At 32.6% G+C, this 72,089-nt stretch overlaps 2 protein-coding genes and 2 non-coding genes across 4 annotated transcripts; 3 read left to right on the forward strand and 1 right to left on the reverse strand.

The window, feature by feature from the left end:
- Positions 1-15,463: 15,463 nt before the first annotated feature.
- On the reverse strand, positions 15,464-16,309 carry LOC146724045 (uncharacterized). Its single transcript, XM_085480617.1, has one exon. It carries the CDS (start codon positions 16,307-16,309, stop codon positions 15,464-15,466), a length of 846 nt encoding a protein of 281 aa, XP_085336743.1.
- Positions 16,310-28,862: 12,553 nt separating this feature from the next.
- On the forward strand, positions 28,863-30,269 carry LOC146724046 (26S proteasome non-ATPase regulatory subunit 11-like). The gene is made up of 3 exons (XM_085480618.1): positions 28,863-29,240; positions 29,760-29,963; positions 30,150-30,269. Exons 1-3 carry the CDS (start codon positions 28,863-28,865, stop codon positions 30,267-30,269), a joined length of 702 nt encoding a protein of 233 aa, XP_085336744.1.
- A 14,049-nt stretch (positions 30,270-44,318) lies between these two features.
- On the forward strand, positions 44,319-44,392 carry TRNAV-AAC (transfer RNA valine (anticodon AAC)). Its single transcript has one exon. It is a non-coding gene; the product is annotated as a tRNA-Val (tRNA).
- Positions 44,393-56,160: 11,768 nt separating this feature from the next.
- TRNAL-UAG (transfer RNA leucine (anticodon UAG)) lies at positions 56,161-56,240 on the forward strand. Its single transcript has one exon. It is a non-coding gene; the product is annotated as a tRNA-Leu (tRNA).
- The last annotated feature ends 15,849 nt before the right edge of the window (positions 56,241-72,089 follow it).

Here is a 72,089-nt window from a genome sequence, read left to right on the forward strand (position 1 = left end):
ACAACAAGATTTAATTCTTAAAATAAAGGAAATAAAAAGCGCAGAAACAGGTATGGAGATAGATGTGATATACCAAGAACTGAACTCGTTAACACACTCATACAACAAGGTTGTCTGCGAAAAGAAGTCACTCCTTGATAGGTTGAGCAGTCTCTCTAAACAAAGTGAAGAGAGAGCCCTGGAAGTGAATGAACTAAGAAGTAAAGTGATTGAGTGTAGTACAAAATTGTCTTTAGATGGTTCTAAGGATGTATTTTTTAGTAAAAAAGGTAACAATGAAGAGTTGGAGCTACTCAAAAAACAGTTAGAACAGACAAGAATAAGCTATGATGAGAGGATGTATGCATCTAAGTTCCACAAGAGGAATCACCAAAAACTAAAGATAGATTTTGACGATTTGTCTTTACAATTTGATCAGTTGAATGAAAGATTTAGAATACTTGAAAGTGAGATGAAAGAGGTAAGGGATCAAAACATAGTTCTTGAAAAAGAGGTTAAAATCAAAGAAAGTGACTCTGAGAAGTTGAGGAGTGTCATTTCTATTCTAACCTCTGGTAAGCCAGTTGAGGTCTTAGAGGATCTTGAAAGATACAGAAGATTACTTAGATGCACTGCATGTGATCAGAGATGTAAAGATACGGTTATCACAAAGTGTATGCATGTGTTCTGTAGAGAATGTGTCGAGTCGAGAATAAAGACTAGGAATAGAAAATGTCCATCTTGTGGAAAATCCTTTCATGTCAATGACATGAAGAAAATATACCTCTAGTTAGTGTGTACAGAATTCATCCAAGCATTAAATCTGATTCTTAGCCTTCCACTTTGCATCTCTTCATCGAGCGATTCTTCACATTTTGTGGATGTGGCAATATCAAGTGTGGTTTGGTAACGCGTAAGACAAATGAGGTAATTTTGTAACAATTTTAGGTAAAAAGTAACATTTTAATTTAAATCTTGTTTAATTATTAAAGCTATACAATACCATTTTAACCCATTTCTGAACCAAATTATTGGCAATATTCTTTATATCATTGCTTTCTTTTCTATTTAAAGAATAGAAATACACGATTTTCCCAATCCCACTTTGTATGAGGTGGTGTCTCTTAACAGGCATGCACAACAACAATTCCAAAATCGATTTTTTAATTTCAAAATTTGGAAGTGATTTGTTAGGAAGTGGTTCTAGCCATGTTCTAAGTATTGATAAAATACCATAGTCTAGGAAGTATGGTTGCATTCGTCTATCCAATAATTTTGGTACTATTTGATGTACCATTTTTAATTTTTCAAGAGCAGGTTCTTCTCTCTTATTATTCGCGTTATCTATGTTTACAGCATCTACCATTCTACATTTTATCTTTTCAATGTAACTCACAATTTCACTTATATTCTCTTCCTTCTTTCTATTTTGTTTTCCAATTTTCCTTCCTTTTCCATTCTCTGAGCTCTTTCTTTTCCTCTTCCGTCTATCAATAACACCATCTTCTACTACTTCTTTGTTATTTTCTGATGCATCTACACTCGATATCTCCCTTTCTATTTGCTCATCACTCCCTCCATCTACAAATAGATTGTTCAGTTCATCATTTTTCTCCATGGGGGAGGGTATGAACAGTCTAATAAAAATTTCTTGATTTCACATTTCTCCTTCTCTCTTACCAAAAAATTGAAGAAGCGAGGAACGATGTCAACAAGAAGAATCAGAAATGTAAAGATAGAGAATGATATAGAATATCAAATATATAAAGAAAGTGAGGTAGATTTGAATAATATACAAGAATATACACAAATACAGCTCAATACCGGGATGGAGGTAGAGGAGGAGAAGGAATTACATCTTAAAGCAATAATATCGGGTGAAAATGACACAATTCCAACACCAACTGTTCAAAGAATAGAAAGTGATATAAATGAGTTATACCCATCCTTTAGGAGAGGTAGAGAGTACATTAAATATCAAGAGGATGTCGAAAACAAGTATATTTTAAATGAAGAGGATAGAAAGTTTATAAAAGAATTGAACATAGAGGAGGATGAATTTATAGATAAAATCAAACTATTAATGGAGACAAGAAATTTTGATAAAATGGAGAATCTTAGTAAGAACATATTACAATCTGTGGGTACTCCCACCGTAATATCACAAAACAGCAATTTAGAGGATAAAAGTGATATAACTATAGATGAAAGAATGATAAATTATATTGATGGAAGGATAATAAAGGTACAGGACCAGAATGATAAGAAATTTGATGCTTATGTTTGCTTCAGGAAGAGAATTATCAAGGCTAGTAGAAAGGGTAGGAGGTCAGAGGCTAATTGCATTGACAAATTGAGAAGGATGTGGGTTGAAACATTTTTAATAGAAAAATTGTACAGTTTAAGCTATCAGAGATGTTCTTTGGAACAGGATCTCTTGGAGTGCAAGAAAGGAATAACGATGATAGGGCTTAGGCTTTATGATTTATCTTCAAATAAGAAGAAAAAGAAGATTTTAAGGAAGATTCTTGGAAGGAGGAAGATTCAAAAAGAAGTTCCATTTTTCAAGATGTGTGGAAGATTCACAGATCTGTTGACGGATAGAAAGAAAATTAGAAATGTTAAAAAATGTTTATCTGAAGGGGAAAGGTCAGAAGAGGGAAAAGACTTAGAGATTGAATGTGAAGCTGTTTATAAGCATGATCTAAAAAGTAAAGATAAAACGATTGATGTAAATAAAATATAAAGCATTAAATGCTAACTTTGATGTTTAATGAACACATTTCACATTCAATAAATTCACCATTTAAGGATTCCACAGAATAAAGCATTCCACATCTACATTTGACACCATCCCGTGAGAGAATCTCAGAGATGGAGAATTCCCCAAAAATATTTCTATTTTCAAACATTTCACTTTGTAATATCTCTCTATTGTACTCTCCGTGTTTTACTAAATTTTTGTAAGCTACTTGAATGTCTAGGAACCTTTTCATGCATCCAGATCTGTCTGGATGTTCTTTAAGTATTTTCTTTCTGTATGCTAGCTTTATTTCCTCTTTATTAGCATTTCTATTAACATTCAATATTTTATAAAAATCTTTTTTAGATTCTTTCATTGAGAGGGTTTACCTCCATCTCTCTCCTAAAGTGAAATTTTATTTACAAATTAATAAAATAGCATTATTGTGATCCATATCCAAGTAAAACACCACTTATGATTAATCCAACCTTTCATCATAGTCCCATTTCTTAGACCACATTCTTAGAGGGAATGTAAAGTCTTTATAAAAAATTTAAAACTTACCCCTCACCTCTCAAGCCAAATGGCTTTGATCAAGTGTAGTAACTGTTCTTGTCAGTGTAAGAACTGACATTCTCTCTCCTTTGAGAGATATACTCTGTGGGTATCCCTTGAGGGATACTGTGCTTGCACTGTAGTTCTTTCTCATTGTGGATATCCAGGTGTTACTGATAGAATGTTATTCTGTGAATATCAATTCTTTTAGTAGTGCCTTTAACTTTAAAAGTGTTTTCTATTCATATCCTTTGTCTCGGGTGGTTATCTCCCACTCTCACCTCTCGACCCATCAAGGGGATGTTATTGAAGATAACAACAAAGAATGAAGAGAAGCTAAGGTTACACCACAGGAAGGTGAGATTTATCATTCTATTCATAACTTTGTATTTTCTACGCATTAACTTTACTAAGAATAAAATATACACAGAGGAGGCACTGCACGATAAACTCGTTGAAAATTACAAGGTACTTGTGGATTGGAAGTATCTAGAAAATATTGGAATTGAGAATGGAGAGTTGGTGTTGTCACTTAGAAATGATTCTATTTCCAACACTATTGTGATATACACCGATCTGAAATATCTTAAACAGGTAATGGGGATCTACTCATCCTTACAAAATCTAACTCTAGCGAGGAATGTTTTAATAAAATTTAGAGGAGTTGAGAGATACAAAGATTTACAAACATTAAAAGATATAAAAACACCTTCCCATGAGTTTGGGTATTTCTGTGAGATAGATTTAAATTTCGATAACCATTCTTCCACGGCTATGTACCCCTTAGACAATTTCCAACCCAATTCAGATCTTCTTTTCTTGTCTAAACATTTCTTTAGTACCAAGCTTAGATTTGTAAATTCAAATCATCCTTTGGGTTCACTTTTAACATCACCCAACCATTCCACCAACACTCTCCTAAATTTTATACTTTCTTTACAAACCGCTTACTTTAGAAGTGTCAACCACTTGGATATAACACTGAAGAAAGGCACCAGTGACATTAAAACCTTTTTAAGATTACTCAAAAGTATAAATAATTTATACTCCCATTCCTTAGGTACATATTATTACATCCCACTTTATACTCACTATATATCATTTCTCTCCTTATTTCCGTTCATCTTTTTGAATTTCCTATATCTTCTTTTAGATCATCTCCATGAAGTCCTTACCATAAAAAATAGAAATAGTACCACACCATCTGTTAACCATACCACCAATCCCCTTCCCGTTAAAAACCATGTAGCATGCTTTAAAATTTTAAACAGTGGAGAATATGACCTCAAAGATATTCCATTTATACTGTTAACTGTATTTTTAGAATATTCTTATTTACTATACGTTCTTCATCCACTAGTTTGTATCTTCTATTTGAATAGAAATTCACTAAGAACGTGTATTTGCATTTTGTTTTTCTCCATTCTAAACTTTAAGTTTGGTTTTCTCTACTCAGTTTTCATTTTCGCTAAGAACTGTAGAAAGTATTATAAAGAGGTTAGATAGATCAGTTGTTAACGTTCTTTTTATTAAACGCTATATCTATCTTTAATGCATCCTAATTTATTAATATCCCTACTATCACCAGGTAATACCAACAAACAATTCTTTTGTGGTTTACAATGGAAGGAATTGGTTGTATGAAAGGTCCTAGTTAAGGTGAGAAAAAATCTTTACAACCAGATCTTCAGGGTGCTTTGATTACCAGACAACAACGGTCCAGGAGATGCTAGAAAGATTACTACTAGCACAACTTCCAAGGAGTGTACCAAGATGTGTTGATAGCTCCTCTCAATCCTACATGAAAATGTAATTTCAATAAACTAGTAAAACATTATAAACCATATTTCATTTTTATTTGATACACTCTAACTTCCCTCATCTCTTAATAACTCTACCATACCCTCTATACTTCTAATTCTCTCATTTGAGATATCCATTGTAGGTATTCTAACCCTCTCCAGTGCAAAATCACAGATTGGAGGATTACCAGGGTGGTATAACTCAACTGAATCTAGCAATAAAAATAAAACTTTAACCTCCTCTACACTTAACCTACAAAAATTAAAGCATATTTTCAATAGTTCCTCATCTTTCTTTATCCTTTCATAACAACACCTCATCTCTTCTATGTTTTTGTATGATCTTACCTTATCTATAAAAGTGTTATACTCACTCTTTATATTCTTATTTTGTATTGCTCTGGTTTGATTTATAATACGCTCTTGATATCTTTCTATATCACTAGTGATTTTACAAATAAAATTTAGAGTACCTTTTAGGACCATCCTCTTGCTATTAAAGACCAGAGTCTCTGGTATAAACCTCTCTCTCACTTCTAAACATTTCATATTTGAATGTTCCATCACAAAACTTTGAATTTCATTTTGTATCTTCCTTATCTTACTCAGGGAGTAGGAGAGGTCCATAGGGTCTCTTAAAAAGACAGTCTTTTAGCAAGAAAGGCTAGAGTAGAAAGGAAATGTCATTAATTATAACTTTATTTCAATCAAATCTATTTTTAATAACCATTCCATACCAGATATTTACCACATTGTTACATCTCCCTTATATTTTCATACTCTAAATATGAAATTGTCTTTAAACACTCCTCTTCAAACTCATTCCATTCCAAGTAAAAAGAGTCATAAAATTCCAAAATATCCCCTTTTCTAATAGAACTGTAATGATAGCTCAATACTTTGTACAAAAGTAAATTGGAAATATCAAAATTGCATTTTAAATTCAATTTTATATCTTTTAACACTTCCTTTACTTCGTTTATATCTAAACTCTCTATAAATCTATCCATACTAATCCTATCGTTCCACTCTTCTGTTCTATCATCATACCTTCTATTTCCTATCTTTCTAACCGTGGAAATTAAAAAATTCTCATTTTTAAGATTTCTTATCTCTAAATTTTTATTAAAGCTCATCATTTCCCTTACTAAACAAAGGTTCTTTAGTTCCAAAATGTTATCATCTCTCCCATCACTTATATCACCAATACAATTTACACCATTACTATCATACCCCACACTATTAACAATAAAATTGCTAATATTGTAGTACATTCCCAGTGCTGATCTATTCTTGTATAGAACAATTAGAAAATCCAAGTTGGGAGACATTTCCACTCCAATATTCTCAATTTCTATTATATCTAAGGTAATACCACTTAAGATATCATAAATATAAATTTTAGTACCATTAGAGATACCTATCCACTTCATATCATTACTAATACAATAATCTACGATATTATCTACAATAAACTCTCTACCTTTATTACCACTTAGAGTATCATAGAATGATATTTCACTTTTGCACTTTAAAATACAAAAGTTATCAACGACCCTCATATCTAAGGTACCACAAGTATCAATTCTGTAGAGAACATTAAAAGTCGCATCTCTAATCTCTAAAAGTGATTTTGTACAGACACAAATTCTATTTAAGATTATATCCAAGGATATACCAATGATATCATCCATTTCCACAAGGTTATATCTCTTATAAACAACCTTAGATCTAATGTTTACAATAGAAATATAACCTTTAGAATTAAAAATACAAAAATTACCACACTTGGAGATACATCCATTGGAAATCAAGTTATTGTAACTTTCTATTAAGATACTACCCCTCTTATTAATAAAGTCTACTAGGTTTATAACATTCTTAGAGATCGTTAGAATACTCGGTTTATTAACACATAGATCATTATATGTCATGTTATCATTAACACTACTTTTCAATCTAGGAATTGAAAATTTAAAGGATTGTTCCTCTTTATATACCCCAAAATTAAATAACTGGGTATCTCCTAACAGTACCAAGTTCTTTTTATCATAAAATTTAACTTTTTTAATATTCTCCCTTAGAATTTCCCTAAATTTTAATACTTCCAGGTTGTAACCTGAAAGTTTACACAATCTAAGAGAATCAAGGGTGGATATAGCCAAGATATCCTCTCCTCTCAGGTACTCCAGAGAAATAACACCCAGTTTGTGTCTTTTAAGCAATTTTTTGTCATTTAAATCAAATAGGAACATGTCACCCCTGGTGTTACTACAAACAATAAAATTACTGTTACTCTCACCTGTATTAACATTACCATTAGAGGTAATATTGTTTATTGGCCCCTCACACTCCAACTCAAACAAAACTTTATCTTTTCTCAGATTATAAATCACCATTTTATCTTCTAATCCAATCCCAACCACATCTATAACACTCAACTCTTTGATACAATATATAGACCCATTTAACTTTTTAGATCTATAGACCCTACTTCTAGTATTAACATTATATACATCAATAACACCTTCTCTATATCCTATAACAACCTTATTCTTGTATGTGGGTGGGTGGAATATAACACTTACTGTCAGCTTGGGTATTAAGATTTGTATCTCATTGAAAGTTAATGGCTTTGAAACATTCCTTGTAACATTAACAGAATCCAAAATACATTCTGAGGAAAGTTGTGTGGCAGAACTATCCATGGTACTGTTTATTGGTAAATCGTTACCATCAACGATAATTTCATAAATTATTATTTTATTAGATTTGGTATCCTTACTGTTCTCTTTGCTACCTTCATTACACTCTTCACCTTCTAACACAAAAAATAGAAAATTTGAGAATCCAAAGATATTCAAAATGCTAAAATTAAAGCTCAGCCTATAGACAATCTCTGATCTGTAACAAACATAAAGTGTTTTATATGAGGATAGAAAGATATAATCATCCATTTGATACATGGAGTGAACTCTAGATTCAAGCAATGGTCCATGAAAAGCTAGATTTAACTTCTTACAATCATACACTTTGTATGATCGAGATGTGGCAATTGTAATGTAATGGTTTGTATCTCGTTTTTGAATTATAAAGGGTATATTTATTGACATCTCGTTTATATCTCTCACGTGTTTAAACAAACAGTTCACCATTTCCCTCCAACGGTCTATAAAATTTTCAAGTTTAAGAGAAGAGGTGTGGATTGAACTGTGGCTATACAATGGTGGGAAATAGAGATGTGAAAATGAAATGATAATTTAATCAGATTGTTCATTAGAAATTTCCTTTAATTTCTTTAATACTACTGAATATTTAATAAAATATTTCTTGCTAAACTCTCTGGAGAATATCTCTTGATCTGTGCCTTTAACATATTCTTGTTTTAAAATAGGAACACACTCTTTTGGAAATCTTCTCTTTTCTACTAATGGAATACGGAGAAACTCGTCCTCAAATTCTTTGAATTTGTAAAATGAACATTTTGGAATTTCAAGAGTGGGTGTTCTATACTTTCTTTGTGGTTCATTATGCTCACTTTCTGAGTCGAGCCACTCCTCTTCATTAGAATTGGTTAATTCGGCTTCTTCTTCTGTTTCACTTGACCCAATAATCTCACCCTCTTCACTTTCCATCCATTCAACCTCTGAGTCGTATTCATAGTCATCTACGAGATCTATCTTTCTCAAGCTATTTCTACATTTTAGCTCTTTTCTGGGAAAACCATAAAGTGCTGGTCTTATCTCATCCGAAAATTGAAGATAAGTGATCCTAACAGGTAATTCAATATCCTTCTCTCTCCTTACACTAAATCTCCTTAAAAGATCTTTTTTCTTGTAAATAAAAGCTTTTGATTCATAGACTATAGGAACAAACCTCATTTTAAGATCTACAGAGAATCTCTTCTTCTCTTCAACCTTCATTATATTGTAATGGCTTAATGAGTTTATGATACTTTCCTTTAATCTTTTACTTCCATCCTTTTGCGAAGATAACTCACTTTGTACTTTATTCCTTGGTTTTAATACACCATTTAATACTTTATTTCTTCTCTTTAAAATACATTCTTTTATTTCCTGATCTATTCCATCAACTGTTCTTGCTTCTAAAAGATATATCCCATCCATTTTCTCCTTATTTGGATTTAGATTATCAATAAAGTCTAACTCTGTACTATACTTACTTATTCTCTCTTCAATTATCTCATGTTCCAATTGATTGATATTCTCATTACACTTTTTTAATGGATAGAATCTCCAGCTCATTAATTTGTTAATACCTGATATCATTCTCTCCATTCTTAATTTCTTAGCTTCTCCTACCATTTTATGAGTATAAAGAATTCTATACAAATCCTCCTGGTTCACACTTCTAAATGAATCAAGAAGTGAAATAATTAGTATTTCTGGTATCTCTTCCTCCTGTGATATTTTAAAATTATACAATTCTTTTAGTATTTTTGGATGATAATCCAACATTCTTCTTAGTATTTTAAATTTTAGGGTGCTTTAAAGGATGGGAGAAGTAGTTCCTTCAAAAACATTGTAAGATCCTCCCTTTAACTTACACAACTCTTTCATTTTCATAGAGCAACATTTATTCTACTCAACTCCCATCAAGATGATCCATAATTTATTATTAATTAATAGATTACTCTTTGGAAGATCATTTTTGTATTCCACGGTTCTGTCCTTCCCTTAATGAATCCAGAAGAGAACAAAGCCACAAATGAGAACACAAGTGGACCATCTACAAGAAGTAGAAGAAAGATAATTCAAGAAGATAAAAAGAATGAGGAAATAGATAAATTAAAAAAAGAAAATATGAAGTTATTCGGCGAGGTATCAATTTTAAGGCAAAATTTGGTATCTTTAGAGAGAGAGAACTATGGATTGAAAATAGAAAGAAATAATGGGCTAATAAATGAAATGTCTAAGAGTGATATACTCAGAAAGGAATTAAAGATTCTTAAAGCGGAGAATAAAATCAAAGAAAATCAGCTCAGAGCATATAAAAAACCCAAAATTACAGCAGCATTTGAATTAGACAGTAAGTATATTTTATCTAAGGTGTCAAAAGAGGTTCAATTCATTCTTTTCCCCTTTGAGTATGAAAGGTTAAAAACGTTGCATGATTTCTATTATCAAGAATTCCTAAAGCTTATAGAGCCAAAGAAGGTGCTTGAAGAGATAGAAAAGAGAAAAGAGATATTTCCAGAGTTTTGCAAACTCTTCTCTCTCTTTAACAAGAGAAAGGAGATCTTCGATTCTCTATTTATTTCACTTTTTGAGGAGTTTTTCCATTTAAACGATTTTAGATATTCAAAGTATCTTTTTAAAGCCATAAAATCTTGTGATCTTGGATGGATCATTTCTCTAATAGATAATTCCCACTTTATGAAGTTATTTAAGAGGTTTCTATCACTTTCAATTCCAGATACGGAGTGTATTATGTTTTACATCAAAATATTTCAAGAAAGACCGTTCATTATGACACTCATTCTTACTAAAGAGCTATTTACTACCATTCTTACTAGAAGAGATAGATACTCCAACGAAATACTTAAATTAGCGATAAAAAATAACCTTACAGACTACATTGATCACAAAAACATAGAATTGATTGAAGATTCTCTTTTAAAGCAAATATTTAAAAATGAATACCACACATTTTACTTTTAATTCTTGAGGTTACTCTAGCCCTGTTACTGTCTCGATGTGTTATATAAAAATAGCAGAAAAAGATGTAATTTTGAGGATTAGAGTTATTACAAATTCAAGTAGATGTTGTATTAAAAGTATTGAAGAGAATTTTCTTATAATGGAGGTAAGATCTCTACCAGAGAATAACAAAGCAAATGAAGAAGTATTAAAATATTTTAGAAGACTATTTAAATCCTTGAAGGTTGAGGATTTGAAATTAATTTCAGGTTTTAAAGCAAAGGAAAAGGTTATCTCTTTTAAAAATAATAATCTAATGGATATTAACAGTATCAATGATTTGTTATTATCAGAGATTTGAATGATCTTTTAATTTTAATGTTAAAGGTATTCCATAAATAACAATGGAAGAACCATTTAAATACTTAAGTTTTAGAGAATTTCTATTTCTGAGTAGTATCCTGGAAAGATCCTCTTTTTCATTTCTTAGTACCTCATTCAAAAAGGAAATGCTAAATCTATCGATATCTTTATCTGTTATATCCCACAAACACCCTATAACACTAGGTACCCTTTCTAAGTATTTAAGTAACACGCCATTTCTTTTGAAATTCTCTTTACAGATCAATCTTACACTACTACACCCGAAAATAAAGAGGGACATGTACTCTTCTAACCTCTTCAAATAATTCCTACCACTTCCATGCCCCAGATAAATTAAAATCGAGTTGTTAAAGTTAATATCCCTTCCCTTTTTATCTCTTGCATCCACAACCTTGCAAATTCCACCATCTATTCCATTAAAGTATTTATTAAAGGTATTTCTGGTGTTAACCAAGTTATTCTCTGGATCTAAGATATAAAAAATATTCTCTATCTCTCTAAGAGTGTTAGCACTTGAAAATTCATAAAGAAACTCTATGGAAGGGATTCTATAAACAGAGGTATTATAGAAGATATCAAGAGATTCAAACGGGAAATTAGAAATATTTTCATCTAAAATAATTAAATTTTTATTACCTACACAAATAATGTCTTTTTTTAAGGATGTATTGACCGTATCTAATAATCTCTTCAGTTTATTATCTAAATAGATTCTATCTTTCCACCATCTTATTTTATCCTCTTCATTCTTTATGTCCCTCTTTAAGGTATCTTTAGATAGATGTAATATCTCATTTAGCGATAGTAAAATTAAACTAAAATTTAAATTGGTTCTTTTTGTTATCGGTGTATCTTTATAGTAGTTAACATATAAAAATGAATCTTTTATATAAAATGAAATTATGGAATACTCCTCGTATTTTTTAAAGAGTATCGCTTTAAATTCACTTAATAGATCCTTTAAAAAGGTGGGGATATCATTCTCACATACATTCAAGGTATTATTCTTTAGACAATCCACCACATCACTCTTATAATCTGTCAATTCACAAAATTTGAATTCCCTAAAGATACTCTCAAAGTAATTGAAAAAGGAATTAAATAAAAACCTTTCATTTGTATGATTGTACAAAATAGAGGGTTCTATTTTATAGTATAACATAATTTGTGAGGTGGGTCCTTCTATTTTACCACATCTTTCTATAATAAATTTAATGTTTAGAAAGTATAAAGTAATGTCCCTTAAAAAGGAATTACCTGCCAGCTCTATTCCCTGATCTATGTAATACATAGATTCTAAATACTCCCCAAGAAAGAAATGGGAGAGTGATATTAAATTATAAACATGTAGATACATTTCTATTAAGATATTCTTCATTTTTACATCTTTTAGATGTACTAACACTCTTTTTAATACTTCTTTAGATTCATTATATCTTTTATTTAACATTAAAAGGTAACTATAAATAAACATCTCCTCAATTCTATCTAAGATGTACTCCAAAGATAGTTCATCTCTCTTGTCCACCACTAGGACCTTTTTAATTTCACTTTCATTAATAAATGATAAAGCATCCTTTAAATCTTTAATTTTAACCTTACAATTAAACATTTTAAATAATTTACCTTTATCTATGTTTAATAAATCACTTTCTTCGCAATCTTTAGATACCTCAAACTCATTCCAATACCTCACATCTTGAAAATACCTTAAAGTAAAATAACCCCTGGAAAGGTTCCTAAGAATTACTTTAAGCTCTATAGAACTATCAATCGATACTTCACTTATCTTAAAGAATCTATTAATTAGAGTGTAATTCTCTATGTAATACCTTAACATCTCTTTGTCTATATAATACTTTAACATTTCCTTATCTCCATCCATTGAAACACTTTTTTGATCCTCAATACCCAATTCTTTATATCTCTCTACAAATCTTATAATCCTCTCCTTTAAAGATCCTTCTTTTAAACCTTTAGATATCCCTCTCTTCAACTCGATTATTAACCTTTTATTTAATACCTTAATAAATTTATCTTTTAAAGGTGAGTTTAATGAATTAACTCTATCCATTAGTTGATAAATATCACACTTCCCATTACTTTCTTTACTAGAATATTTAAATATCTCATAAGAAATTAAAATCTCTTCATCTACACACTCCTTAACTCTGTTTTCTATTTCATTAAAGAGTACACCTAAAAGATTATCCAAGAACTTTAAATTTTCACTATCACCTTTCTTTAAAATATTCTCATGTTTGATTAATCTTTCATATAAGGATAACAACACTCTATTCAATGAATTCTTTGGTATTTTCATTTTATTTTCATAAATGTATAGTTTTAACACTATTTCATATCCTAACTCTATGTAATACAAATATAACTCATTTTTGGCATCTATTTGTAGTATTTTATTTATTATTTCTATCCCGTACAATCCTTTCTTATCTACAGTTCTTTGACTTGGTTTACCTTTCCCTAGGTATGCTATTTTTGACAGAATCTCACATTTCCATACCACAAAACCTTCCATTCTCAAGGGATCCACCGAAAAGATAAATAAGAAAGCGTAGAGGTACTTTAATGGAGATATAATATGGAATATAAAATAAATTTTATTTTGGAAGGTTAATTTGTATTCGATATCTCCTTTTTCTTGATCTTTTCAAAATTAGCGTGGTGATCTTCCTTTTGAATCGTATCACAGGAAATCTTCTTATCATTCAAATGGTTACAGTTAAGACAATGAAACTTCTTGGTGTTAAAATCTGCAGGGTGGGATAACCCGTTATGAGAAAAACATTTATTACATATTAGGGCATACATGGTACTTGGATCATCTCCCAAGATAAAGTCCGTGATTTTATTCATAATTCCTACCTTTCTATTCACTACAGGCACTTCTACCTCCTTACTCTCTTTTATAACCATTTTCTTATGTTTTGTATCTTTTTTAGTCTCATATCTTTCAACAATCTCCTTGGTTTCCATGTATAACGTGTCTTTCTTTAACTCTTCTATTCTCTCCTTTTGAATCTCTCTCAATTTCCTCAACAACCTCTGGTTATATTCAACCTTTCTCTCAAAGAACAATTTCAAGACCTTTCTCACAACCACAAATCCAAAAACCAACCCAAAAGACCACAAAGAATAACTCCCCTCTGAAATGTAGATATAACTGGCAAAAAAAGGTATGAAAATACCGAGGGATAAGTACAGATTTGTTAAAAAATTCTTTTCTCTTTGTTTTACTCTTTCTAAATACTCTTCAGTTTTGATTATCTTTTCTTCTAATGTAAATAAGATATCTCTTATTGAAGGTTTCTTTGAAAGAACACTTCCCATCTAAAGGGTCTTTTATTCCACTGAATTTTAAAGTAGTGGTAAGATAAAGATGGATTCTTTAATTAAATGGAAAGAATGATATTTTTAATGGTTAAAGTTTATTTTAATATGGAATATATCTTTAAATGTTTATGAAGGATCTTTTTATGTTATAATACTCTTTTAAATAGGATTTAAAGTAGATGTGGAGTATAACACTACTTGATGTGATGAGTATGATAAGTAAAAGGGAGTAGAAATTTAGGAAGTAAAGAGATTCTTGCCTATTTTTTTGGAACAGATAGAAGAGAGAGATAGATAATAAAAAACTACCTATAAATGAGGTAGATATGAGAGAAAAAAATTGTGGTGTGACACAATTGTAGAGACCTACTGAAATTACTGTAAGGGATAGGAAAGCAAGAGTCTTACACTCAAATGCTATGTCTATAGCAGGAAAGTAAATCAAACACAGAATGAATAAAAGGTAAAGATTCTTGTCTATTTGAATTTTAAAGGTAAGTAAGAAGGTTAATTGGGAACAGATCGATCCTACAAGGAAATAAAAAGCTTTGGAACCATTTGAATATAAAGATAGAACATACCACCCTATAGCCGATAGAAATAGTGAGATGTGGTTATAAACTATGTATTTAACCCCATACCAGTTAATTATTATAATTGCTATACTAAAACCTATGGTTACAATTGCAAGTATTTCAGTAAAAGTGTAGGTTTTGTAGTGCATTTCTGATATGTCTTTAAAACTGTCCTTACCTACATTTTCGTAGAGGGATAGAAAATACTTCATTTTTATTTACTCCTTTCACTCTTTGTTACAGGAAAGTATGTTTTTAAATGTTTCACATTTATTTTGAATCTTTAAGTAGTACTCGTTGTATTATAGCAAGAGTGCCCTTTCTGATTGCAGTAGAAGTTAACCAATTAACTCAGATGAAGTAGCGAGAAGGTAAAATGAGGAATTTAGAGAAATATTCTTGATATAAATCCTATTTATTTGAACTTTCAAGTGTAAAATTCTTCCTAGAGGTGAGAGATACATGTGAGACCATCCATGGGTGGAAAGGAACATCCAAGAGAGTCATCCTCTTCTCTCTATCCTTTAAAAGTAACCTTTCAATAAAATCACCTGCACTTTGACTGAAAAATGCCGGAATTGAATATTCTAAGTTATTGATTCTTTTATAAGCCTCTCTTGGATTCCTATTACCAGACAAGAATGGGGTATTTCCGGTGAGTAGTTCAAAACAAAGAACACCAAGACACCACACATCAACATGGTGATCGTGTATCTCATTATTAACTATTTCTGGAGAGAGATATTCCATAGTACCACAAAATGTCCTTCTTTTTTGATCTGCATTATAAACTGACCACCCGAAATCCGCTAACTTTAATTTGTTATCTGAACCTATGAGGATATTCTCAGGTTTCAAATCTCTGTGAATTACATTAAATCCATGAATGTAATTTAATGCTTTAGCCACCTGAAAGATATAATTAGCCGCTTCACTTTCCTCAAATTTACCTTTTTTCTGTAATAAACCGAATAAGTCACCATATCCGGCATATTCCAAGACCATATACACCTTTTCTTTATCGTGAAAAAATCCATACATCCTCAACACATTCTCACACTTCATATTAGAATGTATCTCTATTTCTCTTCTCACTTGCTTTAGACTGTCATGGGAGAGTATCTCTTTTTTACTCAGGATCTTGAGCGCTACGATATATTTTCTGTCTCTATCTCTTGATAACCACACCTGTCCAAATTTCCCCCTTCCTAGAGGTCTTCCCAACTCAAAATCATCCAAAGTCCAATACTTCTTCATTCCAAACACTCTGCTCTTAAGGATCAACTGGAAATAAAAAATTTAGATTGTGTTAGAATTCTAAGGGTTTGCTTGAAAAGATAGTGAAAGAGGATTGGGATAGGAAATACTTGTAGATTATCTACTCTCCTTTACATTTGTTTAGAAAAACAAGAGAGGAGAGTACCCTTCATGGAAAAATTTGATGTTGTTTTAAGAGTCTATGATTTATCCAATGGACAAGCAAAACCATTTATAAAGCATCTATTTAATTTGGATGTTGAAGGGATATGGCATACCTCTGTGGAGGTGTATGGAATGGAATATTATTTCCAAGATGAGATTTTCTATTCTGAACCAGTAAGTAAAAGAAAATTCTAATTAGGGTAAAACTAGGCATGGAGAGCCACTCAATGTTGTTAAAATGGGATTCACTCCGCTATCATCGGAGATCTTTCACCAATACTTAGAGGGGTTGAAAGATAGGTTCTATTTTGGAAGTTATAACTTATTTGAAAACAATTGCAATCACTTCAGTAACGAAGTGGTCAAATTTCTGTGTAATAAGACCATTCCTGAGTATATTCTAAATCTTCCTGATCTTTTTAAGGAATCCCCAGCTTTTAATTTCTTTATGGAGTTTCTCAGTAAGAGTTCTGGAGGTGATGGATATAAATAAAGAACTACTTTAAAGTCTATTTAGTTTACTTTTTTATTGGTTATCTCTTCACTAGTAAGGAATCAAGCTCGCTATCCAATCAAATACTAAATGTTAATCACTTTATTGATCACGAGAATGATTACCAATCAAATATTAAAATTTTTAATTAAAACCACAATTTGATCTCCTTTTAATGAATCTATAAATACAAAAAAATTAAAAAAGTGATAAGAAATGAAGAAGAATCCAGAACAAATTACTGGAATTATAGGTATTGGATGTTTATGTCTTAGTTTATTATCAATAGTATCGTTATTTGGTATTACGAACCTTATAATGAGTGATGCATGTGTATTATGGAACTGGTATTGGGTGGCTGTTGCTGGTGGATTAGCTATTATACAACTTGCTCTCATCTACATAAACAAATCATCATTTATACGATTCATTCACTTTATACTACTTGCTGGTGTTATTATTACAGTAGGTATTGCCTATCTTTCCAAGACAAGTAGAACATTTGTCTTAACTGACATGGAAGAGGTTGGTGATAAGATCTTCCAAATGGAAAATAACAAAAAAATGAAAGTAAAAAACAAGGTATTTGTGATATTAACAAGTATAGACTTATCCTCATTTATAATGGAAGGAAAAAAAGAATTTGAGGAAATGATTGATGGGATAAAAGAATTAATAAATAAATTAGAGGGAATTAAAGAAGCAGAAGGACTAGTCAATAAGTTTAAAGAGTTAATGAATAAATTAGAGGGATTTGAAAATTTGGAAGAATTAGAAGGAATCTTTAATAAATTAATGGAGGTAGCGAATGAGGTAGGAAAATCAGAGGAATTAAAAGGAATAGTTGACAACTTAAATTTAAATATAAATATGGTTAAGCGAGGATTCTTAGATATGTTTGGAATGAACATAGAAGATTGTGTTTTGAGCAAAGACAAGATAAAGAATTTCAAGAAATTCATGGCAGACTTGATATACAAAAATAAAGGGAAGGAAAATCCTCACATAGGAACTGTGATGATTCCTATTGGTTCATTTCTATATAAAGAAGAAGATAGTACCAAATTAGTAAAGGCAATTAAATCCTTTAGATTTTCCTCAAAAATGAAGAAGGGGATAATAGTGGTAGTATCTCACAAGATTTCAGAAGTAGCAAAGAAGACGGAAATCAAAGGGATTTCACTAGATGAGTTTAAGAAATTGGTTTATTAAAGTTGAGAGAATCTAAGGAGTAAGCATTATTTAAATGTTGACTATCTTGTCTTATGTTGTCCTAGAGAAATAAAGTTAAGTCTTTATTAATTTTTTATCAATGTCATTTCTAACTAACCTTTCTTTCCATGAAACAACGAATGAAAACTTTCACAAAGTTCATAAATAGAAAATTAAGTGATCTTATAGCCTCTACTTCGTGATTTTGTGGAATAACAAATAACTAGTCATCTGGAATATTTGGAACTTGATAACTCTACTTGTACTTCCAAGTAGGATTAACTTTATTAACCACAGTTATTATATTTCTTGATATTTGACATAAAAGGAAATTAAAATTCATTGAAAGATTTGACATGTGAAACTAACGATAAATTTTTAACGGTTATAGAGAATGCCACAATTTACAATGAAGATGATTTCAAAAAGAATGTCAGCATTGTTGTATCTGGGAATGCTACTAGAACTAGGTAAAATAAAGTGTGGGAGGATGAAGGGAACGCCTATAAAATTAAAAAGAGAAAGTAATAGGAATTTTTATATGAGAAGATTGTCAAATCTAGAATTTTGTGATGATGAGAATAGCTTGAGAGATGATAAGGTAAGAATGATACAAGAGTGTGTTTCTAAAATGAATAATCCAAGAAAAGGTTGTTTTTCACACAAGATCAATTTAAATAATGAGAAGAAGTACTTTAAACACATTGAATCACAATCAAAAAGTGATATTAGACACACAAATACCAGGTTACATCATAAGAAAAATAATCATTATGAAAAGATTAGTGTTCCTTTTGATAAAACAGAGTATTCTGATGTAATAATCCCTACCTCATCTACTAGTCAAGATATAACTTTGCCAAGCTGTTCCACAAATGTGGAAGTAAGTGATTTGAAATTTACCAATTATAATTTAGAGGAAAAGAGTAAAGAATATAATAACATACGAGATACAACCAATATTATGGAAAATTATTCGTTATACCTAATTAGGGATGGAATAAGGAATTGGTTGATTTCTCATAGAGAGTCTAATTCTCTAGAAGAGTTAATAAGGTTGATAAACAGGAGAGATGATAATTTTTATGACCTAAACTACAAACAAATATTAGAAGTATTTGATTTTGTAAGGAGGAAAGAGGAGAAATTGGTTAAACTGGTTATTACAAAAGAGATAATTGAGAAAATTAATAAAATATTGGTTGAAATAGCTAAAGAAACATTAAAATACTCAATCTTGTTATATTTTAGAGAGATGATAAATTTCCCTGAGTTTTTGAGGAAAAACTACAAAGATGGGTTGGTGGATTACCACTATACAAATATTTTTATTCTCCGCTATTTACTCGCTAGGATGGAAAAACACGATAGTATCTTAAAATATAAAAATAAAGAGATTAGTGGTATTAGAAAAAGTTGTTACAATGCTAGAAATACAAATTCGTTTACAAAGGATTTTCCAATTTTCTATCTTTGTATCAGAGAATTCCTTAAATCTTTTAGAGAGAAAGTTTTCCTTAATTTCTTTACGTATTGTTATGAAACAACATTTAAATTTAAAGGAGAGCTCAAAATTGGAGATGAAATATATCTAAATAATTACTTTCCAATAAACAATGGAAGAGTGGTCTATAAAAAGATTTTCGCACTTATTATCTTTTTTTCAAATAAGGAAACTCTTGAACGTATTTATAAAGACCACCGTGGTCTTATGTGGTCCATATCTGGTCCTAGCTCCTCGTTATATCCAACTATTTATCCGATAAATGAACTTTTTAAGGAAATATTTCTCATTTATATATCCCTGTCTTGCAAAATTATTAATATTCCTGATACTTTCCATAATAAAAATGTCTTATCATATTTCCATAGGGTTAGGATGATATTACCAAAGATTATAGAGCGGTTCAATTTGTCTAACAATCAAGAAAAATCCTATGAGATCTTTCTTGATCTTATATCAATAATTCCGAAACTTTTTGATGCAAGAATTATCAATATATATATTGGTTCTGAGTGTATTTCTCTAAGACATATAAATGTTATATTGCGGAGATATGGTGGATAATCATATATTAAATAAAGGTTGATATTATTTCTTGTCTTTCTTAGGATACCAAAGGAAGTGGGATAGAGGAGGAACTTAGGAATGCTTATAGTTGTGTTATGGGTTAGTTAAAGGTTGTATTGGGTGTGATAGATTGGTAATATATCAATTTGGTGTTCTCTAGTACTATTCTCCATTTCTATACCAATACAATACTTCTCTTCGTTTAACTGTATTGTGGATTATGCATTGTCTTATATTTATGTGGGAATGAGAGTTGTGAGTTGGTAGACTTGGCTTGGTAAAGAGTAGGTCTAAAGAATAGACATGAAAAATCACTTTATTTTAGCTATTCGCTAATCTTTTACTTTGAACGGATATAATAGCATCATTGATTACTTTTATTAATCTTGCGATAATTTTATCTAATTCACTAAGATCAGCTATTCCTGATCCAATATACTCATACAATAACTTTGCTTCAAAAAATTTAGAAGTGATCGCAGCAAGAGCACACAATATTCTACTAAGTATCCCCGGATCCTCACAACGATCAAATAGTTCCTTAATGTTTGGTAGGAGCTCCTTAATATCGTTGAAGAGGTTTTGTGTATTTATATACGATTCATTCTTAAGTATTTCATCATTTAGTTCCTTGCATAATAAATAATAAGCATCGAATATTCCATATCCCTTCACTATCTTATAAATATCTATTGTGTCTCTATCTTCACCATGGGCAGGCAACTTGAACTCTTCACGACTTTTATAGATCTTTTCAAGACTTGTTCTATCGAGAGTGAAAGTGATAATTGACAGAAAACTCTTATAAACACCTATCCCACGATGTATCCTAAAGTTACCATTTAAATAGATACCATCCCTGATTCTACAGTTCCCCTTCTCTCTCTTAGTCTCATGACAGTAAATAAAGAAGTTATGGAAAATCTTATCTTTGAAGGAGCTGAGAAACTCTCTGATGCAAAGATAGAATATGGGGAAGTCTTTATCAAATATAAAAGTACATCTAGCATTGTAACTACTCCTCTTCCCATTGATCTTTTTATCTCTATACCTCAACTCATCATCGTGCTCCTTCATTCTGGAAAGTAAGTAGTAGAAAACAAATAGATTGGTGTAGTGGTACTCTACCAGCCCAACTTTGTAGTTCTCTCCCAGAAATGCTGGAAATCTTATCATTTCCTTGAAATACAACAGCATTGAGCATTGTAGTGTTTTTTTGATTACCATCCCCATAGTGCCATTTATTGTATCAACCATCTCTTTGGTAAAAATAAAGTTGATGTGCTTCTTCTCTTCACTTCTTACAAACTCAAAGATTTCTAATATCTCCTCATAGTTTAACTCATAGAAATTGTTACATCTCCTCTTTATCAATTCCATCAGTGCTTCTATAGAATTGGAATTTTTGTAGGAAGCAAACCACCTTGTTATCTCCCCTTTTACTAACTCTAATGAGGAAATTTCTGGGTTTTGTACGGGATTTTGTACATTTATACATTCTACACCCTCTTCTCCCGAGATATGAGTGGTAGATGGTATATCTTTTCTACCCCCACGGCCATAAAGATCGGTTAGAATGATCGCTGGGTTAGGTAACCTTTGATTTGATGAGGTAAGATTCGAATTTTCATAACGGACAATTAACCGTTTTTTAAAATTCCCATTGTTGTTATCACATTCCAACTTTCTTTTATTCGTGTTCCCCATCTCTCGATTCCCTGTTTTTGTACATTTTATTCTACCCATTTCTACTACCATTCCAATAAATAACAATTCTAGCATCTTTCTCAGGAACATTTCCATTTCGTGGTGGGAAGAGAAGGACCACAAAGAATTTATGCAAATAAAAATGTACAAAGTAATAAATTGGTTTTACAAATAAGGTATTTTTCAGACTTTCAATACAAAAGGGTAGATAGATGAAGTAGAGAAGTGTATTTAATAATTCCATTTCTAAATTCTTAGCATTCAACCCTTCTCATGTCTCTTACCTTACTCTTTACCAATTTCTTTATTAAATAGAACTCATTTCTTATCTTTGTATCTTTACTCTTCTTGAATATCTCTAAACCATCTACCATTGAGGTTATCAATTCATTTATATTTTTTATACCCATCTTAGGAGAGTTAGTACCATCCTTTCCACACTCAAAGTACCTAGAAAGCATCTCCCTGATAAAACTCAACCCATAAGAAATAAAGTCACCATCTTTGTATTCAGAGCAGAAGGAAACCTCCACAAAGGAAATGACCTTCTTTAAGGTGCTGTACTCAGAAAACTCTAAATGTTCCAACATCACACCCATTACATCTTTAAAATCTTTTTTACTTGGATCAACCATTCCAATCAAAAGATCTATCACATTACATTTAACATTGAATCTCTTCTTCATGAGGTTTATTACCTTAACTCTTTCTATTTTAACTTCTCTCTCTCCCTTCCTTTTTAGGTCCTCCTTTAATCTTTCTGCTATCCTCCTCCCTTCCTCTTCATTTAATACTTCTAATATCTCACTCTTTGAGCTAAACTTTATCTCCCCTAAGAGATATAGCAATACAACTCTAAAAATCTTTTTATCTTTACTAAACAAACTCTCCAAAATACAATTTTTGTAAATGATAAAGAGATCAACTTCCATTAATTTATTAATGTCTGTAATAATACCACACTCTCTTTCCTTTAACTCGTTTTCTTTATAATTACATTTACACTCTTCAGTTATCACCTCTTTAAACTCTCTTCGAGATCTGAACCTTTGAAATATAAAACATATCATAAAGATGGAGAGATTGGCTTGTCTCTCACATCCTTTAAGGAGGTAGTAATTGAAGAGTGTAAATAATTTATAAAAGAGTAGCTTACAAGAATGAGTAGAGGAAAGAGTGAAGGATTCAATGAACTTTTGAGAGTAGAAGTGAGAAAAGGTATCTGAGTATTGGAATACAGTAGAGAAATAGTCAAAGGTTGAGATAAGACCCTTTGAGTGTAAAAGAGTGAGATTTGAGATGAGTTTTGATCTAAGATTTTTATCTCGGGTGACGGTGATGTGAGAAAGAAGGAGCTTTGGATACTCTGTGTGGTATAGATGGGAAACACTTGAAAGGAATGAAATGTGTGATAAAACCATCTTTAATGGTTGGTTTTGTATTTTTATGAGCGATTTATACCCTGCAAGCACTTCTCTAAACTCGCTCTCGTAATTCTCTGGATCTTTCTGAATCTTAGAGTGCAGAAGAGTAAAATCCATAGGGTAAAGTAACCAAACGCAAAAGAAAGTAAAGGAGAATTAAAAATAAAATTTAATTCTCAAATCCACCAAGTTATAGGGCCTAACCCGGTATCATCTATCCTACCATAAACAACCAAAGGATTGTATTCTACTCTTTTCACTTTAAATCTAAATCCCTCATCATTCCTAAAATAAAGTTTACTTTCTTTATATTTCCAGTACCAGATCACACACTTTCTAGAGGATCCCTTAACCACTATATGAGACTTATCACATGGAATTGGAAAATCCTCACTTTTGATAAAAATATTGTCAAAAAACGGTAGAGAAAGTCTTATTCCATTCTCTTCTTGCTTATATAACCTACATTCTATAACCTCATTTTGAAAGAATTTAAAAATTACAACTGTAAATCTAACAGTTCCAAGTAAGTAACCGTCAACTATTTTATAATTCTCTATCTTTGACACATCATAGATCAAAATACACAATCCCATATTTTTCATTACCTTATTTACATATTTTGCATCCAGCTCCTTTTTTACATAACTTTTAAATTCTCTGTCTATCCTTGGTGTTATTTCAATTTTATCCTCAACTTCAACCAGAACAAACATTCCTTTCTTCTCTTTAACCACAAGGTACCAAAAAAAAGATAAAAAAGATCCAATTCTTCACCAATAAACTCTAAAATATTTAATTATACCATAAAACACTTTACATCTCAAAGGTTACATAATCGTTAACAAAGTACCTTTCAATTTCCTTAATAACTGGAGGATCATAAGGGAACCAATACAATAAATCACATTTTTTATCAATAAAGCTTCCAAGATACTCATACCCATGTATTATGCTAAACATATTAACAATGTTTCTATTCATATACCTTATCATTCCCATGTTAAACATAAAGTCAATCACGTTTTTAAATCTTACCATTAGTTCTCTCCTAAAGCAACAAAGGTAAAGTACGCCTTGTAAGAAAATCAAATTTAAAAAGTTATTTTTAAATAACCTCTTTAAAACAATTCTTTCTACACTCTTTCCATCATTCCCAAATTTATTAGTACCTAGGTATTTCTCTATCTTTTCTAAACATTTATTAAAAACATTCTCTGGTATCTTATTAGACCTAGCTAATATGGAGAAGAGATAAGGAACGTAGTGAGAAGAGTAAGAAGAATTACTAAAAATGTTAGAAAGAAAGAAAAACAGAATTCTATCGGAGTGTTCCAAACAAAATGGAAAAATAAAGAATTGAGCATGTCTAGTTCTAGAGAATATAACAAATTCCTTAAATAAGGTAAGAATATCACATAACTCAAAAATTCTTATATTTCTCAGAATTAAGTCAAAAGAATTTATAAAAATTTTAATCTTACAGATTAAAGTATCTGAAGTATCTATGGGTGTAGAATATAAAGAATTCACATTCTCCCATTCTTTATTAGATGATGAGTTATACTCTATAGATATTTGTGTATCTAAATTTACTATTTCTTCCATTATCTTTCTAATTATAGATCTTTTTAATGGTAAATTTTCTATTAATATTGAGATGTACAGTTCCATTTTTCCTAAATCTATCTTTGCTTTATTAAAGTACTTCAAAAATTGAATTCTCTCCTTCTGAGATGAAAACTTCATTTCCAACGGGGAAGGATATCTGGGATCAAAAAATAAAAATAAAGGAAGGGAGGTTAAATAGAAATGAAAAAATGAAATTTTATTTCTTAGACCCAATTTTAATTGATCTTCCATACTCCTCCGACTCTTTGTCTCCTAGCTTGGTTATTTTAACATTCTTTCCTTCTCTAGAAAATTCTTTGGAGATAAAATCTTGGATCTTCTTAAATCTGAGAATGGAGCTCTTCAAATCCACAAAGGCAACATCTGGAATGATAGATTTTATACTTTTTATATCCATCTCCTCACTACACTCAAATCTGTAAAATTTACCGGAAAATTCTCTTAAAATATCATTTCTTCTTTTCTCCTCCTTCTTAACTTCCCTTTCTCTCTTCTTATTCTTAAAATAATCATCCTTTAACTTAATATCCAAGAATTTGACATTCTCTCCCTCTTCACTAATTTTCATTTTTTTAACATTCTCCTTATCTAATCTCTTCATATCCTTGCCATTTTCTTCTATGTTCTCCTTATCACTGTTTACCTCTTCTTTAACACTCTTAGATACATCCTTACTTACCACTTTAGAGGGTATCTTCATGTTAATGCATTTCTTAGCTTCCTCAGGTGAACTCACCTCAACAAGGATGGATCCTTTAAAATTCTTCTTTTTATCTCTTCTCATCCGAATTAACACCGGCTTAATAAAAGGTAATAGAATCTCTTCTATATCTTCTAGAGATAGAGAAGTATCAAATCCTTTAATATGGATGAATCTTTCATCAATATCACCAGATGTGATATACTCCTTAAATGTATCGGTCTCTATCTTTCTGATTAAGTTATCCTTTATTTCCACAACTTTACTATCCTTTAGCATACTTTTGATATCCTCTACAGTCACATTCATTGCACTCATCCTCTTAAACTTCAAGATTGTTGCTATTTCAATCCAACCATCATTTTTTAGACATTCACTCTTCAAAAACTTATCAATTCTATAATTTGAATCACCAAAATAGAATTCCACCTGCTTTCTAACTTTCATTTCTAGACAATCCATAAAAGAGGGTCTCTTTTTAATTTTTATGAAAACTTTTAAAACTTCATCTTTTCAACTTAAAAGAAAGATCTTTTTATTCGTTGATACTTTCTTTTGCTTCAACGAATAAAAAGATCTTTCTTTCCCTTGCAATGAGTGATATGTTAGAGAATTTTAAAGAACTTTTAGAAGTAGAGGTAATTGAAATAAGGAGAGAAGAGTTAAAGACTTTTAGGACAAAGAAAGATGTAAAACGTATTAAGAATATTCCATGTATCATAGATCCATATAAATCGTATACCACCTTCACACTATTAAATATTGAAGAATGTGATAATACAAATTTAAGATATAAAGTGAATATATCTAAAGATGTGTTATATCTCACAGTTAATAGCTCTAGGAAGAGATTAACCTTAGAATTAAATTTTAAATTCTTTGATTTAAAGGATATCTTTAGAAAAGTGCTTAAAAATGAATTTCAAGACGATAGAGTGATAATACCCACATCTTATCAGTTAATAGGTAGTATTTTGCATTTAAATTTAGACAGTACACAATTAAAATACAAAAAATTGATAGGAGAGGTATTTTTAAAGAAAGTTAGAAATGTAAGAACGGTTATTACAAAGATAGGAGAGATTGAAAACACTTTTAGAAATTTTAACATTGAGGTACTTAGTGGTATAAATCAATTAGATACAATACATAGAGAGAATGGATTAAAGTTTTATATTGACTATTCTAAGGTTTATTGGAATTCTAAGTTACAAAAAGAGAGAGACGAGTTGGTTTGCAGTTTTAAAGAGAATGAAGTGATTTGTGATGTATTTTGTGGATGTGGACCCTTTTCATTATTAAGTTTAAAGAAAGGATGTACAGTGTATTGCAATGATCTAAACAAGGAATCAATTAATTGTTTAAAGGAGAGTATAGAATTAAATAAAGGAATTTTTGGACATATTGAGGTTAGGGAATATAAAGAGGGCTATGAAATGAATGGTAAGGGTATTATGATTTATAACATGGAGGGTAGAGACTTTATTAACAAAATATATCCTTTAGAGATAACAATAAATCATTTCATTTTAAATTTACCTGAATTGGGCATAACCTTTTTGGAGAAATTGAAGAGTTATCGCAGCAGAGAGTGTTTAATTCATTGCTACTTTTTTTGTAGGGAGTTTATTGATCCAAGGGAATATTTAGAGAGGGAGGTAAATCTAAAGATTGACAATAAAAATATTAAATACGTAAGAAGTGTATCACCTTCTAAGAATATGTGGAGAGTTAGTTTGACAATAGGAGAACTCAATGGATTAGAAGAAATTTTATTTTGATGAATCTTTACGGATAAAAAGTGCTATAAAGAACCCAATTGTACTACCATTGGGTGAACACCTAACCACTTTCTTGGAAAAGTCGTACTTTGGATTGCCACGCTGGTTACAAAATCTGGGAATTTCTTCTAAAATAAAGCTGGGATTACTCTTTAAGATGTGTTCTATAACCATTTCATTTTCCTCTTCATGTATTGAACAAGTGGAATAAACTATCCTTTCTACTTTCTCAAATTTACAAGAGTGTTCTAACATTCTTCTTTGAAATGCTGATATCTTTCTAATTCTAATCTCGTCTCTAATATAATCTTTGTGAATTCCAGAACCCGTGCAGGACGGATCTAAAAGAAGGTACTTAACGTTTTCGAATTCTTTAGGATCTGTATCCAAAAAATCGACATTTCTACATTCTACATTTTTAACACCGTATTTACTCATCATCCGTACCAACACATCATACCTCTCTAAATTCTTTTCTAAAGCGTAGATCTTACCAGTGTTTCTCATTATCATGGCAAGATGAGATGTTTTATTTCCTGGCGAAGCACAACAATCTAAAACACTTGAATCTTCTCCTGGGTTTAAGATATAGGCTGGAAGACAACTAGCAATGTTTTGGATTATAAAGATGCCATTAATAAATGGCTCTAATTTGTATAGTTGAGTGGGTTCTATCACCTCACACACCCAAGGAATGAAAGTTCCTTTAATTTTAAAATGCAATAAATCTTTGAATTCACCACTTAATTCATCTATTAAACAGTGTGTATCTATATCTTGTACCATAGTTCTTTTATTAAAAGTCTCATTTTCACTATTTTTAGTGTACTTTAGGAATTTATTATCCAATTTAAGCGTATTAATACGAATAAATGTTTTAGATTTATCTATAAAGACATAATCCTTACCAATACACTTAATTTTATCCGTTATGTCATTATTTATTCTAAGATTGTTATTTATTATTTCGTAACAGTAAATAACTGAGAGGTATTTATCTTTCATTTTAAAATTTGACTCTTCCATTATTTTGTTTAGAATATAGAAATTCTTATCAACTCTCCTCACAAGATCAATGTGTTTTTTTAGACATACATCTTTTAGATTTAGTTTAACTTTCCTTTCTTTAAGATTTCTCAATATTTTGGAACACTGGAGATAAAAGTCTTTTCTTTCCATCCCTTTGGGTGACTCTCGATTGGTAGATAAATGAGAAATGAGTATCTCTAAAGAAAGGACGCAATTCTTAGAGATAGTGTTAAGAGGAATATCTTCAAGTAAAGTAATGGAAAAATTCACACTTATGTCTTAATTGTCTGGGTTTTTTAGCCAAACAAAGATAAACTTTGTTAAAGATTCAACCCCTGAATGTTAGTAGAAGATCTAAGAAGTGCTATACAATCACCAAAAGGTGTGCCAGAAGATAAAGAAGGGACAGTTATAGAACTAGCTAATGTTTATATAAAAGAGGATAGATATGAAGATATAGGAAATTTAATAATGAATTTGAGAGATTATTGGAATGATGTTTCTAATGCTAGAATCACCAAGATGATAAAAATAATTCTGGGAAGTTTTCCATCAAAGCAGAGGGTACTTGGATCTGTTCTATCCCTGTTGGATAGTTTGGTTTTTTGGGCTGATAAAAGTAATATGAAGTTTTTAAGGCTTGATTTGGAAGGTAAAAGAATTGATGTATTATTAAAGATGGGTGAATATCAAGAGTGCTTAGATTCAATATTAAGGGTAATTAGGGATTTAAAAAAATATGACGATAAGGTTAATCTCATAACCTTATATGTCTATGAAAGTAAAGCATACTATGAATTAAAAAATCATTCTAGGGCTAAAAGCTCCTTAACCTCTGCTAGGGCACTAGCTGTGAGCACTTTCTGTCCATATCACTTGCAAGCACAGATTGATCTTCTTAGTGGAATATATCTATGTGATGAAAGAAGCTATACAACAGCATTTTCATACTTTTTAGAGGCTTTGGAAGGATTTACACTTGGAGGGAGAAGTGAAGAGTCTTGTATTGCAGTGAGGTATTTGATACTTTCAAAGATAATCTCTAAAAAATGGAATGAAATTGATGGAATTTTAAAAGCTAGACAAGCTTTACCCCATATAGATGATGGTGTAATAAAGATACTTCTTAGAATAAGCCAAGCATGTAAAAAAAGGGATTTGAAAGGATATAACGAAATTCTGAATGGGAGTAGACCTGAATTGGAACATGATATTTTTATGATTTCTCATTTACAGTATCTTTACGAAGTTTTAATGGATTCAAATATCATAAAGATTGTTGAACCGTACTCCAAGATAAGAATTGAGTACATCTCCCAAACTTTAGGATTCGATGTGGAATTTATTGAAGGAAAATTGAGAAAAATGATACTTGATGGGAATATCATTGGAACAATTGACCATGTGAACGGTTGTTTGATATTATTTGAAGAAAGAAAAGTAAATGAATATGAACTTGAATTTCTCTCTCAAGTGGATTCTCTCATTGAATTTGTATCTCAACTCAATGAATAAAAACTTTCTACTATCATTTTATGTACTTTACTTTTTTTAAATGAAATCAACTTTATTTATTGATCCACTGCGCAACTAGCGCTGACCATGGGCTGTGCCCTTTGGTTCTAGGGAGAATTTTTGGTGGAGGGTGGTGAGGAGGTGGTACTGCACCTCATTACCGTCGTGGCTCCGTCAGAGACAGAACACACCAACTCGTGCTGCGGCAGCAGCTTGCCGCCCCCTCCCTAGGAGCACCCAGCTTACTCACCACCGCCGGGTTTTGGGGGATCTACCACCTCGCCCGGGCTCGAACCCGGGTCCTCGGACCTGTGGTCTTGAGGCTGGCCCACTCGGCTACTTGCTCCATGCAAATTAATCTTCTCCCTTTCCAACCAGTCTCTTATCGACTTACTTATATTTTCTTTAGCTCCATCACATACAAGTGTTTTAAAGGGGAGTGTTTTGCATATCCCCTTTAGGAAGTCTAGGATTCTCTCTGTTCTTTTATCAGAAATGATTTTTGCGAATCCTTTTCTTGTGAAATAGTCAATTCCTGTGAGAATGTAATACCCAAGTTTTGGTTCTATCATATCAATAGCTAATCTTTCACCAGGATGGTGTGCTTCTACTTGTCGATATTTCTTTTTCCTACTTGGGTTGTATAGTTTACATGGTTTACAATCTGCAATTGTTTCCCTGACCTGTTCTTCCTTTATGTTCTCACATCCCAATTCCTTTAGCCTCTTAGTTACTACCTTAGCACCTCTATGGATCATGTCTTCATGGGGTTTGGTTATAAGATCCCTTTCTGTATCAATATAGTTGATATGTCTACTAAGGGCATCCACATGTTGCATCTCTTCACCTTTCCTATATTCTATTTTAAAGTTGAATTGGCTTAATCTTTCCATCCAGCGGTATATCCTATCTGATTCTATACATCCTTTATTATTCAATGCTGTCAATGCTCTATGATCAGTTCGTAGTGTGAACTCTCTACCATATATGAAGTATTTAAAGTATTCCATTCTCCATAGTGCTGCAAGCATCTCTTTTTCTGTAGTAGAATATCTCCTTTCAGCTTGACTCAATGTTCTAGATGCAAATCCAATTGAATGTTCAGCTCCCTCTTGTTCTTGTGTAAGAATAGCACCTAGACCCATGTTTGATGCATCGGTTATTAAGATAAATGATTTACTAAAGTCCGGCTGTGTTAGCTGAAGTGGGGGCAAGTAGCCAAGTGGGCCAGCCTCAAGACCACAGGTCCGAGGACCCGGGTTCGAGCCCGGGCGAGGTGATAGATCCCTCAAAACCCGGCAGTGGTGTGTAAGCTGAGTGCTCCTAGAGAGGGGGCGGCAAGCTGCTGCCGCAGCACGAGTTGGTGTGTTCTGTCTCTGACGGAGCCACGACGGTAATGAGGTGTAGTACCACCTCCTCACCACCCTCCACCAAAAATTCTCCCTAGAACCAAAGGGCACAGCCCATGGTCAGCGCTAGTTGCGCAGTGGATCAATAAATAAAGTTGATTTCATTTAAAAAAAAGAAAATGCTAAATCATTCCCAGAATTGATTAAAAAAGCAAGAGAAGTGGAAGAAAAGCACCAAAAATCCCTTAAAACTAAAAGATTACCAGGTACTAGTGAAAAGGTGAAAGTGTCTGGAGGTAATTAAACAGAAGACAGGATATGACAAAATGGTAGTATGTCATCAATGTCAAGGGAATCATTATAGATATGAGTGTCCAGGAAGGAAAGAAAGGTTTAACAAAAGACACCAGAGAAGAAAACAAGAAACCAATAAAGCGGATAGGAGAAATAGCGTTAAAGAGCTAAATAATCTGGAAGTTGAATCTGAACCATCAGGTGAGACATTATTAATTAAAGACCATCTGAATTATTTTTGTAAAAAAGAAAAACTCTATCTTAAAGCCATAACTAACAATGAAAAGATATATGCATTGATAGATACAGGTGCAGATGGAGGCTTCATTAGTGAAAGACTCGCGGTTAGAAATAAATTTCCAATAACCCATACGGGAGAAAGTATTTTTTACAGCTAGCTACAGGAAGAATCACTATTCCGAAAAAATTACAGTAAACATGAAGTATGGAGATAATAATCATAAACGAGAATTTCTGGTAGTACGAGGGTTACACGAAGATATCGTTTTAGGGAACTCCATACTGGAATCGTTAAAAGTTGATTTATCATACCAAAGAAAAGTAATAATAACATAGAAACACCTTTTATCGAATGTAGAAAAGAAAGAATGGAAGTAAAGGAAGAAACAACAAAAATAATGGAGACTCAATGTTTACGAGAAGTAAAGGATATTGGAGAATGGTATGTTAAGGAAATACAAAAGAAAAGAGGTGCACCAGCGAAAGAGGTAACACACACAATCATTCTTAATGAAGAAGTTAATCTATTCCCACAAGAAACTACCCAATAACTCCAAAAAAGAAAGAGTTTGTCTTAAGGGAAATAGAAAGGCTGTTAAACGAAGATAAAATTCAAAAAAGTAAGAGTCTTTGGAATTCCCCTTAGTAATAGTAAAGAAAGGCGAATAGCTATCGGATGTGTGTAGGTTTCAGAAAATTGAACAAGATTACTGTGAAAGAGATAACACCACCTCCATTATTAGAAGAATGTCTAGATTGCCTATCAAAAGCAAAGATATTTAGTAAAATTGATTTGAAGGATGGATATTGCCAGACACCCCTAAATAAAGAATCGAGAAAATACACTGCATTCACAACGATTTTGGGAAAATTCGAATACAAAAGAATGCCCTTTGGCCTTACAAACGCACCATCTACGTTTCAAGAATACATAAACACAATACTCTGCAAGAATATATTGAAGAATTGTCTTTCTTACATGGATGATGTGATAATTTCCTCTGAATCAGAAGAAAGGCATAAAGAGGATCTAAAAACGTATTAGAGATATTTTAGACCACAATCTTACAACAAATTGGGAAAAGTCAAAGTTATGCGTAGAAGAAATCGATTATCTGGGATTTAGAATCAGATCAGGAGAAGTAACATTTGATTCAAAGCGATTGGAGAGTGGGGGGCAAGTAGCCGAGTGGGCTGGCCTCAAGATCACAGGTCTGAGGACCCGGGTTCGAGCCCGGGCGAGGTGGTAGATCCCCCAAAACCCGGCGGTGGTGAGTAAGCTGGGTGCTCCTGGGGAGGGGGCGGCAAGCTGCTGCCGCAGCATAAGTTGGTGTGCTCTGTCTCTGACGGAGCCACGACGGTAACGAGGTGCAGTACCACCTCCTCACCACCCTCCACCAAAAATTCTCCCTAGAACCAAAGGGCACAGCCCATGGTCAGCGCTAGATGCGCAGTGGATCAATAAATAAAGTTGATTTCATTTAAAAAAAAAGCGATTGGAGAAGATAAAGGGTAAGTTGAGTCCTATAAATGTCAAAGAACTACATACAATGGTGAGTTTTTAGGATATTACAGAAGATTTATACCGAACTTTGCAAGAAAGACCAAGATATTGTATGATATGATTAATAAAAGGCTCAATTTCGAAAGACCAAGCAGAAAAGGATATAAACACACTAACCAAAGAACTGGTGGAATCTTCAGCCTTTTCATTACCACAGATGGACCAACCATTTACTATAGAATCTGATGTCTCGGACAAAGCAATAGGCTGTGTCTTGATACAGAATATAGACGGGAAAGAGAGCTATAAACCATGGGAGTAGAGTGTTGGTTTTTTTTTTTTTTTTAATGAAATCAACTTTATTTATTGATCCACTGCGCAACTAGCGCTGACCATGGGCTGTGCCCTTTGGTTCTAGGGAGAATTTTTGGTGGAGGGTGGTGAGGAGGTGGTACTGCACCTCATTACCGTCGTGGCTCCGTCAGAGACAGAACACACCAACTCATGCTGCGGCAGCAGCTTGCCGCCCCCTCCCCGGGAGCACCCAGCTTACTCACCACCGCCGGGTTTTGGGGGATCTACCACCTCGCCCGGGCTCGAACCCGGGACCTCGGATCTGTGATCTTGAGGCCAGCCCACTCGGCTACTTGCCCCCAGTAGAGTGTTGGTAGGAGCAGAACTAAAGTATTCTACCACGGATAAGGAATTTTTAGCCCTGGTTTTTGCCATAAAATACTTTAAGATGTATTTGTATAATAAATTCACAATCCAAACAGATCACAAACCACCAACTTTTTTGCACAATATTAGGCGCCCAACAGGAAGAACTGCAAGATGGATAATGTACTTAACAGGATTTGATTTTGAAGTTATATATAAACCAGGAAATACAAATAATGTAGCTGACATTTTATCAAGGAATTGTCTTGCCATAACGAGGAAGAAAGAAGATCCATTGGAAACAGAAAGAATCAAAGAATATCATCGTCTTATTGGACACGGAGGAGTAGAAGCTACATATATGTGTTGTCAGAGACATTTGCAAGAAAAAGGATTACTTAAGAAGGTTGAAGAGACAATAAAGAATTGTATGATATGCAAACAATTCGAAAAGGGAGAAAAATTCAAGTTATGTCCTTCCGATCCAGTAAAAGCACTCGAGGTCTTGGGGATTGATATAATTGGTCCCTTTGTGAAGACAGAAAGAGGAAATCGGTATATTGTCATTGCCACGGATCATACTACTAAGTGGACAGAAACTAAGGCAGTAAAAAGGAAGTCTGCAAAAATAATCGCAAAATTCGTGTTTGAAAAGATAATCCTAAGTTTTGGTCCTCCTAGAGTCATAAAATCAGATCAAGGTACAGAATTTGTTAATAATACCCTAAAGAAACTAGTAAAGAGATTTAAAACTAAGTTACTCAATTCCTTACAATCATCAATCAAACAGATTAGTTGAAAGAACTAATCAGTCAATCATAAGAAAGTTGAGTAAGTTGGTAACAGGGGATATCGAGAACTGGGACAAATACTTAATACTAGCGACATTCTGCTACAATATATCTCCCATAACAAAATTGAAATACTCCTCCTACGAATTGCTTTACGGACGAGAAGTTGGGTTTGGAAAATATTCAGACACAACAAAAATTAAAAGGGAGGTGGTGGAAGACACTAGGAAAATTCTTGAAGAACAGTTAAAAGAACTCTTAGGGTACCAGAAACACAGAAGAAAAGAGATAGATACATGGGTAAGAGTACAACAAAATAAAAGAAATAAAAATTGGAAAAAGAAAAACGCCAATCTTAAGGACCCATGCGATCTCAGAATAAGTGATGTTGTCATGATGCGAAGTAGGAATCCAGGAAAACTCGAACCACGCTGGTTTGGCCCTTTTACCATTATTGAGAAATATATTCATGGAGGATATAAAATAAAATCTTTAGAAACGGGTGTAGAATTCCAGGTTCATAGGAGAGATTAAAGGAGTTAGTAAAAGATGCAACTGAGGGTGATAGTGTTTTACAACTTAAGGATGAACGCAAGATTAAGGGGGAGGTGTGTCACCTGAGAGAATCTCTAGGTTCTCGGGGATCAAGATAACTCCTAGATTAAGAGATTCCATATAATCTCTTAATCCACTAACCCCTAGTACATTTAAATAAAAATATTTCTATGATAAAGAAAGCTCCAAAGGAAAGAGACCTGCCTCAACCAGGTCACAGTGACTCTTATTTAGTTAGAGACCAGAGAGGTAAAATCTATAAAAAGAGACATTACTATTTAAAGAAAACTGTCGAAGTTAATTTATAGAAGAAAATAATAAGTGGGACTAACCGTCTCGGGAGGGGGATGTTGGGGAAGACACCCCTATTAAATAAATACTTTACAGATTATATAGAATCTCTTAATCTAGGAGTTATCTTGATCCCCGAGAACCTAGAGATTCTCTCAAGTGACAATTAGTATTTTTGAGACAGTCTAATAACTGGTCTCTTAAATACTTTACCTGACCACAGAGGGATTAATGCAAAGTATTTAAAATGGATTTCTGAAGAAGTAATGGTACGTATAAGAGTGTGGAGGTTAGATAGAGTTTTTAGACAAGGAAAAAATCATTGAGGCTTTAAACGATAGTGAGACTGACATATTGAAAATAACAGCATGTTATCTATCAAGAGAACTACTAGAGAGCGACATAAGCGATCTAGATTCCTTATCTTTAAAGATAATCTATATTGACAATTGTACGCCTAGTGTTAAGAGGAGATTAATAACTTTATTCCGAGTAAACAACATAAAAATAATTGTTGATGGAATACCTCTTCTTCCAAGGAGACACTCCACTGGATATTCCCACAAGTTCTTGCACTTTTTAACTTTGAGAGGAGAGAACAAATAAATTAGATATGAAAATTAAGCCTCAAAAATTATCAAGGAGTCAAGTGTCGAGTGGGCTAGCCTTGAGACCATGGGTCCAAGGATCCCAGTTCCTCAGCAGTGGTGAGTAAGCTGGGTGCTCCTGGGGAGGGGTTAAATTTTTTTTTATAAGGAGGGGGAATTTTTGGTAAGAGGGTAAGTTTGTACTGGAGGGAAAATAAAAAAATGTGGATAAACGTTGAGAAACTCTTCAAAATGCTCAAAAGAAATGAAATTAAATCATAGAAGATTTGTGTGGTTTCTTTGGTGCTAATAAGATGTATCTGGGGGCAAGTAGCCGAGTGGGCTGGCCTCAAGATCACAGGTCCGAGGACCTGGGTTCGAGTCCGGGCGAGGTGGTAGATCCCCCAAAACCCGGCAGTGGTGAGTAAGCTGGGTGCTCCTGGGGAGGGGGCGGCAAGCTGCTGCCGCAGCATGAGTTGGTGTGCTCTGTCTCTGACGGAGCCACGACGGTAATGAGGTGCAATACCACCTCCTCACCACCCTTTTTTTTTTTAAAATAAAATCAACTTTATTTATTGATCCACTGCGCAACTAGCGCTGACCATGGGCTGTGCCCTTTGGTTCTAGGGAGAATTTTTGGTGGAGGGTGGTGAGGAGGTGGTACTGCACCTCATTACCGTCGTGGCTCTGTCAGAGACGGAACACACCAACTCGTGCTGCGGCAGCAGCTTGCCGCCCCCTCCCCAGGAGCACCCAGCTTACTCACCACCGCCGGGTTTTGGGGGATCTACCACCTCGCCCGGGCTCGAACCCGGGACCTCGGACCTGTGATCTTGAGGCCAGCCCACTCGGCTACTTGCCCCTAGAGCAACTGTACCCTGCGGGCCTCGGTTCCAGGATGGGAAATACAATGGAAGCTCTTACAGCTCTATGACGTATCTTTTACAAATGATGTGATCAGAGATATGAAAGATGCCATAGCTAGCGATTATCCTTAGTTTCTACAAAACTGAAAATGTAAAACACATAATAATAAACTGCCAGTTTATTTAATGCCACTAGTACTACACCAATGTGAAAGCCCCCAACACTCTTTTGCAAAACTCAGTGATCTTGTAGGAAGAACAACGATAAATACTACAAGAAAAAACTTGATTTGATCCAGCTTCAATCTCCTTTTCATTAGTATAAATTGGGTTTTCATCATGATCTTTATAATGTGGTTGTATTAGCTCAAAACACCCAGCACCTGACAGACTTTGTATAATCCCTGAGATCTCACCAGAATATAACCACAAAAACTCTATGATAACCTTTCCAACATTTCCAAATAGCTTAGCAGCAACATTAGAAATATTTAGACAGTAATCATTCTCAATATATAACACATCCAAGTTAATGTTAAGATTTATCCCATGATCTATAGATTCTATAGAACACCATCTTAGATACACTTCTCTTAATTTTTTGCATTGTAGTAACGCTTCAAAATCATTTCGTGTTAACTTAACAGAACGAACATCTAAACGAGTTAATCGCTTGGATAACTCTGTTTGTTTATACTTACCTTCATCCTTGTAGCTTAAGAGATTGAATAAAAGATTTTGTTGAAGTCTTCCAGAGTTAAAACGTAATGAAGTTAATGGAAGCGTTCCCAGTTTCTCACAATCACTAATGCTATTCTCGCAATCTCCCATAGCATAATTAAAATGAAACTTAGACAATTGTGACAAACGTTTAAATAGCTTGCCTCCTGCTTCTAAATCAAACTTTCCAAGTCTACTACAACTTATCGATAAATCTCTAAGGACTTCGTTGTTAGTAATAGTCTCTAGATCATCAGAAGTGAGCAAATAACTATAATCAAATCCTAAAGTAAGAGATTTGAGAGATTCGGTAATGTTACTGTCTTTAACAAAGATGCTCCTTATTCTAGCATCATTGACACTTCCAAGAATAAGCTCGTCTAAATTAAGCCTTGATAACTTTGAAAGTAGTGTTAAGAGTGATGACTCGGTAGAGGATATATTGTCTGTAAAGTCCCATAAGATAATACCCAATCCTTTTAGTTTCTTTGGTAGGTTGTCCAATAGTATACTCAGTTGAGACTTGATCATATCAAGATCTGGGTTCCCCAATTTTATCCCAAACTCTTTAAGCCCTCCAAGAAATTTATTGGTATTTGGTGATTTATTCAAAATAAGTGAAGAGTCACATTCCAAGACAAGACTTGTCAAGGAATAGTGTTCCTTCAATATCTCTATATTCTCAGCATTGTTACAATAAAATCTCGATATGTTTAACACTTGTAGGTGTTCCTGTAACATACACCCTTCATATACAAACTTACAGTCTTTATTTGGATTAGCCCAACCCATAATGTTAGAAATGTAAAGTTCACTCAACGAAAGCTCAGAGAGTTGTTTGAAACCACTTTCTTTCATTTCTTTAGCTGTAAGATCTAGTATTTTCAAATGTTCTATTAACACTTTACTCTGCAGTATTACATCTAGGTTAGAACATGCAACAAACTTCAGTCTGACCAACTCAAAACTGGTAACACATTGTAACTCTTCCTCTGATAGTTCAATTCTCCTCACTTCAAGCGAGTTAACATACTTCAAGTTATAGAAAACTATAAGTTTTCTCCAAAAACTATTTATCGACTCTGTATCTTTGTTTCTAAGATGGGTCAGAACATGTGGTTCAATTATCAACCCCTTTTCCACACTTATTATAGTCTTTTCGTTATTTCTTCTTATGTCTAATACCCCTTTGACATTCTCACCATCTTCACAAGTCTCACGAATTGTCAAGTTAAATTCATCTAAAAGTGATTTAAGTAACATCTTCATCATATTCTTTCTTGAAATCTTCTTGTTTTTATTCATCAATTTATCATACTCTCCCTTATCTTTCTTTCCTATAAATATCACCATTTTATCTAAAAACCTCTGGTACAACCTCTTACTTCCATCTCCGAGAGGAAAAAGCCGACCAATGGTAAAAAAGACATCAGCTATGGACACTTTCTCCATACAATCAAATGATGGTTCTTCTTTGTTCAACTCCAGAATAGCATCAAAGACGTTTTTTGACACTTTAAGTGTTATACCATTCTCTTCAGAATAAGATTCTGGACAAAATTCATAATAATCTTTTATAAATTCGCATATCTCAACTTCATCAAACTCATAAGAACCTCTTTTTCCATCTATAAAGTTAATTTCAATCGTTCCTTCTTTACTTCCACACACAACTTGTAATAACATTGGTGTCGTGTGGTGGGCTGGATGGAGAAGGTTCTTCAGTTAAAGGAACATCTTTATTTATTATTTTCTTGCTCATAGATAGTCCCAAGTTCCTAGGTATTAAATTCAACCCTCTTTTATACTTTCTTTCCCACTTTTGGCGGGAAAGAGAGGCTAATCACCTGTTTAACAGGATGATTATACAGCAATCATTTATACAACATACATCTTTTATGGTATGATTGTTGAATTTATTCAATCTTTTATGGTATTATTTGAACTAAAAAGTATTCCATAAATAAAAAAAAAGTATAAAAGAAGAGAAGAAAAGATACCCATAGATGTTATGGGTATTTCCAATGTTATTACAATTTGTGTACGGAAGTAAAGAAGAAATGATTAGAATTAGCTTTAGAAATGGGGAAACACATTCTTACAATCTCAGCGATGTTAGTATATTTAACTTTATCCCTATGAAAGATCGTTCTGAGGAATCGTCTAGTAATATAAAAATAGATATTACAAAAGAGCTGTTTGATAAAATCATATCACTAAACGAACAAGAAGCAAGTTTTGATGGATGTGTAAAAGACGAGATCACAATTGGTCAGTTGTTGAAGGCAGGCAACTTGATTAATAATTACACTATTAAAACGGAGAATTTTTATAAAAGTTTGTTATTTTCTGTGATATGGTTAAAAATAGAAAACAATGAGATGTATAAAAAAGTAATTGATAGCACAATTAATCAAAATATAATGGAACAATTGTTTAAAGCCTTTCTAGATATGATTGATGCAGAGTCTAGAGAGGATAGATTGGAGATCAAAAAGGGTAACAAAAAAGATGAGGTGGTGAACATAAAAGAAATTGTTTTTGAACCACATGCCATAACTCGTCTCAGGAGTTTAACGGATGGCTCCTTTAGCCCCTTTAGGGCGCTTGAAATCTTCTACGACTTGAAGTATTTTAACTCACTTGAAGTGAGGAGAATTGAACTATCAGAGGAAGAGTTACAATGTGTGGCCAACTTTGAGTTAGTTAAACTGAAGGTTATTGCATATTTTAACCTAAACGTAATACTGCAGAGTGATGTGTTGAAACAAAGCTTGAAAGTGTTAGATATTGTGGTTAAAGGCATAAAAGGAGATGAGTTCAAGCAACTCTCCGAGTTTTCGTTGAGTGAACTTTACATTGATAGAATTGATAGCATTAGGGGTAGTTCTTCTAATGTAGATATAGACTATAAGTTTATACACAAAGGGTGTACGTTACAAAAACATCTACAAGTGTTAAACATATCAGGATTCAACTTTGAAAATGCTGAGAGTATAGAGATATTAAAAGAACAATATTCCTTGACAAGTCTTGTCTTGGAATGTGACTCTTCACTTATTTTGAATAAATCACCAAATACCAATGAATTTCTTGGAGGGCTTAAAGAGTTTGGGATAAAATTGGGGAACCCAGATCTTGATATGATCAAGTCTCAACTGGGTATACTGTTGGACAACCCACCAAAGGAGCTAAAAAGATTGGGTATTATCTTATGGGACTTTACAGACAATATATCCTCTACCGAGTCATCACTCTTAACACTACTTTCAAAGTTATCAAGGCTTAATTTAGACGAGCTTATTCTTGGAAGTGTCAATGATGCTAGAATAAGGAGCATCTTTGTTAAAGACAGTAACATTACCGAATCTCTCAAATCTCTTACTTTAGGATTTGATTATAGTTATTTGCTCACTTCTGATGATCTAGAGACTATTACTAACAACGAAGTCCTTAGAGATTTATCGATAAGTTGTAGTAGACTTGGAAAGTTTGATTTAGAAGCAGGAGGCAAGCTATTTAAACGTTTGTCACAATTGTCTAAGTTTCATTTTAATTATGCTATGGGAGATTGCGAGAATAGCATTAGTGATTGTGAGAAACTGGGAACGCTTCCATTAACTTCATTACGTTTTAACTCTGGAAGACTTCAACAAAATCTTTTATTCAATCTTTTAAGCTACAAGGATGAAGGTAAGTATAAACAAACAGAGTTATCCAAGCGATTAACTCGTTTAGATGTTCGTTCTGTTAAGTTAACACGAAATGATTTTGAAGCGTTACTACAATGCAAAAAATTAAGAGAAGTGTATCTAAGATGGTGTTCTATAGAATCTATAGATCATGGGATAAATCTTAACATTAACTTGGATGTGTTATATATTGAGAATGATTACTGTCTAAATATTTCTAATGTTGCTGCTAAGCTATTTGGAAATGTTGGAAAGGTTATCATAGAGTTTTTGTGGTTATATTCTGGTGAGATCTCAGGGATTATACAAAGTCTGTCAGGTGCTGGGTGTTTTGAGCTAATACAACCACATTATAAAGATCATGATGAAAACCCAATTTATACTAATGAAAAGGAGATTGAAGCTGGATCAAATCAAGTTTTTTCTTGTAGTATTTATCGTTGTTCTTCCTACAAGATCACTGAGTTTTGCAAAAGAGTGTTGGGGGCTTTCACATTGGTGTAGTACTAGTGGCATTAAATAAACTGGCAGTTTATTATTATGTGTTTTACATTTTCAGTTTTGTAGAAACTAAGGATAATCGCTAGCTATGGCATCTTTCATATCTCTGATCACATCATTTGTAAAAGATACGTCATAGAGCTGTAAGAGCTTCCATTGTATTTCCCATCCTGGAACCGAGGCCCGCAGGGTACAGTTGCTCTAGGGGCAAGTAGCCGAGTGGGCTGGCCTCAAGATCACAGGTCCGAGGTCCCGGGTTCGAGCCCGGGCGAGGTGGTAGATCCCCCAAAACCCGGCGGTGGTGAGTAAGCTGGGTGCTCCTGGGGAGGGGGCGGCAAGCTGCTGCCGCAGCACGAGTTGGTGTGTTCTGTCTCTGACGGAGCCACGACGGTAATGAGGTGCAGTACCACCTCCTCACCACCCTCCACCAAAAATTCTCCCTAGAACCAAAGGGCACAGCCCATGGTCAGCGCTAGTTGCGCAGTGGATCAATAAATAAAGTTGATTTCATTAAAAAAAGTCCTTTAAATGTACTTTAACTAAAAAAAGTATCTTTTCCATCTGCTAATAAATTTTGATGAATGAATGTCCAAAGAGAATCAACCCCATACTCACCTTCACATTCTTTGTATAACTTAAAAATATTAACTGAATAATCCATTACTTGCAACTCTCTAGGAATATTTAGATCACATTTAGCAAGTAAATCATTCATTTTGTTTGTTTTAAATATTTTAAGAAGTTTCTCTTCAAGAATCACATTTCCTTCTCCACCTGTTACTCTCTTCCTGCTCAAGATTGATTCACTCTTATTTTTTCTTTTTAATCCTCTCTCATCTTCTTTTTTGACCTCCAATTTATTTTCAATTCTTCTCTTATCACTTCCAAATTCTCCATTTTCTGCCCCTTTGATAATCTCGTTTTCAATTCTAAGTACTTCATTCAAAAGCTCAACATTTTCAAAATTCTTGTATTCCTTATCAAAGGTTGGAATACAAGTAACGCTTATTTTTCTATCGCTAATGGAAAGATACAAATTAGGTGACTTTAAATAAGTACCAATGAATTTCATTGGGGTTATCTTTGGAATAACACTTTGTAATGACGTGTTATAAACAATTTCAAATATTCTTTCAAGCTCACTTAAAGTTAAGGTACATTTTATAGGGAACATATTCACAACTAAACATTCAATGTGATACTTAGCCCTTCCCTCAATATCATTTATATGTTTTATATGTGCATCTATTCTCTTTTCAATTAAGGAATTTCCTTCTAAATCTATCCTCCTCAAGAAATAAGTCTCATTATAAACAACTCTAAACAGATCTGTACAATGTTCTAAGTAAGCTATCAACTTTCCATGAGGATGATTCCCTTTCATACATCTACTCCTTTTATAATCAAACATTGATCCACAAATTCTAACAACAGCATTCTGTACCAGGGAGCACTGCATCACAACACCATGAGAAAATGATTTTAACAAAATATCCCTTATATGTTCATAAGAATAGTTGATCTTTTTACCTATCTCCTTTGCTCTTTCCAATCCCTTATTCTCCACAATCCTTATTGGCATCTTAACAATCCCCTCTTCACTATCGGAAGGTTCTTTCTCACCTATATCTACTTGAAAAGGAGAATGGCTAAACGCATTACTATTCATTCCCTTTTTATTATCCCTTATCGAGTTTTTTCTATCTAACTTTACATTTCTTACAACTTCTTCATTATCGTATCCTGATACACTATTTTTATTAATATTCATAATTATACTATCAATAATTGTGTTGTTATAATCTACCTTAGTAGATACAACACTATTGTAGATGAACTTGTCATTCTGGACTACTAGATAGAATTTAGTAGACTCTAAAGAATAGAGAAAATCTGCTATAGAAATATTGGTAGAAGGAAACATCTTTTTGAATGACTTGTACATGTCACCAAGATACCAGTAACTAGTTTGATTGTAGTTGTGTTTAATTCTTGGTGTATCACTCTCTAGTTCCCTCATCTTAGAGAGCAAATGAAATTTTGTTAGATCATACTCCATTCAAAGGGGAGGTTAAAATTTTTATTTGAGATGTCTTCTAGAGAGTTAGATACACCCTACGAATCTCATCGAAATGTGTTATATGGATAAAAATGAGGTTGATTTTTATAAATATGGATCCATATTTTTTATTTTCTTTATTATTTAATTATTTATTTCCCGCTCCCTCGGGTGTCGTTAGTGTAGTTGGTTATCACATCCGCTTAACACGCGGGAGGTCCTCGGTTCGATTCCGGGACGACACAAGTTTTTGAATTTTTTGAGTTCACACGAAATCTGAACTGTCTTCTATTTCTGGCTCTTCATTGTATTTAAATACCCCAATTTTCTTTATATTCATTTCATGTACATCTTGTGTTAAGGAATTGCAAAAACAGATACTCTTAACAACACTTACTTCATAATCCTCGGTATAATTCAATCTATCTATAACAAACCTTCTTATTCCATATGCACTAAATGGAATACACATACATCCAAAGATTGAAAAATTCCTACTTTTGAATATCTTTCCATATATTACAGAGGATATATAGCATGGACATAGATATGAGGATATACAAAATCTCGGTGATAAGCAAGGACAGTAATATGGTAGATCATATTTCATCACTTACCTCTATCCCCTTGTTTTCCATATCTCCTTTTTATATTCTCTTAAGGAGAAATGTTGATGAATAGATTTCATTACTTTATAAGGAAAGGACGATAAACAAAGAGGGATACTAAAATGTTCTGTTTTAATATGGAAATATTCTGTATCTCTAAAAAGATAAAAAAGGCTTAAAACAAATGGAACGAATCATCTTAAACCATCCTTTTATTAGTAAAGACTTAAAGTCAAATATTTCAATGGTAATCAAAGAATAGATGAGTGGCTTAATTTGAAACTTAAAGACTTTTTTAAATATAAAATGAAGTGTAACAACTTTAGATACAAGATGAGCAAGGAAAGAGTGAGCGAGATAATGAAAAATGGGCTACTTTTCAGTAAAAAGATAAAGAGTTGCAGTATCTTCGGGAATAGTACAATAAGAGAGTGTAAAAATAAGAAATCCTTAGAAAGTAAGGAGATAAAGCATATAAAAGAAAGACAACCTATTGGTATAAAGGTATATCTCAGTTCTAAAGGATATATTTTAATATTCTATTTCTTGAACGTATTGAGTAAATACATAGAAAAGGATAAATTGGGTAAAGATCTGATTATTACGCCTAAAGATGATGAACACATGATGATGGTATTTAGAATAACAGATAGTCTAGGGCTATATAATAAATCATTTCCAGACTCTGCAAATGAAATTGTAAGAATAAAAAAGATAGATGATAAGAAGTATACTTTGAACGTAGGTGGTAGTTTTGTGTGTTTTACTGGAAAAGATGATCCACCTAAGAAATGCCTTTTGAGTGATACTGAGAACAAATTTTGGAAGGTTAAAAAGAGAGATGGACATTACACCATTAAATCAACAGTAAGTGAAAGGAAGTGGCTATTTAAAAAGGTAGAGTATTGTATGGCTAAAGTGCCATTACCAATTAGAGGTACAAATTCAGCGTATTTGATAATAACCACACTTGTAAGAAAGATCAGCCAGAACAACAATTCTCCATTGAAGAGTTTAATGAAGAGGATAGAGAAGACTCATCAACTAGCAACGATGGTATTTTCTTACCAAGGAGTAGAAAAGATCTCTACGATAGGAAAGATGCTTTCTTTCATCATAAAATTAGTGATCCCAAGAAAACTCCCTTTCCACAGCAACGTTTTTACGCTACTTACTCTTCTTATTCGTCAATGAATCCCCCTACCTCAACTATTACTACTCTAACTTAAATACACCACCTTTCTATCCTATGATAGAATCCTGAGGGTTGCAAATACAAAACTTTTTCCTTTACGTTTTAAAATTACCATAAATGGCATGAAATAGAATTAAATATCACTGCTAAAGTGTTATGTTACAATAAAAAGGTTTATTTTAAAAGTACACAAAGGATATCTCTTTAAAGTCATTTAAATGAGAGAGATATGCATTTCTTCTATAAATAACCCTTCTTAAATCCAAAATCCTTACATAAAGGTACTCTGGCATATCTTCGTATCTTTTATATTTCTTTACCATTTTCGTAATACTCTCTCTGTTCATAAACATTAATTGTCCATCATTTGACTGGTAAAAAATAGAGTTGCTATTCTTTTTATCATTCTTGCCATATCTTATTACATCCCCCTCATTTTTCATTCCATCTAACTTTCCATTTTTATCTTCAATGAAGTAAGAACTAAAGAAAGGACAGTTATAATAAAACGAGAAATTGGAAGACCCTTTTAAATCTTCAGAATAGTTCTTCTTCAATAAAATAAACTCTTTAACGCTATAACTTTTACAAAAGACTAATTCCACGTTATAATACACATCTATATAGATATAACACAAAGGACAGAGTGCGTATTCATTAACACACAGTAATAAGCATCCGTAGCATAATAAATGACCACATTTTAATATTTTAGGATCTTTATAAAATCCTAAGCAAATCATACAGTCATTTAGATAGGGTACTATGTAACAAACGATCATCTCTGTTTTACCTTTGTAGACTGGTGTGTATTTATCTATCAATTTCATTTTTAATTCAAGGGATCTTTAAACAACATAAAAACAATACTTTTAAAATTTTTTAATCCACAAGTCTTATCCCAAAGCTTTCTCTCCTGTCTTCCACACCCCAAAATGAAACAAAGATTTACCTACTTAGATCTAAGAGTTATAGTAAATGAACTAAAGGGTAGAGTGGAGAATAAATACATTCAAAATATTTACTCTCAATCACAGAGAATATATACCTTAAAGTTGTCTAACAAGGATGTGATATTAATAGAGCCAGGTATTAGATTTCATTTAACAACACATACCTTAACTGAAATATCACACTTTTGTAAAATTCTTAGATCAAAAATACGTAGGGCTAAGATTTTAAGTGTATATCAGGTAGGTTTTGATAGGGTTGTGTGTTTTGATCTTTCCATAGGATCAGAACCCCATTTCCTAATCCTTGAGTTCTACTCTTCCGGTAATATCCTATTGTTAGATAGAGATAGGAAAATTTTGGAATGTTTCAGGCCAATAAAAGAGTTAAACATCCTTAAAGGTGAGTTCTATATTTTTAATTTCTTAGAACTAAACTTTTCATTTTCAAATTTTATAAATTTCATTCTAGAGAATAGAGCCAGTGATAAAGATTTAGATAGAGGAATTAAAGAGCTTACCATTAATGAAAGATATTTATCTTCTCTAAGAGAGTTTTTGGGTTTAGATTCTTTAATATTTAATGAAAAGTTTAATGAATTCAAAGAAACAGTGGGGGAAGAAGGATTTAAAAGGTTGAATGAGTTAATTGAAAGAAACAGTGGAAATAAAACTGAAATAAAGAATTATAAAGAAAATGATCCTCTTGTTCTATCATTTGATACCTTTTTTAATAATTTTAAGGAGGAGATGAAGAACATGAAAGATTATGGGATACTTCTAAGTACTCGGGGAAGATACGTTAATTTCTTACCCTTTAAATTCAAAGAAGTGTTAGAGAGTAAGGCTACAGAATTTAAGGACTTTAACAGTGCAGTAGAGGAGTATTATAGGGATAGAATTAAAAAGAAAGGGAATGTGGTAGAGAAGAAAGTTGAGAAGGTAAAGGAAAGACAAGAGTGTAGAATTAAGGAATTAGAAGGCGATGTTTCTAGATATGAAAGGATTGTAGATCTGCTATTAGAAAATCAAAGAGTAGTGGAGAAAGTTATGGAGGTACATAGAAGGGTAAGTGAGGATAAGATTAGATGGGAAGAGTTTGAGAGATATAAAAAAGAAGAGAGTGAAAGAGAAGAAGGGGATGATGATCATAAAGATGAAAATTACAACATAGCTAAGATAATAACAAAGTCTGATTTTAAAAACTTTAAGTGTTGTGTAACCTTAGAAGGGGAAGAGATAGAAATAGACTTTAAGAAGTCTTTTCATTTGAATATCAACAAATTCTATGACCTGAAGAAGAGAACAAGAGAGAAGATAGATAAAACCAGAAAGAATATAAAACTAGCCATAAAAAAGGCGGAGGAGAGTATCAGAAAGAAGACTAAAGGAAAGATTGTTGAAGAGAAAGGAAAGGAAAGAGAAAAGTATTGGTTTGAGAAATTTAATTTCTTTATCTCTTCAGCGGGGTACCTGGTACTGGGAGGTAAGAATTCACAACAAAATGAAATTTTAGTTAAGAAATATATGAAGAGTGATGATTTATACTTCCATTGTGATGTACAGGGTGGTAGTTCTGTTATTCTGAGAGGATGTTCTGAGGGTGAGATTCGACCCTGTATTTTAGAGGCGGGTAATATGGCACTTTGTATGTCTAAGTGTTGGGAGACTGGGATTGTTAACAAGGTCTATTACGTTAACTCATCACAAGTATCCAAAACCCCACCTACAGGAGAGTTTTTATCTAAAGGATCTTTCATTATAAGAGGGAAAAAGAATTTTGTAGATTGTTACAGGCTAGAGTATGGAATTGGTATTGTATTTAGAGTAGAGAGCAGTGATGTAAGTGATAAAATGGTATTAAAAGAGATGGAGAATACTCTCATGTTTTCTCATAGCCCTGTGGGGAGTGACAGGATACTCCACGCTATACCACTATGTGGTCCCTGGGATACTCTAAAAAACTACAAGTTCAGGTGTAGATTAGTACCGGGGTATGTTAAGAAAGGTAAGTTGGTACAGGAGATAACCAAAAGATTTATAAAAGAGAGTAATGGAATAGAAAAGGAAATGATAAAGAATATAAAAATAGAGGAGTATATTAATGTTGTTATCTCTAAGTGTAGGGTAGGGAAATGAGGTTATAGATTAAAATCCAATTTTTGTTAGATAACCCTTTATGAACCTTTTAGTGACTGTAGGATCTACAAATTTTAAAGAGTTGAGTGATAGAGTTTTGGAAGGCAGGAAAAGGATATTAAAGGAATATAAAAAGGTAACGTTACAACAGGGAAGTGTTGGCAAGTGTTATATTGAAAGTAATTTTGAAATTTTTGATTACAAAAGTGATCTAAAAATAAATAACTATGACGTAATAGTGACTCATTGTGGTGCTGGAACTGTTTTAGAGTCTTTGTATTGTGGAAAGATTGTTATAGCGGTTTGTAACACTTCATTAAAGGATTCTCACCAGCTAGAGACAATGGAAAGATTTAGAGAGTATTTATTTGAGTGTAAAGTAGAAGGAGTGGTTGATTTTTTGTGTTCCAAGGAGTTTTTAAGAGTTGAGAAGAGGAAAATTAGAAAAAAGGGAAGTTTTGTGATTTGGGAGAGAATTTTTAATTATAAGAAATGTCTTATTCCTTCTGTATGATATTTAGTATCTCTTCTATGGTTCTACCCCTCTCTTTAACTTTGTTGGCAAACCTTACCTCATTACTATTTACACAATCCTCAATGTTCTCCTTACCTCCTCTTGCTACATCCATCTTTTCCACCTCATGATCGCTTCTGCTCCCTTCTTTTAAGGGATTGGTAGAGAATTTAGAGTGTTTAATTCTCTCCCTTGTACTTATTTTTACTTTTTTAGTGTCTTTTACGATCTGAGTATTCCTCTCTGTAATCCCTTCACAATATATCAAATAAATGGGTGATTCTATTTCTATATCTAACTCTTTATATACAAATGTGTAAATCTTATGTTTCTCTGAATCATATAGATGTATTTTTTGATCTTTTATTTCTAAATACCCATCTATCCACTGCTTTAACTTCTTTCTCTTATCTTTGGTGTAAGTACATTCTATCATTGGAGGTTAAAGGGTGGCCCAACTTCCATTTTATCTAATCAAAGGAAACGTAAAGTATATTAATTTATAATTTATTTTCTATTCACAAATTTAAAAGGCTGAACTCTCACTACTGCTTGCATTCATCCCACTATCCGGTAGATACTCACAGATGACAGATCCAGGTGCTGTTGTGGATCCATACGATGCCTGTGGTTGAAAGCCAGATCCCTGACCATATGGAGATGTTCTCCCATCATATCTTGATGTATAGTATGGATTGCTATGAGAATGTGCTATTTGATTGGAGTACTGTGGATAATTAGTGTTTGGAGAGTTTGTTTGGCTGTAAGAATAGGGTGTATAACTTTGGTGTGATGGATCACAAACATAGAAACAATTTTGACCATATTGGGAAGATTGTAATGATTGATGATTATTCGGGTTATTCGACTCATTATTTTGACTGTTCTGATGTTGATAATGTGATGGTTGATCACAAACATAGACATAAGTACATTCTTGGCCGGATTTGGTAGGTTGTGAGGCTGGAATGGAACTTGGATAGGTAGAGGGATACCCTCCGTAGTGTGTGTTGTTTTGTGATTGATAATAGGTACTATTCTGTGTGTAAGATGGATTATACCTCTCCGAATAATTATAATTCTGCCCACTAGATTGTGGTGAATTACAAGTATAGAAACAGTTTTGACCGTATTGATTGGATTGCGAAGATGGATCACCACCTGAATAATAACTACTCATTGGATGATGATCAGTATATGGTGTTGTATACTGAGTATCATAGCCATTTGAGTGAGGATAGCCTTGACTATAAGGTGTTTGTTCCCTGGTGTGGTAATTCTGGTCTTGAGTTACCTGATCACACACATAGCTACAAAGTGATTCAGCGCTGTAATTTGGATCATGGGATGATGTGTTGGATTGAGAACGCCCTTGATTTATATATTGAGGTGTTTGCGAATATGAAGAAGACTCACCTGAAACCACTGATTGAGATTGATCAGAAGTAGAGCATATCATAGCTGTAAACGGTGATCGTTGGTTCTCTGATAAAGTATCGGATTTTGGATGACATTTTATGTTTAACTTTATCGTAACGAATTTATTTGGATCACCCATCAGTGAGGATGATCCATCAACTTGTCCATATGCCGTATCTAATGGTGTATTTAACTGATAAGTGCTATCACTTCCACTTCCCTGTCCAAAAACATGAGATTGTGACTGTGGTACGTGGGGTGGATAACTAGAAGGTTTGGGATAGCACTTGCATGATGCACCACAATTATTCCATAAATGATTTTCAGCCTCTTCTGGTGTTATTTCAGTTCTTCTGTTAGATCTAGGTCCATAAAATGATGTAGTGGGTGAAGTGCTGTAATCACTAGAAGAACCAGAGCTCGTAGTAAGATAAAGATTTCCATTTTCTATTGTATATACACTATTCCCCTCTCCAGTACAGGTCCAAGATGTGTTATTGCTATAATCCTGATTTTCAGGTCTTACAACACGTATTTTTGGACCTCCAATGGAACAATCAAGGATTTTATCGTAATTTGATGCTACGGTGGCACCACGAATTATTTTAATACTCAATAAAACTATCAAAAACATTTTAAATTTTTAACCTTAGTGAGTATCTTTATTTATATTTTAAATCTATCTTTAGAGTTTCAAAAACCACCTATTACCTTTGGTTCATCTCTTTAATTATTGATATCCTTCTTGTATTTATAACCCATCCAGTAACTTTATATCACTCTTTTCAGGTAAACGAATTAAAGGAAGAAATTAAAGTGTTTCATACATCTTTTCTTTTCACAAGGATTTGATTTGTTGGGTGATTTCATTGTGTTTCATTTTTAATCACCACTGAGTTTTGTTTCTTTTCAGATTTTGATTTAAAGATCAGTTATTTCTGTCTTGGTAAAAGACACCTTTAAGATGCATCTCAATAGACCTCACCTCTAACACATCTGAAGATAGATTTATGTTATATACGCTGGTATAAAATCACACTAGAATTGTGAAAAGGTGTTCTTGTTTCACCTGAATGTTGCGCCGTATATTGTAATAGTACACTGTGAGATTGTAAGCATTTAAAGGTATATTAAACATAAATTTAATAATTATAAAGAGAGATATAGCTTAATTAAAATGAAATTAACAAAAAATATAAACTTTAATAGCAAACCCTTTACCCTAACCTAGCTATTACTCACTCTATACCCCTAATTATTTCCTTAAGGGGATAGATTAATAGGAGTATAAAAAGAGGTAAGGATAAGGAAAGAGGATTTAGAGATGTACTCCAAGATCTGCTCTACATTTTTAAGAATAAGGGAAGGTATTCCATCTAACCATAAGATAAACATCGTTTTAAGAAAAGTAAGCGTAATTAGAAATTTTATCCTTTCTTTAATCTTCCATTTGATATTAAAGGACTTTCGGAATGTCCCAGAGATATTTAAAATACTTTCAATAATTTTTATGGTCTCAAGTACTGTGGAGATAATCTCAAGATCGTCATCGGATCATGGATTGATAAAATTATTCTTTACAAGAGTGAGCAAAATACTTCTTATTATTTGCTCTCTTGTAACTTTGTATTTAATGGCTGTAAATGTTCATTTCTATCTTTCACGTTTAGATCACTTGAAAATGTGTGTGTCAGACCTACTTTACAGTGAATCCAGGTTCATTTACAAGATTTACAATGTTATAAAGCTGTTAGGTATTCCACTATCTACAATACATACCTGTGTTACAACATATCTGGCATATAAAGAAATACCAACATATCCACAAACTAAGCAAAGAATGGTCCCTCTCTCAGATAAAATAATCAATGAAAATGGCGATGATATAAAAGTGGACTTTAAATTTATTACACACCTCCTTCTCAGTGTACTAATAAACATTCTTAATAAGGGAAATCACATTCACTTACTAAATATTGTGGCAGATTTTAGTAAGATGTTTATTGATGTGTATGATCACAAACACAATGTCCATTTATCACCATACATCTTCACTTCCTTGGTTTCCATCTTCTCGATGTTCAAGATATTCTTTGAGACCATTTATAAAACAGAACCTCTTAGGAACACTAACCTTCTACAATAAGAGTGAGAGATGAAAGATTGGGTTAAATAAAAGTTTATTTAATTCTTATTCGTGATGTATCTTATCACTCAGTGTGTCCATTCGTGTGCTTTGTAGCTGTGGAAATGATCCTCTCTACCTTAGTTCTTAGATCATCAACACACTTGGGATCAACAAACAAAGATGTTTCATTGATATCTTCAATTATAAAATTCTCTCCCAATTTTAGAATTACCTCTTTAACACTCGGCTCAGTTTGAATCAAGCACCCCTTGGTAGCCCTAACCATCCAAGGGGTGTTTTTGTCAGAATTTATCTAAAGTGGAATCCAATACGTTCTGTCACAACTTTACACCACATCTCTTCCATTCACCTATAACTCTATCTTTATCTACAAATAACCTCTCTAAAAATAACTTGCCATCCCCAACTTCATCTAAAGGAATGACCCTTACTCTAACTCTAAAATATCCACGGGGAATTAAAAATAAAAAATTTAACATATTTGGTGTACTATCATCAATCGATATGTACTGTACTGTTATATCCACTACTCCTTTAATATATCCATTTCTTACCTCATCAAGAAACAGGGTAAATCCTCTACTTCTTGGGAATAGGGTATTCTCTAGAACTGGTAGATTATTCGCTTTACAGAACCTTTGAGATCCTAAAGATTTGCTCTTGGTAAATCTGGAACCCTCAGGATATATCACCAACCATAAGGGTAGATTCTTAGAAATATAGAAGTTAACCCAATCTTTGATAATCTTCCTATCCCTGGAAATGTCCCTATATATAAATAAAAACTTGGAGAGTGACATTCCCCACCCAAATATGGGAATGTACCTTATAGAATTCTTTAGAATGTACTTTAAATGCCCTATCATCCCCTTTCTCCTAGCTATACTATTAACAACTATAAAATCCATAGATCCTACATGGTTACTTATTACAATATAATTCTCTAATTCTATTATCTTTTTAAGTTCTTCTGGATTCTCTACAAAGACATCATTCTTTACAATTCTATCAAAAATCTTCCAAAGAATCTTTCCTATAGTACTACTAAGAACTATAGAACATTTCTCATTAGAGACAATCTTCATCAATGAAGATATTACTAGTATTAGCGGTGTGATTAAAAGTGAAAATATTAACAGTAAGATGTAGAAATACTTACTTAAATATCTAAAAAACGTACTGTTAAACGGATAATAAGTAGAACAAGTATGGTTAACATTAATCATATTACTGTTTTTAACACTTTTATCATTCTTTATCTCCCTTTGTTTCATTTTAGCTTTTCAAGGATAGAAATTAACCCAATCTTTGATATAAGGATAATAAGAGGTAGGAGATACCAACACACCCTTAGATACCGTACGGGAAAATATCCTATATTATAATTAGATAAGTATAACCACGGTACCACTTTATCTAGAAGATATGTACCATATAATGAATTTGTTTTATTGAAACTTCCTTACCTTCCCTTTCTCAGTAAAAGGATCGATGAACTACCCTACCTTTATTTACCTTATGCACTTCCATTCCACAACATAATTCTCTTCCTATAAAATATCACTCCTCCCAGGATAATACTCAAAATAACACCAAAAATCACAAAGTAATAAAAATACCCTCTAAACCTCAGCTTTTTCCTATCTACCATTCCATCAAAGGATGAGAAATAAACAAATTTCTTACAATAAGAAACACCCGTTATAGGTAGATAGTACAACTTATTTTTATAACAATATCCATTTACAATTACATAGGAACACCCATTCCCTGTACCAATGCTAACCACATCCTTATCTAAAGAGATACAGGTAATCCTATCAATATCATAGATTCTCTCAATATTTTTATTGTCAATGATGTGGAGGGTAGAGTTCTCTCCCTTAAGATAGAAACACAATGAATTTAACTTTTTGATATAGAAAATGCATCCTATCTCCCTACTATAGGAATATTTCTTGTCTCTAAATACAAATATAAAGTTGTTCTCTTCTTTTAATACTTTATGAATTCTTCTATTCATTATAAAAAATAGGACCCAATTCTCGATTATATCCGAATTCCCCTCTTCTCTCCTAACAGTGATTCTATTGTCTTTCTTGTTCTTACTTAGGATATAAACATATTCCTCAATTGTTCTATCATTTAGAATTGAATTATAAATGTTACTATTACCACTTCTATTATCAATTTCATTCTTATCTCTAACACTCTTCCTTTCTTCTATTCTATCATCCTCTATCTCAGATAAAATCTCTAAATTCTCATCTATCCTATAAAAGGAGTATATCTTGGAATTAGAGATAAAAATCAGGAGATTTTTAAAAAATAAAAAAGTTACCTCTTTCTTAACCCTTTTCATCTCCAAAAATGTGTTATTTTCCAATTTCAAAACATAGAAATACTCCAATCCTCTCATTGCTATATACAGAGGTATCTCTTTCACCTCTTCATCAAATTTGTTGTGTCCATTAGGTTCATCTTCAAAAATGGTATTTGGATTCAAAGGGGATTTTTTGCTATTTAAGGGAAGCTTTTGTATCTCTAGGGAATTAGAGGTACATGGTATGGTTCTATTCGAATATTCATCTATTATAGTGCTGTTTTTAACACTCTCTACAATATTACCCTCTATCTTTTCATCTTCTTTCTTTATTTTGGTTTCAGTTTCGTAACCCATTTCATTATCCTTGGTATCTTCCCTATTAAATATATTATCTTCAAAGAAGCTATCCTCATCCAGAGATTCCTCCTCTTCTAGAGGATCGTAAATTTCAATTTGAAGGATCATATCTGGTGTTTCAAAATATGAAAGTGATTTGTTGGTTGTTATGTCTAACAAAACTACTCCATTTTTCTTCCCATATTCCGGCTCCCCACCTCCCCCTGCTGCTATAACAAACATTCTCTTCACCTTAAGACTGTAAATTGGAAAGATTGGATGAACCATCTGTTTAGGGTATTTTTTGAGGGATGTATTTTGATGATATTCTTGGGGACACCTTTTGATATAAAAACACTTTGACTTCCCCAGCGGGAAGTGTGATGGCCGAGCGGTCTAAGGCGCTGGAATTAGGCTCCAGTCCGAAAGGGCGGGGGTTCGAATCCCTCTCACACTATTTTGTCCTTTGCGAAGAAATAATAACATTAGGACCATTTTCTATTTTTTTGAAGCTTTGTTTCTACCTCTAACCAAATCTTTGTTTATGCATTTTAATTTTTTAAATAAAGCCCATTGTTTCTTTTCCCATTCCCTTGGAAGATGATAGTAAAGGTAATGACTTTGACTGGTAGAGAAATAGAAATAGAAATTGATAACAATGAGAAAATTACAAATCTTAAAGAGTATATTGAAGGATACACTTACATTCCACCAGAGAAGCAAAGACTTATCTATTATGGCAGAGTTATGATAGACGAAAATAAGACTTTAAGCGACTATAATATAGGGAATATGAGTGTTGTTCATATGGTACTGGCCTTAAGAGGTGGATAGAAACGTAATGTTAATAGTTGGATATAAAATAAAAAACAGAATTTATTTTATTTAAAATGTGTTATTGTACCATTTTCATTACCTTTTCTCTATCTTTCATTTTCTATTCTTCCAAATGTTAATTTGTTGCTCTATGAGAGTGGAAAATACGGAATTATCGGAAAGTGACTCTATAAAGGAGTCATTACATAGCAAATTAAGTATTTCCAAGGATTGAGGATAGATTATGAATCTGTTATAAGGCGGATCTTTCCAATATTGAAGATAGTTGAGAAATGAAACAAACCTTTCATCTTTAAAATAGCCTTTATTGTACAAAAATTGGAGGTATTCTGGATTACAGAGAGACTGGAGGAATTCTAGCTCTCTTTCAAATTTGCTCTTCATTTTCAGAGGGTAATATCCATGAAAATATAACATGTGTTATTACACACCTCCTGCGATATTCCATACAACTCTTATTAGAGATCTGCATATAGAGTGGTATGCACGATAGATTTCCAAAGAATGAGTATGGAGTGATACGTTATATAGATACCAAGAATTCTATACTTTTGTTCTTAACAAATGCAAATGATACAAAAAATATAGCGGACTAATAGACTTTCTTAGGATGTAACAGCTCAATTTATAAGTAAATGAAAAAATAGAATTGATAAAATAGATGTTTCAAATTGTAAAATATGGTAATTCATATCCAGTTGGTTGAAAAATGTTTCAATTACACTTTAAATAAAAGAATGTTTAATTCTTTATAATCAGTGTGTGATGAACGACTTTGAGAGAATAAAGAGAAAGTTTAGATTAAGGAATAATACGGAATACAACATTTACTTCGGAGTATGTACTAAACAAGAGGTTCCAGATGAGTTGAAAATTAGAGCTTTCAACGAAACGCTTCAAGGATTGAAGAGAATACTTCTTGATAGGGGAGAGGTTTCCTCTCTAAGAATGAGGGACGGGACTGGAAAAGTTCTGGTTTATAACTACTTTGAATCGTCTAAAGAGAGCTTTCTTTCGAGAATTAGTGGAGTCCTGAGATATTTCTACATAGTCAATGTACCGTTATGCTTGTACTCTAATAAAAGTATAATCTTGGAGCGGGTGGAGCTAATAGCTAAAGAGACCGGTACTTTAATAAGATTGAACATTTCTCATGAGGCAAATATCTTTATAAACGGAACCGAAGATGCAAGCTATAGGGCCAGAATAGAAATAATTAAGATGTTAGAGGCTTTGATGGGGAGAGAAATGGTAAACAAGGTAGGATATTTTTCTACAGAAAAACTAATAAGACTTGGATACAGGGTATTCTACAAATCAAAGATAAACTCATCTGCACTGATCATCAGTGACCAGAAGAATTTAATTGACTCTTTTGGTATCTTAGAATTGGATTCTCTAGAATGTTTCAAATCTATCTTTTCTGTTGATACTTTAAAGTTTTACTATGTCTTGTATTATAAGAGATCTGAGATGGAGGATGTCTTATGTTCTAACGATTGTTATTTTGAAATAGAAGATGGAAATAACATCTTCACAAAAATATCACTCATTGGATTTGATAAGTCAAAGCATAAGAAGTGTAAGGATGTGATAATGGAGATATTTTATAGTATAGTAAAACTGTTACTTGACAACTTTGATATAAACCATAGCTTTAACGATGTTTTTATCTTTGAAAATAACCAACATGACAGCGAATCCAGGGATGAGATTGATAGTAAAGATGTGAGTGATATAAATACAAGGTATTTCACAAATATAGAGATGAGTGATATGAACAGGATGTATGTAAAAGATAAGGAAATTGGATGTGCTGAAAATTACCAAACGAGGAAATTTGTTATTATAGGACATAAGGATGAGATAAAGAGGATTATGAATGAGAGTGATAGCGAGTGTGAGTTAGAGGTAGATGTGGATCCCGAACTTGAAGGGTTTCTGTGTGGAAAGAAAAACGGAAAGATAAATAGAATTATAAAGGAAAGCTTATGTGAAGTTATAACTAAAACGAGGATTGAAAATCAGGTGAAGAGAATGGTGGTGCACATGGAGGGTAAAACATGTAATGTGAGCTATGCCTTCCAGCTTTTAGAAAGTGAATATCCGGAAGAACTAGCGTTTTATTTGGATGAGAAACACCACAAGAAGGTTATTGGGTACGGAGGGAAGAATATTCAAAGAATTATGAAGAAGCATGGAGTTTATATAAAATTTATGTGTGAAAAGGAAAGGTTGTTGTATGGAAGTAAAGGGAATGTGGTAATTAAAACGCCTAGGAAGAATTTTGAAAGTCTTGCTAAAATGAGAGATGAAATTCTAGAAATAACAGATGAGAGTTACATTGATGACACGATCCAGAAGAGCATCATTACCCTCTTTGACTTTTATGACCTTAGAGATTTTCATTTCCAAAGCTATGAAATGTTCTTCGATAGTGTAGTCCTCTCCAAAAAATTCACTCTCCCGTTCAAATGGTATGCTCTACCTAATGCCTCTTTAAATATAATAGAAACAGAGGATAGAGAGATAATGAGCAGGGTAAAAATAGGGGAACGTGTTTTTGTTAAATCTTCAGGTAAATTAGAGTTTGAGGAGATAGATAGTGGGTTTTGGTTGGATAGACACTCATCTTTATCATTTAAATTGTTTGATTCAGTCCTTTTCTATTCTTATGAATCTCTCTTTGGGGAGAAGGTCCTGAATGAAGTTGATAAAAAGATAGAATTCTCCTCAAAGCCACTTCAGATAGATAAAGTTGGATCGAAGTACACGGTTGGGTTTCAAAAGAATAGTAAGAATAAGTATGTACAATAAATGAACATAAAAGTGTTATTTTTTACTTTTTCCCAATTAAATTAAAGTTTTATATTTGAAACTGTTAATAATTTCAAACACCTGTTTTAGTTAAAAGGTATATAAGGAGAATTGGAATAGTGGAAGGAATCAAGAAACACATAACTAGCAAGATATATCAACTTAAGTTAGCTCTGGTCTTTCAATGTATCAAGGAGATGAGTTATTCAATGAAAAAATCGAAAAAATTCTAAACAGAGGCTGTGGACTGAAAATTATCCTATTCGACAACGATACAAAACAATTAATAAGCAATTTAATACCTCACTCTACATTTCTATCCAAAGACTTCTTTCTTTTTGAGGAAATCACAAATACAAAGAGAAAGAGGATGTCAGGAATATCTTGTATTGTGATACTCAGACCATCGAATATGAAGTGTCTGCTCAAAGAGGTATCCTCCCCATTTTATGATGAATATATAATTCTATTTACCACAAGCATTTATAATTATCACTTACAAGAGTTAGCTGAGTGTGATAAGTTATGTGTTATAAGAGAGATCCACGAGATTTACTTGGATATTTACAAGCTTGATGAGTTTCTCTATGTAGTCTTTCCCGAGTACTTAAATAGAGGCTTAGAAGTAGGGAAAGAAATTGGAAGTGATATGAAAAATAGTACAAGACAAACCAACTCATCAACTGAGAAGATAGACAGAATATGTGATGGTATACACAGTTTATTTACCACATTGGGATATTCTCCATCTATTCGCTACTATAACACAGAGAATGTAAAAAACATTGGTGATCTTCTTTCTTCAAAGCTTTCAGATCCAATTCTAAAGAAAGGATCGCAACTTATAATCCTAGATAGATCTATAGATCTGATCACCCCATTGATTTATGAATGGAAGTATCAATCAATGTTATATGAATATCTGGAATATAACCATGGGTTGATAAGAAGTGGAAAGGATCTCTTTTCTGTTATTAATGATAACTTCTTTGAGAACATAAAGTTCAAAGATATAAACTTTGTTTCTGAGGAGATAAAAAGGTTTCTAAATGAAATAGAAATCCATCAAAGGATTAGCAAAGATGCTATCGAGAATATTGAAGAGTGTTCAAAGAAGACAGAAGTTCTTAAATCGCATCTCTCTATACACAGTGAGATAATCAAAGAGTGTGTCAAAAATAAGGAATTGAGTGAAATAGAATATGAAATCATTAAGAATAACAAGATTGGAATAGATGAGATTAAAGAAAGAATAAAAGATCCATTAATACCGAGATATAAAAAGATAAAGTTACTTTTAATCTTTCTAATGAGAAACAATTATGAAAATGAATGGAACACAGAGGGTATCCCAGAAAGACTAAAAAATAGAGGAAAAATAGACAATCTTAAAGAGAGGATCTTGAGGAATTTCCCTGAATTCTATGATACGATAGAAAGATTCTATCTTTTATTTAAAAACTTAAAACAGTACAAGTACTTTCCCTCGTTTAAAAAAGATCTAGATATCAAGTTAGGATATAGACCAGTAATTAGAAAGATAGTGAGTGATATTATCCATAAGAGATTGAATTCAACCACCTTTCCCTATATCAAAAAATCGAAAGATGACACAAACATCATAGTTATATACTTGCATGGGGGAGTTACCTATGGGGAGTATAGGAGCGTTTTTGAATATCTCACAGAGAAGGGGATACAAAAGAAACATAAAATCTACATTTTAAGTGATTACATTATAGGATATAAAGATATAGCAAATAATATATCAGATCCCTAAAGCATTCAAGCTGTGGTTGTCCATGTGTGATTGGACACCAGTGTTATACCATTCCACTGGTAGTGTTAAAGTTACACAAACTAGCCCTGATAGCTTGGGGTTTATCCTATCATATCCAATGAACCTTGCTTTAACCCTCAGAATGATCCTTTTTACAGAGAATAGCCAAGAGATCATGAAGATAATTAAAAATTGTAACTTTAGAAAGGGAAAGGAAGTCCAAAACATAAAAATACATACTAAAGATAATTTATATTCAATAGATACAGAAGAAAAGACCACTCTCAATCTTCTTAAGTCACACGATCCCATAGAATTTATAAGTCTAGACCTTTCTTCACCAATATTTACCACTTTCCATAGAACATACGAAGTTCAGGTTATTGAATATCTACTCCAGGAGAGTAACGAAGAGGAGATATTATTTCAAGGTGACAATACTCAGAGCACTAATGAAGAGATGAAGAGCATCGATCATCCGAGTATATTCCTATCTAGAGATCTAGAAATCAGGATATTTTTGTGTATTTTGAAATACAAAGGTGATATCAAAGGTATTATTTTATACTCCAATTCATATCTCTCTCTATCTCTCTTTAATTTGTTAGTTAACACCTTTCACAAACACTTTCAAGTTCAAGATACGAATAATTTTACCAATGATCTATTTCACATTCTCATAACCTCTGAAAGTATTTAATAAAGATAGAAATTCTTAATTTTGATATATCCCCTGTAAAACAATCTTTATTTCATCTCATTACCTTAAAAGGAAATATAAACAAATAAAGCATAATACTTCCACAGAGTGTATAGTAAAGGAATGCTAGTTGTTTTATTTCTACTCTTATTATTAAATAGTTATTTATCTACCAGAGATTATAATTTCTCGTCGGATTATTTGGATAGATTTAGAAGTAGGACAAGAGATGTTTATAGTAGAGGTAAGGACAGTGAAGAGAGGAATACATCGAAATATAGCGCTGAAACGAAAAAAAAAGCCAAAAATATTAAAAAGGAAACATCAAAGAAAGTATTTAGTGAAGAGTACGAAGATATAGAGAAACCTTCTAAGAAAGTGAAGAAGAGTAAGGTAGAAGGTGGTAAGATGGAGGATAACAAGGTAAAAGATGATAAGGAGGTGAAAAATACTTCTAAAAAGAGTGAAAATAGAGGATTTATGAATAGACAAGCTAATTTAACCAAAGAACAAAAAATATTAGTTAAGATCGGTCTATTCTTTCTGGGAACTGTAATGTTAATAATATTCACATCTTTAATATACTTCATATTTAAAAATGGCTCATCAGATAGTACCAATGAGTCGAATATCGTTAGAAAATTAAGGTTACCAGAGATAGATAGTAATAGAAATATCGGGGATGGGAGGAGATCCTTGGAGAAGATAAGATATGAAATGAGATACAATGATACATAGATTAGGATAGGATTTTTTTTAATTAAAATGTAGAGGTTGCTATATTTGAATGGTTTTATTATCGTCTTGTTCTGGCAATAGACCTTCTCTTCAACAATAAAAATGGCAAAGTGATGAGAATCAAAGACCCCACAACGATTAACAAAATACTTAAAAAATAATTCTTTGGACCCACCCATGAAGATTCGAGAAAGGTTACGCTAAGTTTACCATAAGGAAAGGTACTATTTACAATTAGATAATAATTTCCCGGTTCTAAACCATTAGAGATTTTACCGTATAGCTTCCTAAATGTTGGGAAGGGCGACAAAGCCATCCAATTAATAAATCTATAATTGTATTGAATTTGAGGAACCGAATTATAAGGTAGCCACAAGGGTGGATTAGTAATTTGGTCTAGAGAATATTCTGTTTGATTGTACTTTCTAATTTCTGAAGACCAAGATATGTCAGATACCTCTATATCAATCTCTTGATCCTCTCTAAACAGTTGATAAGTATCTTGAACAAATGAATTAGCTTTAAGACCACATGGATATACAATTTTACCATCTTCATATTCCAGTGGATAACAAGAAGACAAGTCAGTTACGGGTTTGCCATCCAATTGTTTTTTATCGTAACTTTTAGATAAAAAGGAATGGTTTTGGTAGAAATCCCTCACCTCTAAGTAAAAGTAAATTGGTTTATCTATAACTTTAGATACTTCAAAGGAGTAGGTGTTAGAACCACTAGAGTAAGGTATATTCCTTTCAAATAACTTGAAATACCCAATAGTAAGAAGAATACCAAATAATAAATTAGCTAATCCTAAAATTAAAAAAATTAGGTAAATTCTTATGGTGAATCTTGACTTATACCTTCCAGGTAATGTTTGTGTCATTATTTTGTGCTTTAGATCCCTAAAATACTCCAAGATTCTCATTAAATTTTAATTATTTCCACCTTTTTTATTTACCTAAGGGTGGGAGATGGTCCTTAACTCAACACCTCCTCCCTTTACAAAATTTTCCAAATACCCCCACCCTTCAAAAAATGGTAAGTAAAAATCGACAATGCTAATATAAAAGCCGGTGAAGAGGAGGAACCACGGAAGAGGAAAGAAGAATAGAGGTCATACTCAATTTATAAGGTGTGATAACTGCTCTAGGGCATGTCCAAAGGATAAAGCTGTTAAGAGATTTCAAATTAGAAATTTGGTGGAAGCAGCAGCAACAGACGATCTAAGAGTTGCTTCTATTTACCAAGAGTTTGATATTCCGAAATATTTTAACAAGCAGCAGTACTGCATATCTTGTGCTGTACATGCCAGGATAGTTAGGGTTAGATCTACTGAGAATAGGAAAGTGAGGATTAACCCTTTCGCTAGGACAAGGAGTTAAAATTAAAAAATAATAAGTTTATTTTACTTACATTTAAAATATCTCCTCTTTGCATCCACCCATCCCGAAATTTTCCAAGGATTCGTAGTACTCACTCTTCTTAACATTTCCTACTTTACCAAAATATTCCCTTAAGAACTTAACAATCCTGGAAAATGAATCAGATCTTTTTCCCGTTAGTACGCTATCTAAGCATTCACCCCTTACATTCCTAAAATCATTGTTCTCTTTACCTTTCTTTCTACCCCTAATACACTCATTAATATACCTCTCATAAAACTTTACGCTCTCGTTATACTTCTTATCATTCTTATAAATATCTGCTATATAGATGTATCCTTCCACATCACCTAGCTCTATACCCCTCCTAAAACACTTAACACCCTCTTCCCTCTTCTTGGCCTTGATGAAGTTATCACCCATACACATCCACATGAAACTATCATCACTTTTTAGTTCAACACCTCTCTTATAGTAAAACGTGGCATATTCATACATTTCTAGGGAATTGTAAGCTTGTGCCATTCCAAACCAAGCTCTATAATCATTTCTATTATATTTTATAGCCAGATTGTAAGATTTAATGGCTCCATTCACATTTTTTAGCTCTATATACTCGTGTCCCATTAAGGTGTATGTGATACTAAATTTATTATCCAGAATTATACTTTTTTTAAAGTATTCTACAGCTTTAGAGTGGTTATTGATCAAAGAGTAATAATTAGCTACTATACACATAGTTTCTGGTCTATACCTGTTTATATTGCAAGAATTAATAGCCAATTTAGATAATTCTATCTTGTCATCTCTTATATACAAAATGTTGGAGTAAAGATCTAAAAAATCCAAATCAAAGTAGAAGGGATTACTAGTTATCTCCCTAAAAAGGGATAGACTCTCAGAAAATCTCCTTAAATGGTAAAATACTCCACCAAGGAGAGATTTCAGAAATATTGTTGTACGGTCCTTAGAGAAATCCGTATATGAATTAGAGGTTGAATAGCATTCTTTCTGAATGATTGGATGATTCAACTTACAAGATGTCTCCCTTTCTATGGTACATCCTCTTGGAATATTCGGTTGGTAATTCTCAGAGGTGCTATAAAATTCAGAACTTTTCTTCCCATTACACAATTCTGTATACCCTACATCTTTCTCTGTGATCAGCTCGTATTCACATTCTCTTTCTATTCTTTGTTTCTCTATAACTCTTTCTATCTCTCTGACATGAGAATTGAAAAACTGTGATTTACAAAGTCTCTGTGTAAAGAGATAGAGAAAGAAAATTCTCTTAAATTCTAAGAAGAGAGGTTGATCCTTTAACAAATGAGAGTTAAAGAACTCATCCAACCTCTCAATATCATTAAATGACGTGTTTATGGTAAGATATTCATACACTTCCCACACTTTATGGTTTATTTCTATGGATGTAAGGAGAGTATCTATCTTCTGTTCTATCCTGTCTTCAGGAAGTATTAAAGCTTTTAAATACCAAAGATATTCATCTTTTTTATCTAAAAGGTCATCTTCTATACAACTCGGATCACATTTTCTTGATTGATTCACTCTTTCCACATCTTTATTTTCCTTTTCTCCTCTCTCGTTTAATTTTTTGTATAGCATTAACGCATAATTTCTCAAAAAATTTTTATTTTGTGTGCAACACGTACAGAAAACATATCCCTTACCACTGCTCCTAGAACACAGAGTGTGAAAATATAATTTCTTATATTCTTTTAGATTGAATAAAGAAATACATTTCAATTCTTCTCGTGTTAAAGTCACCTCTTCATTCTCAATGTAACTCAAATTTTCTAAAAATATCACTGATTTATTTAAACACCTTTTCACCAACTCTTTCAACATTTAAGTCTAAGGGTCTGTATCTCAGAAGAAGAGAATATAAATAAAAAGACAACTTTGAAATGTGTAAGAGAAGTAGCCCTTTTAAAGATACAATTAAATTGTATATTTATTTGCTAATATAAAATTGATGCAAATGGTATATTTTTTACCAGAAACTCGAAAGCATAAAGAACCTCTCCATCCTCATTTTATAAAAAAGAATTTCAGGATCTCAAGAAATTATGCTAGGACTATTTAAGGACTTGGAGAAGGTAGCAATAATAGCATTCTATATGGTTAAAATGATATCATGTAGTGACATATTATCTGATAAAAGTAGTGATGATGAGATTAATTATGTTGATTATATAAGTGAAGAGGAAGATAATGACATTCCATTAGAATCCTTTGTTCAAGAAAAAATAATTGATTGTGTGGAAAAGAACTTTGAATCGTTTAAAAAGAAGCTTAATGGTGAGGAGAGTAAGAGAGTCTTCGTATTATTTCAGGGTAGCATTTTTAAGATTTTTGTACAGAGTAATATTCGCAGTAGTCTTCGTAATAATGGAGGTAATGATACCTCCAATTTTAAAGTATTGGAGTGTATACCACCAGAATTAATTTATAAACTTGAGACAACTATAAGAATTATCGATAAGATCAATGAATCCAAGGATTTGAATAAGCTATTTAAAAAATTTAGAATAGATAACCTCAAGGATTACTATCTTTCCAAGATGTGTGATTGTAAAGGGAATGATTTACCCCAGAAGTCAAGCAGTGGTGGTGGTTTAGAGAGGGAAAACAAGGAATTAACTGAGAAATGCCTAAAAATAATGGATAAATGGTCAGACGAGGAAATATTTTCAATTATTTTCGAGTTGAATGTTAGTGATCGTTGTTTGTGGTTACAACATATTTTAGGAAGTGATTCTATACTATTATTGTCTATTTATTATTCTATGATTAATTGGTTTATAATGAAGAGGGAATTATTGAATTCTGAGATGAGTCTAGACTTAAAAGCTTTTGAGTATCTGAACTATTTAGATATATTCCTTAGGCAAAAATGTATAGAACCTCATATTCACGTGAAAAAAATAATAAATGATTCGAGAGTGCCTTTTAATTTAGAGAGTAGTATCCCAAATATCCTCACAATGGGTTTAGAGGGATTGAAGGAATGTAGTGATTCGGAGCTTTTATATGTGCTAAAGAGTAAATGTGGATATGAAGGTACCATTTTGGACGAAAGGAAGTTAATGGAACGTATTCCAGTGTCCTTCAGAGAAAAAAATGAGGTGATGATGATTGTCATGATATGTCGTATTTCATCATATCTTCAATGTGAATGTTATAAATTCGATCCTTGTGAAATTATAAATTATACTGTTAAGGCGGTCTTAAAAAATTTAGAAGAGTACAATAAACAAGTTCCAAGAAGAGAACTCAAAATGAATATTAGCCTTTTTCTCAAGTTGTTCAGAATCATTGACTTTTATAGAGATAATGAGATGATAGTGGAATAGTGACACTGAAGAATATTATAATCTTATTTAATGAGTTATAAAATTTGTAATAAAATCATCAATTCATAACTGGTGAACTATAAACCAGGGAAGAGGGCAAGTGGTAGGTAGAGTGGGCTGATTTTAGGACCGCGGATTCGAGCACATGCGAGATGGTAAATATCTCAAATTCTAGTTGTTGTGAGTAAGCTAGGTACTTCTAGGGTGTAAAACGGCTGCAGTAGTATAAGTTGACGTGTTTCTTCTCTGACAGAACCGGAACTTATAATGAGGTGAAGTATTACCACCTCCATCACAAATCCACCCTAGAGATAAGGGGCACAGTCCATTATCAGCACTAGTTGAGTAATAGATCAATTAAATAGAATTGATTTTATTTAAAAAATTTACCCTTTTTTACCCCACACCTCCTTTTTAATTAAAATTTAATTTAATTTGTAACGTTCCCCTTTAATTAATTAATAAAAAGAAAGAGATAAGGAGAGGAGAATGATCTACAATATATTATATGCATTAATAGTTGTGTTACAAGTAATGTGTGAAATTGAGAGCGAGAAAGTTAAGATTGGATTGAGAGATGGTGTGAGCGAATACGATCTTAAAGATGTCACGATATTCGATCCTATAAGAAACATGTTAGATGTGTTTTCTGGTGAATTTGAGGGTGATGAAGACCCAATACCAATAGATACGACAAAAGAAGTATTTGATATGATTGTATCGCTAAATAAACAGGAATCAAGCATTGGTAGCTGTATAAAAGATAGGTCAATAATTGATGTATTGTTGACAGTAAACAAATACATTGAATATACCATTGACACTAAGAATCTGTACCAAAGTTTGTTGTTTTCAGTGATATGGTTAATAGAAGATAATTTTGTAGAGGCGAAAGAAAGTGGTTTATCAAAGAAATCATGGAATGGTGAGGGGAAATACTCGAACGAGGAGTTACATGATTCTGGTTGTGAGGAAAGTCGTGAAATGTATGATAAGTTGATTAACAATGATATTATTGGCGAAGATATGATGAAAGTACTGTTCCAAGTCTTTCTAGACATTACTGGTGCAGGGTTTGGAAAGGACGTGTTGAAAACCAAAGAGGACAACAAAGATGCTGAAATACCCATAAAAGAGCTTGTTTTCGAATCACATGCTGTAACATCTCTTAGAAATATTGGATGTGAACCTTTCACTATTGTCAAGTTTTTCAATAATTGTGGCTACTTTAACTCACTTGACACGAAAAATAGTCTATTGAATTCCTCCGAGATACGTTACATTGCAACACTCAATTTAGTGAAACTAAAACTTTTCACACCTATATTTACAGCTGATCAATTAAATATGCTGCTTGAGAGTGAAACACTAAAAGAGAATCTGAAAGTGATGGATGTTATGGTCATGGAAATAGTAGAAGATGATTTTATAAAGTTATCCACTTTTTCGTTAGAAGAATTGTATATCAATACAATATATAGTAATCACGAGATCGTTATAGATTTCCCATTCATCTACAATGACTGCAAGCTACAGAAGAGTCTCAAAGTGTTGGATATGTCGAAATGTAAGATTACAAATATTGAAAGTATAAGGATACTATCACAATCATATTCCTTGACAAAACTCACTCTAGATTGTAGCGACTTTTTTGTTGCACACACTTTGTTCTGCAATGATAGATTTGTAGAGACTCTAGAAGAGTTGACAGTAAAACTAAGTGATGTTGTACCCTCCAGCGAACTAAGCAATGAGATCTCCAGTAAGCTAAGAGAAAGGGGGATAGATTGTCCACTGGATCTGATACTAAAAAATGAGAAGCTACAGAAAAACTTGAAAAAGTTGGGTGTTAGTGTTACACGAAAATACGGAGGAATCAGGTACAGATCTACACAACACATCTCACTCCTGTCACAGTTTAGTTTGGATGAACTTTTGATTGCTGATTTCAATGACTCCATAGACAAGATATTTGTTCAAGATAGTACTATTGTCAAGACTCTCACATCTCTTAGTTTACGTTTTGCTATTTCACACACCCTTACTTTGGATGATCTAAGAATCATTACTAGTATTGAAAAACTTAGAACGTTATTGATAGCATCTTTTTCAATAGAAGAAATAAAGTTGAAAGAGCAAGAGGATGTGTTTAATTACTTAGGAAGTTTAGAGAAATTTTATTTTTCTTATATGGATATTGGCAGAGACAGTGACACTGTTTTCCAAAATCTAAAAGACTTTCCATTGACATCACTAGTTTGCAGGGCAAGGACCCAATCCTCTACCTTATCTTCTATCTTGAGTGATAATGGAAGCCCAAGTATACTATCACAACGTTTGGTTTATCTGAGCATTTTACAGGCTTCTTTAGATGAGAATGATTTTGTTTCTTTATCAAATTGTAACAAATTACAAATACTATGTCTCGTTTCTTGCTCCATAGTGGATGACATATCAACGATAAACTCATCCATATTTAAGGTTAAGTTAAATCAGTTGCATTTTATGAGCATTGGATTTTCTGACATGGAAAGTGTTATTACATTATTAGGTAATAAAATTGAGGAGGTTTTTATTTTCCATGATGAAAATTTAACGCTTCAAAACGTGGAGAGTATCATCTTATTGCTGAGTGAGGGGAGTAAGATAAAAATTATGTCTATTCAAGATCAGATTGAATTACTTAGATTGATCCCATATAATCCAAAAAAGATTTGTAGTAGTGTTACACCTCTTGGTTGCTTTTCTGGAATCACAGAGTTCAGTACTAGAGGATCTATCTTTTTATAGCTCTAATCTCTTCTACAATAAAGTTACAGTTAGAACGTATATTCTATATACAATATAATTAATTTATAACCATTTTATTTAAGTCGCATTGTGGTTATTCATAACACTGTGGTTACCTATAAGTTTGTCTTTACATCATAGGGTGTTATGTACAGTAGATATTAATTCCGGTCTTAAGTGCTCTTAAATTATAAGAAAATAACTATTACATACCTTTAAATAAAAATAGAGGGTTTAGTTCAATACTGCGGTTGTACTCTCCATCACACTTTCTCCCTCTCTTTACTCTCCTTATTTTCATACTCTCTTAGCCACTCTTCTAAGAGATATCTCTCTCGTTTAAGAGCTATCTCTTCGTTTTTATATATCTTAAGTAATTGTCTCATTTCAAAAACTTCATTTTCAATGCTTTTAACATCTTCAGTGAGTTGTTTGTGAATATCCTCCGGGTCCATTACTCTTAGGGTGGAAAACAAGAGAAGATAAGAAAAATACCCAAATCCATAAAAATAAGTCTTTATAAGTTCTTGTTATAAGCTTAATACCCTTCAAGAATGGTTCGTTTTCTTCTAAGATATACCAACACGTACAAAAATTTTAGATCTTTAGAAACTAAGCATCTTTTCATGGCCAGGAATATAAAATACAAAATCATTAAAGAATGTTCTATCTATGATCCTTTAGAAATAGTAGAATGCCAAAAGGAGGATATAAAATATCTCTGTGATAGATCTATCTTTATAAAAGATGCATCTATTCTTATAGATGGAGAGAAGAGTAATAAGGAGATTATAAATGATAAAAATATGAAAAATGGTAAAATAAATGTCATAACTCACAATACATCGATAGATAATAATACAAGAAATGATATAATAAAGGAATATTTATATCTCTTGGGAGGTAGAAAGGTAAATTTAGATAATCCTGAAATGATAATAAATGTTAATATAACCAAGGATGAAAGGTACATTTCTTTATTTTACATGAGAAGTAAAAGGAAGGAAATGTTGGGAATGGGTTGTATATCTAATAGAGTGTTTATAGGACATACCTCCATGAATTGGGAGTTGAGTGTATTTATGGGTAATGTGTGTGGTGTAAAGAGAGGTGATGTTGTGTTAGATCCTTGTGTGGGTAGTGGTGGAATACTTCTAGGATGTGTAGTATTTGGTGGATATGTTGTAGGGATGGATTATGACTTGGGTGAAATGGTAGGAAAGAATGAGATAAAGGGGAATGTTAAAACAAGTCTTAAAAATACATCTATTTTAGATAATTTCAAGGATTTTGGAGAGAATCTCTTGGGGATTATCATAGGAGATATCTTCTCATATCCTCTAAGATTTGAGTTTGATTGTATCTTGGTAGATCCACCTTATGGAGATCGAACTTCTCTTAAGAAGATGGGATCTTCCATTTACATAGAACAAGTCAGGGATATTTCCCAAGATAGTTTAAAGAAAGGTGGATATGTAGGTTTATGGATACCAGAAGTAAATACAGGACTAGAAATGGTAGTTAACAAAAGGGGAGATATAATGAAAAGAAGAGAAAGAAAGGATAAGAAAGGTGAAAATGAAGAATGTAGAGAGAATTCACATGAAAAGATAGATAAAATATTTAAGGAGTACGAGAGTGTATTAAAAGTGACACAAAGACTGGCTTGCTATAGTAGAACCTTCTACCTGTACAGGAAAATTAATTAGGCGTTATATTTAATTACCATTACAGGATATTCCTCACCACCCCTATTGCCACGGTTATCCCCTCATCTCTAAGAGAGAACTTGTCCATGCTAGACTTATTCTCACCAGAGTATAAAACTATGGGTGCATTACATCTTATCTTAGCTAGTACCCTCTCTCCTTTTCTAACAAAGGGTTTC

This window comes from Nylanderia fulva, unplaced genomic scaffold (genome assembly GCF_048542155.1).
Source record: "Nylanderia fulva isolate GAGA-0341 unplaced genomic scaffold, ASM4854215v1 Scaffold152, whole genome shotgun sequence".
In the NCBI taxonomy this organism is placed as follows: domain Eukaryota; kingdom Metazoa; phylum Arthropoda; class Insecta; order Hymenoptera; family Formicidae; genus Nylanderia; species Nylanderia fulva.

What these genes read in the sequence shown, in the direction of transcription:
- LOC146724046 (XM_085480618.1), top strand. Translation starts at nt 28,863, where the DNA reads ATGTTAGTAGAAGATCTAAGAAGTGCTATACAATCACCAAAAGGTGTG. An exon ending in GCTTAGATTCAATATTAAGG is followed by an intron (nt 29,241 to 29,759) that starts GTAATTAGGGAT and finishes TCTCATTTACAG; the next exon opens with TATCTTTACGAAGTTTTAAT. An exon ending in TATTATTTGAAGAAAGAAAA is followed by an intron (nt 29,964 to 30,149) that starts GTAAATGAATAT and finishes CTTTGGTTCTAG; the next exon opens with GGAGAATTTTTGGTGGAGGG.
- LOC146724045 (XM_085480617.1), bottom strand. Translation starts at nt 16,309, where the DNA reads ATGAAGAAGTATTGGACTTTGGATGATTTTGAGTTGGGAAGACCTCTA.